The sequence below is a fragment of the Gnatocerus cornutus genome, chromosome 7, assembly GCF_029298725.1.
Source record: "Gnatocerus cornutus isolate USDA-ARS CGAHR chromosome 7, icGnaCorn1.1, whole genome shotgun sequence".
Taxonomy (NCBI): domain Eukaryota; kingdom Metazoa; phylum Arthropoda; class Insecta; order Coleoptera; family Tenebrionidae; genus Gnatocerus; species Gnatocerus cornutus.
In genome coordinates this window covers 2,671,621-2,743,709 of record NC_142239.1, presented here as the reverse complement: position 1 = coordinate 2,743,709, position 72,089 = coordinate 2,671,621, and the positions used below count along the sequence as shown (strand labels likewise).

Genomic DNA, 72,089 nt, shown 5'->3' with positions numbered 1-72,089 from the left:
AAAATTAACGTAACAATACATCCAATGAATATCCATTATGTGTCCATCCAAGAATAGTCCAAAACTGGATATCCATTGGAGGTCGAAAAATGTACATCCCTAATTAATCCCAAAATATAAATCCAGTGGATATCCATTATGTGTCCATCAAAAAACAGTCCTAAAATGTACATCCATTGTACAGCCAACAAATGTCCATAAACACACCATCCATAGACGGATAAATATGGATCATTTTGGACATGAATTGTACGTCCGATGGACGTCCGGTGCTACATGGGTTACATTAGTTTTTCCTTTTATGTACTGAATTGTAAAGTCATATTCCTCTAATACAAGTCTAAATTTCGTTAAACGCCTAGACGGATTTGTCATGCCAAATAAATAAATTAAAGGACGGTGATCTGTTTGAATGATAAATTTTCGCCCGTACAGATAGGGTCTGAAATGTTTAACACCCCAAACTATTCCTAATAACTCTTTTTCTATAATACAATAGTTGACTTCAGCTTTGTTTAAAGTGCGAGATGCATATGCTATAGGTTTATCATCATTATTACACAAAACAGCTCCGATTGCTTTTCCTGAAGCGTCAGTTTTCAAAATAAAAGTGTTAGTTTCAGAAAAATCTGGTTGTTTTAAAATCGGTGGGTTCGATAAATGTGATTTTAGCTCTTCAAATGCTTTTTGACATTCTAGTGTCGAGTTAAACGAGATATTTTTTCTAGTTAATTGATTCAAAGGATTAGCAATATGTGCAAAATTTTTGATAAATGAACGATAGTAGTTGGCAAATGCCACAAATCTTTTTACAGATTGTGCATCATTTGGTACTGGAAATTGATGAATAGCACGCGTTTTTTCTGGATCGGGATGAACTCCTTCTCCTGCTACTATCAAATGTCCTAAATATAGGATTTCTTTTCTTAAAAAGTTACATTTACTGGGATTTAGTTTTCATTGAACTCTACGTAATCTTTCAAATACTTTTATTAAATTTCGATTGTGATTAATTAAATCATTTTCAAATACGATCAAGTCATCCAAATAGACAAAACAACTTTCATTATTTAATCCCGACATTGCTATTGTCATAGCTCTTGAAAAAGCACTGGGACTGACTTTTAGTCCCATTGGGAGTCTAGTCATTTGAAATTGACCTTGATTTGTCGTAAAAGCTGTGAATGGTCTACTATTTGTATCTAAATCTATTTGGTAATATCCTTGAGATAAATCTAAATGTGAGAAATACATTGCCCCCGATAATGAATCTAATATTTCCTGAATGGTAAGTGTGTTGTTGACCAAAATAACCTCTATAGCCTCTAAACGCGATTTTACGATACTTTCAAATTCTCTTAATGTATCCTTAATTAAAACTAAAGATTTTTCTAACTTTTCTACTTGTTCTTTCTTTATCTTTTCGCTCTCTACGCTTTTCTTTAATTCGTTACAAAATTTATCATAATATTTTTTCAATGTCTCTAAATCTACCCACTTACGTTTATTAACTTCCTTATCACTTCTTCTCTGAAGGTTGTCTTTCGTTAAATTTTCTCTAAAGTTCTGTACCTTGTTGTAGAGATCCAACAACGTTTCCTCTTCGGTCATTGCACATTTTTCAACACTTTGAACCCTTTTGTTACTCTAAAAACCTCACTGCACACACTTCACTTCAAGATTTCTTCTTCCTTTGGCCGTTGATCCGCTCCTAAGCGTCTTGAATACCATCGTCCCTTGATCCGTTGATCCGCTGATCCGTTGATCTTCTCAGTGCCGCCATTTCCATTGTTAGTCGGATTCTCTTGCTCTCTGACCTCTTCCAGTTTTTCACCAGATACCACAGCCCACAAACTAGTACCAAGCAGAACAGCCCGACCATCATCCATTCGCTTCTGTTTAGTGATGAACTTTGGGAGGCATCATTTCCCCATGCCTGCAGCTTCCACTATTATTTCTTCTTGTTTCGACTGCCGATTTCCACACATTTTTCTTACTTTTCTTGGCCTCCTTGATTAGATGTTTCTTGCAAGAATCTTCTTTAGCTGGATCTTGTTTAGCAGGATCTTGTTTAGCAGGATCTTGTTTAGCAGGATCGCCATGTGATGTTGGGAGAAGGGGAAAACTCACTCTTTCTGTCACCATTAATTTATTGGGTTGAACTTAATAAAAATCACATGATGCACGTACGTTCATTACATTGGACTCTTAATAATAATTAGGATCTTCTCTACAATCGTCAGCTTAATTTATAACCTTTCAATAGTGCTATAACATCAAAATACTTATTACCATAAATGGGCATAGAATCGAACGATGGGCTTTGCGGAATAAGCAATTGATTACATCATATCCGACCACATCGTTCGATCTACGTTAACATAAAATAGTGCGTTGACACTTTTGCAATAATAGTTCAACGACTTAATTTATTACATTACTACATTTTGTATATGGTGAAGTGCAGTTAAAATCTTCTCGTGCAAAGTGCTTTAATCTACTGACCACTTTTCTACGACGCCTAGTTTGATGGACGGGTCTTGATTCTGACGTCTTGGGTTGTTTACACTTTTCTGGATTCACAGATGTGGCACTACACTGTACTCGACGTCTGTTTTATCCGGCTCGAATTGACCAAAATGTTAGGTGCTTATAGAGTTTACCTGGTGCAGTGCTATTTTGGAGTCTGAGATAGCTTCATTATGTATTTTCTCCAGGTTTTCCCACATACTGTTCTCTTTATCTTCCTAGGTAATTTTAATGACTTTCCGACTGATACCTTCATTTGGTCCTTTATTTATAATTCTTGTAATCAGTTCCATTACTTCGAAAGAGCCTTCAAGCTCTTGTATTTCACGATATTTATCTTTAAAAGCTCTTTGTATTTTTTCTCATCTGTGGGTCTTTTGGATCTACAAAATTACTTTTGTCGATGGGTCTTGAATGTTCACGTGGCTTCCAACCTTAAGCTCTACATTTTGATACAGAGTTGCGCCTCACTTAAGCTTGTTGATTTGTTTCCATTTTTGGAAAGAATCTACTTGTTCTAACGTATCTAACGTCTTTGTTTTGCTTTCGTCGTATCCTATGTATCCTTCGCAAAGTAGAGCTCGAAATCTATAAACCATCAATTTTTATCAAGAAATCTGCACGAAATCATCAAAATTCTTAGAGAAATCCGCTTATTTCGACGCAAAGCGACGACTTCTCGCTGATTTTCGCCGTTTTCTGGCTTGAATGTTATATTCCATAACTACATTCTTTAGATCTCTTAACGTTGCGTCCAGGGCAAATAAGCTTTATTTTTTATAATTGTAACGGTATTCATTTTTATAAATAGGTCTAAGTTCGAAAGCTTGTGATGAAGGTCGTTCAATTAATTCTACCACTCCAAAGTGATCAAGCCTGTCTTGTAAAACTAAAGGAACTTCTTCACTTTTTCTCTCATTGTTCTTAATCTCTTTTACCTTTTGGGCTCGTGTCATTACGTTCATTGAACAACACACGTTGTTTCCTAATTCTTTTAAATTTTCAGAGTTGATTTTGATGCTAGATAAAGCGTCTGCTGTCACGTTATCTTTTCTTTTAATGAATTTGACAATATAAACATATTCTTCGAAAATTAAACGAAATTTGGTTAGACGACTAGATGGATTGGTCATACCGAATAAATATACTAAGGGTCGATGATCTGTATGAACTATGAATTTTCTGCCGTATTAATATGGTCGCAAAGACAATACCCAGAATTTCTGTTCTAATTGTGCTGTATCGTTTTGTCTAGCCTAATTCAATTGTAAAGACAAACAGGCGGCAGATTTTTTTGATAAAAGCAGTCGTCGCATGTCTCCTAACACTAGTGCATTTGACGTATACTTGTTCCTTAGCCTAAATTTGGCGTCTAGTTTTTAAAACATATTTTGTTAGAAGCTTTTTCTCGTCTGCGTCCAACAATGAATCGTACAGTTCTGTACCATCTATGAGCTGTTTTGTGACTTGTTCTTTTCCATTCATTATTGGAAGCAAACTAGAAGCCGTCACTAGTCTACTAGTTGTAGTATGGTTTGCATTCATAACAATCGTAGTTGTGAATGCTAACCTGCATCTTTTCTCTGAAGCCCGGATTTGCTGAAGCAACATCTCTTAGAAAACAATCTAATTTGGCCGTTAAGTCGGGATGGTTGTCCAAGATTGTGTGTCGATACATCAATACTCCAATATCACCATCGGCCAGCTCAACATTATTCACTGTTCGCAGCGCCTTCTTTAAATCTCTCCAGGAGAGTTCACATTTGTTCGTAGAAACGCGATACGCTTGTTCCACACCTGGAGGACGAGGACCGATAAATGTTTCCAGGCATCTGGGATGAAATGTGCCTGCCGGTGCCCAAAGTGGGTCTTCATCCTTTGGTGGATATACAAAGTTTTCGCTATGGTTGACCATCATGTGACCAGCAAATGCTTGTCCTACTACTCGATGATATGCTCGCCATTCGTCCGAAAATACCACCGAGTCGGAGTCAACAAATTGCTGCATCAATGGCAAAAGCGTGTTGCTATCACGTCTGGGCACCACCACTCCAAACCTCTTGTCAGTAGTGCGTGAGATTCCCCCAAATAACCAATGATGCGTCCACTGTGTGTATCTCCCAACATGGTTCTTCCGTTTGAAGAGATGGGTTTCGTCAATCTTCACAATATCGTGGTCACCGCCGATCGGAACGGAATGAAGACAATAACTGTACCACGCGTTGATGGCGTCGGTGGTACAATGCACAGTTTGGTAACAAGCAGCTTGTGTTAAGTCTGAAATTCCAATCAATTTTAGATGTTATTCAAAAATGACCTGACAAACATCATACCTTGTAACCAGCAACATATTATTTTCAGAATCCTGGATCCCCCCACATCGTTGAGCGAGCACGCTTGAGGAAGGTGCCACAAATGCGTGAACGTTTGTGGCCATTGGGGCAACAGAAGCGCCATCCCTCTCTTGCATTGTCTGTTACCGTCCCCATCAAAACAACAGGAGGATTTCGGTTGAATGGGACGTTGCAAACAGGACAACGCGCATTTTGTTGGTCTCGCGTCGGTACCACTTCACAATGCTCAAACAACATTAACGCTTGACTATTGGCTTCCTATCGGTTCCTACCAGGCCGCCTGTCTCTTCCACAAAACCACCCAAGGGAACAAAGATTTATGCCATCGTTGTATATGTCTGCCACATCCATGTATCTGTTTAAACATTATGAATATATTAATTGTCTAATCATCTAACGATAATTGTAGGTACATATTTATTTATGTAAAGGTAGGTAAACGATTAAATAAACGTTGTTAACCTCCAAAATCAGCGGTTTGGGGGTTTTTCTCTTCACTTGGCGCATTGTTACTGCGCAGAATTGTGAAATTATTTGTGAATTTTTTAGAACATTTTTTAAAAGTTTACTGCAAATATTTTTGCAAAAATATTTTCTACAATTTCGGGTAACCCAATTTCGCTGTTTGTCACGAGAATATTTGCATGAAAATAAATTCTCAAATTTTTATTCGTACAACTGCGTCCAACAATGAATCGTACAGTTCTGTACCATCTATGAGCTGTTTTGTGACTTGTTCTTTTCCATTTATTATTGGAAGCAAACTTGAAGCCGTTTTAAGTTCCAATTTTCCCATGTTTGAGGAAAGGTCTGAATTTGTGTTATTTTTATTCTCTATATTTGCTTCTTCAGACGTTCCCTCAGACAACGCCCGTCTAGATTCAAAAATTTCCTTTATTTCCGGTATAATTGAATTTATACCGTCTACGTACTGTTTTATCTTTTGAACGTCCGCTTGTAACGTTTCTAAAATGAGAACAAGGTCATTTATTAAGATTTTTATGAATTAGGGGATAAACGCGAGACACCGCTGGTATGGGAGGCGATTTTGGAGTCCCATAAATGCCTGGGTACTTTTCCACCGTTGACACGACAACATCAGTGTTCAACCTAAAATGAATAATAGTCTAGTAAGTCTCCACAGTTCAAAACTTACTATTATCGCGTTTATCTTCTCTATCTTTTCCTCGGCTCCAATCCTAGGGGAAGTTGGATCAAGCCTTTGCCCCAAAAATTTCGTATGTTCGCCAGGAAGGGGTTGGTGAGGCGCAGACCACCCCTGAGCGTTTTCGACTGTCCCTCCGGAAGGTGTTGGCACCCTTCCGGTGAATTTCAGAGCCCACGTTCCTTCTTGTATCGTCGCACCGAACCCAGGGCGACTCGGTGTGGTTTAAAGCCCCTTTATGTGGTCCAGTCCAGGAATTCGTCATGACTGGTTCCCTACCTTTCTCTAAATCCCTACAACAACCGTTTTAGTTTTCAAGATCAACCCCCTCGCGACTACTATGTTAAATAACAGTACCACTTACCAACTTACGTTTATTGCGGATGTCCGCCAACAATAACAAACAAACATAACCTGTCAATCACGACCCTTTGACAAGTGCGACATTGAGAACGCCCGCGGTACTCGCGCAGAGGTCGGAATCTTCTTATCATCCCCGAAAACGCAGGTAGTGCCACCTACGATTCCTCGTGGCCTTTCAACTCTCTTTTCCGTTTTGGGCTTCGAAGGAAGCAGACGTATTATCTTACCTTTTACCGTCTAAGCACTTCCTAGTACTATTTGAAGTCCCGTATTTGCGGTTAAGAACCCCAGAACCGCATTAGGTATCGTCCACCCTCAGAGAGGTAATATTTCACGTTTTTCTTGACGATATACTAATTTAGAAAATTAGGGTCGCATGGACGCCTACGACTCTCGCACAAACGACTACCCGATTCTCGCCGGTACGCCCGTAACACCCTTGCCCGTCGCCTTGAGTCCCCGATCGACCTCGTGGAGTAGCCGAGACTTTCTCGCCCGCTAATAACCATCCCGAGCGGCCACATCCAGCCCGGACCAGACGACAGGGGCACCTGGAGCGTTCCCGACGGCGATAAGTACCTTTTTTGCGATATTATTGTTTAATTGCGTCACCGCCTGAGTCGTACTATCGACGTCACCGACAGCGTGTTATCTAGACTCCATCGAGAGTCTCGCTGGCCTGTAACCTGATTTTATTAACTTCCTCTTGAGTTCAATTCAATTAATCATCATTATTTTTATTATCTAACCCTTTTTTTATAGTCTTTCTGTAAACCAATCACAGCTGTGACACGGTAACGAACCTGTCATTTAAACTTAAGTAACCAACATCACCTAAAATTTCACCAATTGTTAAGTTCATATTTTTTATTAAAACCAAATTCTTTTAAACCATTTATTTTACTTCCGTGTAGCATTGAGCGACTTGGCTACTTTAAAATCAAACTAAGTTCTTGGCGCCCATTCTCTCTGGCCCACGACACCCGCTCACCAAAGGCTATAAGAGCACCGGTGCGGTGTCACCTACCGACCTATTTTTGAAAGGTGTGACACGCTACATCATTCTTTTTTGCGTTAAACAAATCTTGCAAAGCTAAACATCGATTTTGAAAATGACCAATCTTTCCTATCTTCTTTTTGGTGGTTTCAATGTTTTGTCTTCGTTGGATGCTGTCCTTTCCTAGGTTTCTTGCAAAAACTCTAATGTCTTCGTACCAGAACTCCCGAAGAAGGTCCATTTCTTTTTTTCATGCACTTCACTATTGCTTTGCACTTAACACTACCATAACTAACCTAACTGGCGACGTATTCACCTTACTCATTACGACTCGTCGTTGACTCTTGATCACCTCAGGTGTTCTTGTTCGACTTCTTGTTTGATTTTTGCTTTTTGGAGAAAATCACTAACATCCACTCCGTCCTATTTAATTTCTGTTTTTCTTCTATTGCCTGGTTTTTTCCCATTCCGGCGGCTTCCACAATAATTTGTTCTGACTTTGTTTGTCTTGCTCCGCACATGTTTGGTTATTTGGTGTCAATTTTCCATTAGTTTCGGGGGCGGGATCGCCATGTGAGAACGTGGGACATCGGTCGGTGATTCTCTTGAAGGATTCGGAACACAAAACACTTAGACTTTATTTACGACTATTTATTCAACATCGTGAACACGCTACATTCTTGTAAATACTCGTAACAATAATTATTTCGCTTCTAATTTCTACCGTCTTAAATATCAATATCTTCAACCTTGGCTAACCCACTTATTGGCGTGTAGTCAGTATTTGACTAAACTACAGCGTGCAATAGATTTCATTTTTACAATGCCTAAATGGTTAAATGACAGTTGTGTTCTTAATTTCGTTCGTACTATTATTCTGTGTGACAGACACTCTTGCTCGCATATATATCTCTTACTTCCTGGAGAAGTATGCCATAGCGATTGCTGATGCTCTAACAGTTATCACCAGGTTTAAACTTTCTTCTTTATCTGGCTGTGATTCAGTGCTCTTTATTGGGTGTCTACTCAGCATATCTGCTATCTTGTTTTCTACTCCATTAGTGTAATTGATTTTGTATGAAAATCCTGACAGATATTAAGCCCATGTGTGTAATCTATTCGAGGTCATCGGAGGTATCGCGCATTTTTAGTCGTATGAATTTACCAGAAAAGTTAATAAAAGAAATGCTAAAAACATTTTACATAATGTATACGATAAATTAAAAACTGTCGACCCTAAAACACCTCGCTTTCATCTGAATGATGTCGTAAGAATTAGTAAATATCGCTCAATTTTTCAAAAGGGCTATTTACCGAAATATTCAAATGAGGTCTTTACCGTTTATAAGGTGAACAACTCCTATCCACGTACATATTTATTACGCGACATGTTTAATGAAAACATAGCCGGGAGTTTTTACGAGCAAGAATTACAATTAGTACCACCTTCATTACACGGCGTACACTTGGTTGAAAAAATACTTCGCAGGAAAGGTAACAAGGCTTATGTGAAATGGTGGCAAATGGATGATAAGCACAACTCTTGGATTAATCTATCAAACATCCTTACTTAACATGTATTTTTTTTCATAAAATAAATATATTTAATCATATGTTTATTGATACATCAAAATGGCATTTAACGTCTAAAAAACCAATTTAGTTGTAATATAATAAACTCGGGATATCTGTATCGTAATTCCATCAATATGTTGTTGTTAGGAGTGTCGTCAAAGGTCATCTCTTCTATGTGCTTAAGGGGGTCGCCACCATGCTTAGAAATTACCCTTCGTTTGGTGTTTTCAAAGAATTCCTCAAATTGGTGTTGCCCTAGTTTCCCCAAATAATCATTGATTACTGGTTTCAGTTGAAATAATTTTTGCAGCGACTCTTTTCCAAAGTATAAATAATGGTCGATACCATTGTTCTTTTGGACCAACAACATCTTGTATTGTTGTTAGATTACTCGGGGGGTGAATGTGGGTGTTGATTTTATGATATTCATTGGTTGTTTCCCAACCAAAGCGCTGAAGATCCACTCTTTGTATTGTAGAAAAGTGAGAAATTCTTCTTTTGTCAGCTCCACCCCCTCGTTGGTACACCAAGTATTTTACCCAAATGGATAATTGAGGTAAAACGAACGTTCACATCTAAACCGACACTCACATACTTTGATTTGCTCTTGTTCAAAAATAACATACGCTCACCCACCAACATGGGGTTTGCATATGGAGGACACACATAGTCAACAGTATTTTCTTCGGAACACATCTTGAACTAACCCTCTATTCCATTAGCCTCTTCAATTCATACACAGCAGCATTTTTTTTTGTTTCCAGGTTACTGTTCAAGGTTGCTCAAAAAATAGTTTATCGCCGGAGCTTTGCTTAACTTTTCCGTCATTTTTAAGCAGCAACTGCTGCTACAACTTTTGAAAGGTTTTTCTGAAGATCGATTCTCGATCTTAAAAAGAAACCGTAGAGCAGCAAGCTGCAATGACGATTCATAGGTGTGCAACTAATTTCGACCATGCTGTATACGTGTGGAGTTCGCGCATCGCTTCGGTCAACGTCTCGTCGATAATCAAGGTCAACAACATTTCTTTAACAGTATTTATTATAAACCAACATCTTCATCATACATACAAATCTTATAATAAGTAGGATGCTCAAAATATATTCAATCCTATAAAATATTAACTTTTTATTGGTAACACAGAGTTTTGCAAACCCACAATCCTTTGAATACTTGAGATGTTATTCGGAAATTACGTCTGTTGAACGAAATGCTCCCACCTCGACGCTGCAATGAAAACAGCGCACAATATCGAACTTCTTGAGGTAGTAAAACCCGTTGTGGGCTAATTTTAATGGATCAACCTCTTTTAGCAGCCAATCGTGAAATGACAACAACCGATCTTCAAAACACTTCCTTTGTCTCAATGGGTATTCGATAATATCTTCAGTCATGGTGTTTTTGCAACATTATGCACTATTTCTTCTTCTGAATACTCATAAACGTGGGTGGGGGGTGGGGGGTGGCCTTAGAATGGCCTTGGAGTGACCTCGTTTGCCTCTCCATTCTTATACTAGCTTGTGAGCTCTCTGGATGACCTTTCTTGTCTATTACCGAATAGTTTTTCTCTGCCTATGACAGCCTTCTTGACATAATGATTACCGGTCTAATGTCCCCGTTTTTTATTTTGTTATGATAGTTTGGGATCCGTGAAACTGTTACGCATCAGCAACACTATTACTGAACGTTTGTGCCTCATTTCTTACTTCTCTTGCGTTCATTAGATGTGTCGCTGTTTTATTTTTATGCCAGCTTCTAGTCCTTCTCCTATTTGCAGGGTTACTTATTTTTCAAAAGAATCCCATTTTATGTGACCACCGTTGTTTTCTGTTATTTGTTGGTCTATGCGTCACATCACACTTGAAGTTAGTCACAAGATTATTGGTATTATCCAAATTAGCAACATTTTAGCTATGCTTATACATACTCAAAATAACTAGAACAACACCCAACTAAAAAAAATTTAAAATTTTAATTGCAAAGCAGCACTAGAATGAAAACTCTTTTTTGTCGGCTTGCCAATAGTGAAACTGCATTGGCCAGTTTACTATTTGAACTAGAAAATTTATTTAAGCATTTCTTATGTGCCCTTTGTACATCCGGAAGATTATTTCGCTTCCGGCCTCTTCTTGGTTTGAAAAGGGTGTTGCTCTAAATATGCAACCTTCTTTTTGTTTTTTGGTAATTCTTGGGGCTCTCGACATATTTATTTAAATTTTGAAACAAAGTAAGATAAAAAGCATTAACTTGACGCCCCAAGCACAACCACAAAATCAACAAAATTTCTAGTTCAAAATGATCATTGCCCACAAAATTTATCACACATTCAATCCAAAAAATTCTTACGTTTCTAATAGGAAGCGCATCTTTACACAGGCGCCTTCTTTTTGCCTCACTCGCCTTCAAAATGTAACACAAATGGTATGAAAAGCGTTTTAATCACGTATTGAATTAAGTCTGTGTAAGAAGCATGGCCTGCTGCATCATTACTGGCATATGCATTCGGCATTTGCAACTGATTCCCGCATGGCGCTGCATTCGAAGAAAAAAACTAACCTCAAATAGTTTGCACTTGTCAGCTTGTCAGATTTTTCATTTACTGACGCTGATCTGTTCTAGTCGCTCCAAAAGTTTTTGTTAGAAGTATTTGTATTGATATATTTTCCGTTGTTCTGCTTTCTTTTGTCGCACTTACACCATGTGTTCAGATTAAAATTGTCTAAAGTTCAAATTAGTTTAACAATAAATTACATTTTATAAATGAAGATCTAACAGGTCGACTCACCTTGCACAGCCTGGCATAACTTTGTTTCATATGATAACTTGTCATGCTCCGCCTAGTATATTTTTGACGACATTCTGTCGGATAAGAAGAATCTCATAATATTTTGTACCACGTTTCGGACAGTCGTCCCTCCCACAACTGAAAGGCAATTCACCTAGAACGTTTTTATTTAAATACCTTTTACACTTATTACTCAAACAGACAGATATATAAAATATACATCAGTTTTAAAACATTCATCGCTTTCAAAATCTCTTCTTCGGTGATTTTTAATGTAGCGTAAAATTGTTCCGCACTGATTTTTACTCTAACTTGTAGTCGCATCATGTCGAGACGTGACTTTTGGGTTTCGCAATTTGAATTTTATTTAGAAAAATATATGCTCCTGGAAATATTGGCACGGGATTGGTCCATTACGATACCGAAATACGCTCAAACGCGTATCGAAATATCTTCGTTATGAACGCGAAATAGAAAATAGTATATTAAAGAACGTGTTTTATAATGGCCAATTTGGTGCACGAGTTCCCGATGTACAAAACGAGCCGTAGACGAGTTTTGTATGGCATTATAAAACATTATAAAACAAGTCCTTTATACTATTTTTTCGAATTTGCACCCTTTTTTAATGAAAAATTTAAATTTTCCAATTCTAAAAGTTTTCGTGTTACCCGATTGATAATGGTTTTGCAACCACGACTTGCCACTTGATTTTCAAATTTAATTTAAAATTTGACATTTATTGAGTTTCACTGTCATTGAATTTTGACATAACGTAACCTAACCTCACAGCAAATAAATATCTATTATATTTAGGTACAATTATTATAGGCCGCAAAGGACAATTCAATTATATTCATATATTTTTTATTCATGCGGCAATTTATTAAACACGAATCGTAAAAACCAAATTGACCAAGAACTTGACAGGAAACAGGTGACAGCCAGACTAATTAGTTCTGCCAATTCTTGAAAAACAAAATTTCCTACTTTGAGTTGTTTTATAGATAACTATAAACGACTCCAAATTGAGTACTTTAATGGACCTATTAAAGCGGCAAACTCGAAAAAAATATATTCGCAACTGAGATTGCGGATGTGTTCATAGCAAGGGATCCAATCTGTCAATAAAATTTCAAATGTGTGCATTTCTAATTGAACTCAAACAGTAGGGGTCCATTTTTCCTCTGAACCTTTCAATTAATTATGTTATCATGTTAAAGTGACATGCCTAAATATTGATTTTAACTGATTGTTTTTTGAACAATGTAAAAAATGTGCGGAACGCAAACTGCAATTTCGTACAATTTGATGGTTACCAAGATTACAAAAAGAGTTATAAAAAGTTGACACTTCCTCCATTCGCACATTTATAGATTTAATGTACATATGTAGATAATTCTTTAATATTTAGACATTTAGACAGTTTTTGGGTATGTTTTAGGGATAAGTTAAGGATAAGTTGTTTGTAAAATGTAGGCAATTTCTAATGCAATATTACCAAATTTTATATTTGATGTGCGTTGTTGTACTGTACATTATACATTTATTAAACTTTATTTTCACAAAATACATGAATAATTTTTTTAAGTATTTATCATAGACATTTTCAATTAATATTTTGGCAAATTCTAAATCAAAATTCACCACAATTTTTTAATAATTTTATTGTAAGAATGCATGTTATACATACCTGCATAGGAACATTTTATCTCCAACAAAATGGATGGGTTTCCGTCTTCTACAATGACTCCTAGCCATGGAAACTTTTTACAAATTACAAAATGGGGTTTATAAACTTGGCACTTGGAAGTTTGCTCATAAACCTTTAAAGCTTCTGCTTTATACTTGATTGATTACGGTTGGTATATTTAGAGGTAAACTCTTTTGGAAAAAAATAGTCGATGGCTTTTTTTATCCCACTGATCTTTTTTAGCAAATGTAAATATCGAATAAACTCTAGATCCTGAAATAGTAAAATTTGAATCCACATCAAGTCGATTCCGAATGCCTGAGACCAAATCGGCAAAAGAAAGAAAGTTAGTCGTTTATTATCGTACAGTTTCGTTCATCTCACCACCCGGGCACATGTTATTTTTGTCCCCACTATGGTGGTCACCGAGGGTTGGTTTCAACCTAAGATGTACGCAATTTATCTACAATTTGGACGACCCAGGCTTCATTTAAATTAGCTCCTACATGATTATAAAAAGAATAACAGTAGAACGAACATGATATTTTTTTTGTTAAAGGATGGTTCTGTGTCGGGACGAAGAGTTTTTTACAAAAGGCATGTTATTTCCTGAGATATTTAGTTGTAAACTTGGTCAAATTTAACGATTTTTAATAATTTTTTTATCATACTGTCATTACTTTTTTTCAAAAAACTCAACGTCCCGACATTAATTACTACCTTAACTGCAGTTTCACAAAATTTGAACCGATTTTTTTCACAAACAACAGGGTAATATCGAATTTTGTGAAGCCTTAAAACACACATTTTTCTGGAGGTAAACCGCCGCCTTAAATTGTGCTAAATAACAATCTTGTTTATAAATTATAAACCTGTTATTCTAAGTCTCCTTTCCTCTTTCCATGCGTCGGATTTTTGGTAAAATTCTGTCATTATTTTCATTTGCAAGTTTCTTTAATAGTTCTTTGCAACTATTTTTTGAAACCATTGGATACGTCATTGCCTTTATTGTTGGAGAATTATCGGTCTTATCTGCAATAGCTCTAAAAATTGTGCCTTCTTCATAATCAGACAATGTAAACCTGAAACAATAGAAACAAGCAGCAGAAAAAGAAAACAAACAATAAGGGAGTGAAATACAAATTTGAAAAGTTGCAAGGGCTTGATGTTGCCATATTATAAACATGGAACTTAATACACCTTTGGATTTCTGTACTTTCTCTTTTTTTCTGGATGTAGAAATTTATGAAGAGCACTTGTTATTTTATCTAGAAAGAGTAAAATTATTATGTATTTTCATTAATCATTAAAATTTTCCTGGGCAATTTTAGGACAACTTTGGTATGTTGCCAACGTAATCCGTTTCTTGGCAAAATTTAGAAATTGGACCGCCAGAATAGATTTCAGCCACCTCTTCCTTGGTCTTACCCCATGCCTGAGATAAGTCAGTACAACTCAGTTGTTCTACAACGTGTTTATAAATGTTTCTAGCATCAACGGTGGTTATGAAATGTCAAAGAAATGTGCCGCTTATTACAAATGTGTGTTTCGATTTGTCAACTGACATTTGCTGTTAACCTCAAACATGAAGCAAAGTAAGTTTTGAGAAATAAACTTTTCTAGTTGTGGTTTACAATCAGAAAATGAAAAACTTGGACACAAAACCGTAACAAGACGTCATTGAAGTAAGTAACAGTATAAATAAATTTCAAAATAGTTATATTCACTATGGAAACAAATCGGCAAAATAGTGTACGACAGGAATTCCGAAGCCATTGATGCTAGAAACATTTATAAACACCTTGTAATTCTTCATGTTTAAAGAAAAGAGGCAACTAAAGCATCGTAACATGAGTTAATCAAAAAACCTTACCTATTTACATAAATTAAAGTTCCGATAATATGTTTGCAATATCCCGACTGACCGGCTTTACAATATATCCTATAACAATATATCCGATTATTTTATTTATTTACTTAATTTGTTTTTTATTCACTTCATACAAAGGTCGAATATTATTTCATGTGGCGCCGATTTTAAAACCGAGGTTGGCAGATAGAGACTGCGCACATTCATTTTGGCGTCAAAACCGCACATAATAATGTGTCCCGCCTCCTTCGACCGGCCTAAATTTCTGTCCAATGTAGGTAATGAGATCTAGTAAAGAAACTTTTATGGAAGAAGACATCGTTTACAGAATCAGACTACAACACGCGGACATAAAAACAAGGTTTTGTTTATTTGTTTTCTCAGATGCTTTGACTACAGTGACTTTATTCAGAACAGTGGCGACACGAGGCAGTTTAGCTCCGCCCATCCGCCACGATGGAGCTAATTGTTGGCGGGAATTTAAATGTATGTTGTCTTTAAATGCAAAATATCCAACAATACAAGTGCAAAATTAAATCTGCCTTTAGGGGAAATAAAAAGTTTATTGATTTTCCTAAAAATACATAAAAAAATAGCAACTTAACTTAATAAATATATAAAATAAAACCTCAAATAACATTTGATCAACAGCGATAGTTCACAGCACAAATCAATTTTTAAAGCCATAAATGCAGAGTATTTGATCAGTTTGTGACTGGAAACATTGGAACTTGTGTAATTATGTTATTAGCTAATCATTTGGCGTAATCCTCTGCTGCATTCCTGCTGCATTGCCCCCGACAAAAATTAAGGCGCGGAAACCGATTGAATCATGATTTTTATATTTTTGAAGTAAAAAATTCACTTCTAAACAGGGGTGTGCTTAATATTTGAATTAGGGGTGGTTTTTTTTGAGGTGAGAAAATCCTGACACCTCCTGCTAAGAAAACTTAAGCAGTGAATATCCAAATGTCCAAAAACAGATACATTATTAAGTTGCAACAAACTTATTATTTAATACTGTTTGGTTTTGATTAGCTTTTTCAGACTATTACTATTACCAGTAAGTTTGCTGGTATTAATGAGTATTGTAAACATAACTTATGCGTTAAATCTTGAACATGTATAAAATTGAACCTTTGTAAGCTACAAAAAAACTACTTTATGACATGACCTGCCACCGATTTGCTAGCATGTGTTTTAGTTAAATGTTTATCTTTATCTAATTGTTACAAACCTAGTAATTAATTTATTTTTTAGTTTATAACAATTGGGAAGACTAAAAGAAATTTGTAACATTTTTTCAATGTAAAAATCTTTAATAGCAACATTTTGACATTGAATATGATCCATGTACTTTTGGAAGATAGATTCCATTTCTATAAAAAAACAAAACGTTGCTTCGTTACAAAAAAAGTATTCTCTTTCAAACGTTTGATCATTGTGAACTTTGAGAAAGTTCTAAAAATTGGACCTATTTCAAGTGTCTCTACTTGTTCTGAAATTGAAACCTGATGTTCCAGGTTCATCTGTAAAAAATACAAATAGGTACATAACTTTGATAACAATTAGATATTAATTACACAATAACCACCTTCAATTCTCAAATTTTGCTCATGTGGATGACTTGGAGTTTTCATTTTACGTATTTAGGGAGGCTTTCGTGTTCTAGATGTAGTTGAAGTAAAACTGAATATTGAAGGTACTGCATTTGCTTTCAGTTTTCGTGTCCCATCTACACGTGTTTTCTCCCTCATTTCGGGAGCGAAATGAACCTACAATTTTTTAGTCATTATTTAAATTGTCACATGCTGTTGTTCAATAAAGAAAAACAAGAAACTTTACCTCACACAAACTTAAACCAATCTTTGGTTGTCTCGCTTCATTTTGATGACCAATTCTTTTCGCCTTTTTGGGTCTGTTGGGAAGCGTTTCATCAAAAACCTCTTTTTTGCAGAATTGGAACATCACACAGCAGCACATCCCGGCATTTTCGTACAATTAAACTGACTATAAACAAATGAAGTTCCAAACTCATAACCTCTAGTACGTTTTTATACTACCGTTTTAAGCGAAAGGGATGACTTTTCACAAATACACTCACTCGCATGTAATTAATAAGTCTTCCAATTAATGAATTTCGCTCACTTTGCACCGTGACAAACAATAAATAGCTTTAAAATCACACAGAAAGCTTACGGGCGTTCAATGTAAACAACGAGAGTTCGCTCCAAAATGGCGATTTTTACCACGTGACCGTAACAACCAATCAAAAATGACGCATTCCCGTGTCGCCACTGTTCTAAATAAAGTCACTGTAGCTTTGACAGTTCCGCAGCGCCATCTATTGGCGGTGGTGTTCTCGGATTGTATTTTGAGAACCACTGGACTTGACAACTAGCGTCGCCACGGCTACCGCATAAACTAGTTCCCCGCCAACTTCACACATTACACAGTTCACAATTGAGATCACGGGGGCGTCACTCTATAGACCCTTGTGGTACCTTGTGGAGATTGATCGACGGTGGCGGACTCTGTGTTTAAGTCACATAAGTTTTGCAATTTTGATGATGAAAGAATACAGATTTCTAATTTACCTTAATTGAGGAGGATGCATATAATTCAAAAAGAGAAACAAATACAATGTTTATGTTTTGTTCAACGGAAAGTTTTAACATGTGTTGTGTTGAATTTTAAGTTTTTAGTTTTTTCTCGAGTTTTCTTCAGTTGTAGTGTTGAAGTTTATAAGAATGGTTAAAGTTAGACTGGTCATCTTGTTTTGTTGTTGCAATAGAACTGAATTTATTTAATAATTAGTTCAGGAATGACCATATTTAATACCAAGCCAAGATCGGTGAGTATTATTAATCTAAAATGTATATGCATATTTCAATTATTTATTAATTTGTAGAATTATTTACACTGGAGTCTAATAAAGAGACCAGCTATTCTCATTTTTTACCAGAGATGCACCAACTTGCAACACTTCAGAAAAATTATTTGGTAAATTTAACATTGTTAAACTTTAGTTAATATTACAAATAATTGTATTTTAGATACAATAGAAAAGATGCAACAACCAGAATTGAGTTCAACACAATTCAAGAAACCTTTATGAAGAGTATGTGGAATATTGAAAATTCAGCTCTTTTTAAGTGAAAACATTCCAACATCTTAAACATCAATGTTTGGGGACACTCTTGTGAAATTTTGCTTCTGCAATCGTTATTGAAACATACATTTTCAACGTCGCGAGTACTACAAAATAATAGGTATGCTTATGAATCGTTGTAATATAAATATATTTATATGTTGGGTATTTATTGTTATTTATGTTTCTATGTATAATTGCATAATAAATATGTTACATTGAAATAGCGTTTTCAATTGAAATTAACTTATTACAACCAGTGAAAAAATGCCCACAGTGGTTCGTGTCTTAGCTAAGGTAGCTGGTTTGTGTCTTCGGGAATAAGTAAAACTTCTGTGACTTTTTTATAGATGTCGCCTCCGCGCGTCATTTCCGAAAATTTACTATAGAGTGGGCTATCTATTTACTCCTTCATCTAAGATTGAGATCAGCTGTTCGGAAAAAGCACGCGTGATGTCGGAAGCATGCTGATCTTCAAAACTGAATCATTTGTTACTAATTTTGTAGTGTTTGTGATTCTAAATCATTTTAAACTGACATAAATAGTTGTGTGCAATGTGGAAATACGTACATTTACCGCTACATGAGTAATAATGTAGAAACAAGAAATTTCCAGATTTATAAGCGGTAAGTAGGAGCATATTTTTTTGATTTAATTGACAGTTAATAATAATTGTTGCGATGTTGATGTTGTATTTTAATATGTAAGTCGTTCGAACAACTTTCATATTGACCTAATATTTTTGAGTCTTCGAATTTATGCAAGTCAACATCCGGGGCTTCAATATTTTTGCACGAATTTGACGCCCACTTGGTGATCTTGAATGCACCGGATTTTAAGATATCGCTGACGTCCCGTTTTATTGCTGACACTTCTTCTGCCAATATCGCGTCTATCAAAAGGTTATAATCTCTGTTGAGCACTTGCTCTTGCTAATTGTCTTGATTTTCGTTAGCTAATTTGTTTAGAACTTGGACGGCTATAAAAGGGGCGCAAGAAGTCCCGTACGTTAGGGTGGTTAGATTGTAAACTTGGCTATGGTTGTTTGGAGAAGATTCGTTGAAATTCGTGTCTTTGGGTTCGATTAAGATCATCCGATACATTTTTTTTAATATCGGCAGATAAGACTACCTAGTGAGTTCGAAATCGACATAGAATTGAAATGAGGTCTTGTAACGTGGGTCCAGTCATGAACTCGTCAATAAGGCTAATCCCGTTTGAGAATTTAAAAGATGCATTACACGAATTTTCGGGCCTTCCGGCGTTTTTTTGAACACCGCATGGTGTGGCAGGTATCGCCGTTGGAAAAACCTAATCCTTTTTGGGAACCGACACCATTTGTCCGAGGGTGTTTTTATTCTTTTATAATTCCTGGTAAGCGCATTTAAGTTTATGGTTTTTATTCTTTTATAATTCCTGGTAAGCGCAATTAAGTTTATGGTTTTTATTAAGGTTTCGTTTCAAACTGAAGAATTGCTTCAACGCGGCGTCCCTTGTGTTTGCTCATTTTACAACACCCTTTAGCGGTAATTTTACTTAGAACCGACCAGATGGGGAAATTTAGAGTTTTAGTGGAAACACTCGCTAACTCTTTTTTTAACATAACTGTGATAAAAAGTCTCGGTTTTTATTTTAAATTTTATGCAAATTGTGGTTTAAGAAAAAACGCTTGACTTCAACATCATGACGAAACACTTGCAAACTACATTTATTCCAAATTTCACAAATCACTTCATTTATTTGTCTGAAGGCATTTGAGATTGTAAGGCTTTTGTTACAATCTAAATAGAACTAAAGGATGGTTCGGTATACGCGTAGTTTCCAATTTTGACTAATTTGATAAAAACGCATTTTTCTTTCAATTTTAAATTAAAAGCAATTTAAATTAAATCTGAAATGACAACTGAGGAGATATGTTTAACACATTTATACATATGTATTAAAAAAAATCAATTAGCGTTTGGTTTCACTATGCTTCAAAAATGGCTAAAATTTACGTCGCGACGACAAAATTATTGGTGATAAAAAACAAATCTTTGCTTCTGATTCTGTATAACAAATGCATATGAACGTGATATAGGTAGTTGCTCCTGGTACAGAAATCTGTATTAATATAGGAGTTTTTTTTAAACATTTTTCCTGTGGTCTATGGCTTAAGTTCAATAATGCAGTGTAAAGATAAAAATACAGTTTTATTGTTTTCCTATGGTTAGTTCACAAACAGCTGGAACTCTTGTTTTAGTCAAACTACCAAACTACAAATGTTTGCTTTGTCAGCTTCTAGAGCTTTGTCAACTATAAGTGTATGCAAATTTTCAAAATTTTATCTCCAAAAATAAAGACGATTTTGGGGGACTGGTCAGAATATTTATTTTTGAAAATGTTAAAAATAGTGGTAGCGTCCTTGAGATAAACGAAACGCGTAAACATACCCCATTTTAAATGATCTTGCCGAAAATTCCAATATCTTTCGCAAACTCGATTAAAATGTTTCTCTACATACATGGAATCTAAATATTTCTTATATTTAAAAATGTTTTGTTCACGACTGTTAAACGTACTTTTGGTGAAACCCGAATATTTTCAAAAATGTTTTCCGCTCCTAATGAATTACACAATGAACACCGATAACGATTTTTATCAACAAATGGGGCAGCGCATTTGTCTTCGTGAAGCGATCTATGGCAGTTTATACATTTAATAATTAAGCATTTATTAAATATTGGTGCGGAAGCGATGAATAACACGTTTTAAAATCTTGGACATCAAACGGTTGCGAGTATGAATTTTCAAAATCAGCCATTTTATTTAAACGCGATACTATTGTAATATAATAAATCACGAATATACCGCAATTATGGGCGTCGCCGTCGTTTTGAACGGGATGGTAACTAAATTGTTGCAAGGACCATTTTCTCGCGTTTAATTTGACGTTTTTTTCGTATCGATTTTCATCTGCGTTGTTCCGAATTCCTTGTGGATCGATATAAAAAACAACTTTGGAACGAATATCCAGCACGAAAAGAACAAAATGGGCGTTCCGGACATTGAATGGAATGATGACCAAATTGAAATTTTGCCATGATTGTATTAATTTCCTTTCCGACGATCGTCTTCCTCCCTTGCTGGAAATAAGTGCGATCGTTATCGTATCGAAATATAAAAAGTCACCTCTTGATGCCAAAAAAGTTTGCGCCAACGAATTTATGACGTAGTCGGAAATATATCTTTCTGTAGGTTTTAATTATTTGGTAAAACGCGTTATGAATTGGTAAGAGAGTCTCGTAATCATTACTACGTAACGGAATAGTGCTATTATTTTCCAAAGGAAACGAATCGACAACGTATGAAATCGAAGAAGTTGATAAGTAATATTCACTATTCAAAAACAATCCATTCGGAAGTAAAACCGAAAGGATCATAAATGAAAAATTGTGCAGGTTTGTCCACGGTTGATGAAGGAAAGGTTTTGTATTTTTAATATTATATAGCTGCCTTAAATGAGGAGTTTCAAAATGCGTTTTTAATTTTCGCTGTTTTCTTTTTGTCCATTTTTCTTCGTCCAATGGATTATCGATTTCTTGGCGTGTTTCAGCAGTTTTGAAAAAAATCCGTTTCTTACTTTCGCAGTATTTAATTCGGCGGCTTTAAATCCTAGAAAATGTTTTCTTTCAAAATGGAAACAAATCTACCTATTTGTAGATTAGTATTACCGTGAAGCAGTTGCTGTTTTACTATTTTGAACCAGTATTCTACATTCGCATTACTAAATTTTAATGGCGCTATTTTATTTCTAAATTCAATTAAAGGCGTAAGAATGGCCGTTCACAAGGATGCGAACGGCATGCATCTACGTAATAAATAGTTAATGAACGGTAAGGAATGAAATGAGTTAATAGGAAACCCCCGACGTTTTTCCGAAGGTTTTCGTTAATTTGATCTTGTTCTTTTAAATACCCGCGAAAAAAGAATTGAAAGAAAGGCGATTCTGCAAAATTTGTGTGCACGCTCAACGTCGAAATCATCGAAATTTTCGTCCTTAATAATATCGCATTCTTTTTCCAAATCCGAAGCCGAAGAAAATCGCGAAATAATTGAAATTAGTTTTTTATTGACCGCTTCAAAATTTTCATCCTTAACTTGTGATAACTAAATTACGCAGGTTATTCTGAAATATTCTTCTAAATCTGTTAAATTTGATGCTTGGATCATTAACGCGATGATCTTTTGTTCATTTTTACGTATCTTTGATTTTAAAAGTTGGCGCGAAATCATTTTTCTGTAATGTGAACAGCAATTTCTAATGCATGTTATGTGACTAAAATCAGAGCAAGTGCTTTTATCAGTAAGAAATCTGAAGGTAGCGTGTAAATACGAAAATAATGTCATCTCGTTAAAACCGAAACACAAAGATGACACGATGGCAAAACTGAAATCGACTTCTAAGAGATCTAAAATTGGCCACTTTTTGTGACCTTCAACAGTGACAAACCTTTTAAAATTAATAAAAAATTTAGATAACGTCGCGGAATCATGTTTTGAACTAATCATTTCTAACAATGGAATGACAATGCCGCTTAATTTTAATGTGCCTATACAGGGTCCGGCAACACTTGTGTCCACCCCCAAAATCGTCTTTAATTTTAAAGTTACAATTTTGAAAATTTGCATACACTCATAGTTGACAAAGCTCTAGAAACTGACGCAAAAATTTGTTTTTTATCACTGATAGTTTTGGCGGCGCGACGCCTTAAAAATGTAATTTTTAGTTAATTGTGAGTGTTTGTGATATCAACCCTTAATTTATATTTTTTTGATATAAATATGTTAAAAATATCTCAGTTGTTATTTTAGATTCAATGCAAATTGTCTTCAAAATTTGAGAAAAAAATGCTGTTTTATCAAGTTACTTTCCAATTTCATTACGTCAAAGTTGTGAACTACGTTTACACCCATCTGTCAGCATCTTGTGTCACAAATGGCATCTATCCTTTGGCTCGCTTTAGATTGTAACAATAGTCTTACTTGGTGAAATTGTCGCTTTGTCGATGTTAATTAACGCGATCTGGTGTCCATAAAGTGCAACATGCCCGTGTTAATCAAAATTAACCTTTATAAGAATGAATGAAGTGACTTGTGAAATTTTGGTGTAAACGTAGTTTGCCACTGCGTTGTCATAAATTTGAAAACTAACTTTATAAAACAGCGTTTTTTTCGCAAATTTTAAACACAATTTGCATTAGATTTAAAATAAAAACTCAGATATTTGTATCATAGTTATGTTGAAAAAAAATTGAATTTGCGAATATTTCCGTAAAAACTCAAAAATCGCTAAAAATTATACTTCTTAGGCGTCGCGACGCCAACCAAACCGTGATAAAAAAACAAATTTTTGCGCCAGCTTCTAGAGCTTTGTCAACTATGAGCGTATGCAAAGTTTCGAAATTTTATCTTTAAAAGTAAAGACGATTTTAGGGGTGGACACAAGTGTTGCCCAACCCTTTATAGTAATAAATCTTTTTTGCACAAAACTCTAATTTTCTAACAACCGAACCGGTAGCATCAAAATGACGCAATAATAAGTGTAAGTGTACGTTTTGTTGAAAATCGCCTTCTGCCATCGCTTCCGAACGCGCTTTTTGATAAACCGATAATGATCTAACATTTTGATAATTACCATCCGCTACCAATGATGGAGATCACACGTGACATGTCGTGACTCGTTTGGGCACTTTTTAATTGGTACGAAAACTTCTCTCCTTCATGACGTTCGTCCTTGATATCGCTTTTAAAAATAATTTTAAGTAACCTCGAATTTGGCAAATCTAAAGTTTCTATCCTAAACTTTTTACAATTAGTATGTTTACATTTCGCGTTTTGAACAGAAAGTGGTCCAGTTATTTGTTTCCGTAAACGTAATCCTTTCAACGAAATAACGCATGATATTCCTTCTTAGGGCAAAGCATCTAACAAATATTTTCACATGACCTTGGCATTTTCTACTATGTCTCCTGATGCACAAAATTCTACGTTAACGAAACGGAATTTTGAAATAAACTTTGTATCATATGAAAATGGATTTAACATTAGTTCTGGACTTTCTACTTTCAACTTTACTTTCAATTTCCTCCTCAGAATTTTCCAATTTTACGTGATTCAACTCCGAATTCAATGAACAAGTTGCAACGCGACAGACTTCTATATTTTCAACATTGACCTCAACTTTAAATTTACGTTGTATAATCATGTAGATATATATATCCGATTCTTTTTGGAAAATTTTAATTTAAGTTCAGAACACAAAATTTTAAAACTGTCTTTGTTTCAATTCAATAAACTTCTTGACAATATTAACAACAATAACGCACATGACCTCTTCTATTTTGGTAGAAATAATAACAACTAGTTATTATTAAATTTAAATTAACTGCTGAGGTAACCCTATTATGCAATTATTAAGTTAAAAAGTTCAAATATTTAATTAAATCACTGGTAGTAATTTGAGATTAATTTATAAAGAAATAAGTTTTAAAGAAAGATATCTCTGTCACAGTAGGTCCCAAGCAGATATTATCTATTCATAAACAATTCCGAGATTTTTGCACTATTTTCTATTCCTGTACAGATAATATCGTGTGATTCATTAAATTTCCATTCTAGGTAGGTCGTGTATTTTGGACGTGCGTTGACTTCTTGTTCGATAACTAGCAAATCTCGCAAATATTAAGTCGAAACTACTGTAATTGTGTTAGTTACGACATGAGTTTTGTTCTCAAACCCAACTGCGAATGGAAATTTAATGAATCACACAATACAATCTTCTTTTAAGTAAATATTGTAGAAACTTTTAGTTACGGTTACGACTCTACCATATTTATGTTTTAATATGTATTTTAGGTTTTTCTGAATGCATTTCCTTATTTAAAAACGTAAAATAAGGTAAAATATAATTTAGAAAGTCCAAATATATTCTCCTAAGAGAAATATCATAGCCTCCTAAAAATTAAATTAAATTATATACGGTTCCAATTCTTCTAACGTTTTTATGGCAGTACCACCCTTAAAGGGCCCCACAAACCTCGTTCTTGCACGACGGTTTCGACGGTTGGAACGAAACGGTCGGAAAAACCGAGGTCTGTGGGTAAAACTGTCGGTTCAACACGACGGTTTTTGCCCACAGACAACAGTACACAGTATGTCCCCAGATTGTGGGTTCACAAGAGGGAAAAAAAGTTTATTTTCCATTTTACAAAAAAATGACAAAGGAATAACATTTTAATAATAACTTTATGTGCAAAGGCGGAAGAATGTTTTTTTCTCGAGGCACCAAACACTCAGTTATCGCATTTTTTCACCAACAACAAGACTATATCTTATAGCCCATTTTTTTTGTATCCAATGACTTGCCAAGTCCTGGATCTTTGAATTCATTTCTATTTGAATTTTATGTTGATTCTAAAGCCCCAGCTTTTAGGCTTGCTGCGTGTTTCTATTAGCGTAGTTAAAAGGGTTATTTTATTAAAAAAACTATCAACTTTTGTTAAAGAATCATGTTTTGCACAAGAAAGAGGAAAAGTTCAATAACATGAACAAAAACGCAAAAATTGCTATTGTTAACTAGGAAAATAGATAAAACCTTTGCGATAAATTTAAGGGGATTTATGTGCTGAATCGTACAACGAACAAGTTCTTGTTTGTCAAAATACCTTTAAATATAACCTTTAAATATACAATCCAATGTGTAAATTTGTCTTAAAGTCTCAAAATTTTGACGAATTATGACCTTGAAATGAGCTATTCAAAGTAAATGGTGTCTTACAAATAAGATTGTAGGTTATGTCTGGGTTTTTTTTGTTCCAAGTACTACAGTGTGCATGCGATGTTTCCCGTCGAACTTCATTGACATCCTCTGACATCCTGCGAAATTATCTGACGTCTTAAGGCAAAATTCTATGAAATATAGACATTTTCATAGGTGTGTACACCAGAAATCTCCTGCGGATGACACCTCGGTTGTACATACAGGGTGTCCCAGAACTCATGACCTAGAGAAAAAAGGCTTGTGGAGGAAACAATTCTGAACCAAAATTTCGTAACAAAATAATAAATATAATTGAGTTAAGACAAAAAAAACGGTAGCCAATCTTAAAGCAGAGCAGTATTTAAAAATCGGTTAGTGTGAACACATACTATCACTCATTGGTCAGAGAAACATTAGACTCTCGTTGCCTTGGAAATTTTACTCCTGTAGAATAGGCTTCTGGGATTGGTTTTTAATTTTGTATCCTTTCTCGAATACTATTAAACTTAATTAATTTACTGTCTGTATTGCTGTCGGCACCTTCCTTTCTCTATGGGTCATGAGTTCTGGGACACCCTGTAAATGAGCCAAATATTGTTTTTGAAGATTTGCAAAATTTAATCTGCAGTTCTCAATATTGTATCTGCCATTCTTTAACGTAAAACCCTACATCATTTAGTTCGCCAGCAATTTTTGTCCAGATCTGGGACTTGTTTGTTCGTCTGACATTGAATGGTTTTAGAGTATTTCTCTCTCAGTCTCAAAAAGTAAGCAGTCACTTCATTGTCGTTTTTACTAGGTTTTTTTGAGGTTCAAACCATTTGTGCACCCTGAGGCTTTGCTTAACGGTTGTAGCAACGTCATCATTACCCTCCACGTTTAGAATATGTGACATTATAAAGTGATGCACCTCATCAGGATCTACAAAAATAATGAAAATGCGATTTTATTATATTTGTTACTTTTATAAATGATTATCGTAATAAAATAAGGCATCGTTTAAAAGCACAATGGCTTGATCTATTGTGAAAACACAAGGGTAATAGTCGCCTTCATAATTTAAGATAATTTCCACGAATAAATTCATAACTGAAATAACGAAATGGCATATTGTGTCAAAGTTTAGTCATTGTTATTAAAAAATAAATAAATTTATTAATAATATCTTTGACATATATAGATTGGTTTACAGTGATTGACCCATTTTTATGAAGTGTAATAATTATACCTATAAGACATGCCAAGTTACCAACAGTAATCTTGAACTCTTCTCTCATTGATTCCAAAAACTTTTCAATGTCTTCCCGACTACAATACTATCATCAACATAGATTCCAACATACAGGCTGTTCTAAAACTTTGTTTCTCAGAGAAAACAGGCACATCCAGACAGCCGTACGAAACCAAAATTTGAAAACAAAAAATTTGTAGGGCAAAAGATAATCGAGTTAAGACGAAAAATAGAGAGTACTGTTGTCCATTTATCAGGCTGACATTACGGTGCTGTTGCCTAGGAAATTGAAATAGCCTTTTATTTTCTTGCTATGCAATATGCAATAGCTTTCAGTCAGTGTTAATCGCAAATTATCTAAAACGCGTTGGTGATTTCCTATATTTTCCTCTTCATCTCGAAACTGATTAAAATTGAAGCAATTAAACTGATGAAGAGGTTTCAATATAATTTTTAAGTCTTTGAGTTTTACTTCAGATTCACCTGAATTAAGAAGTGTTATGACAGATTTCTTGTTCTCCCATTTAATTATTGATTCGGCATTTAAAATTGAATTTGAGTGACTTGACTTGAATGATGTAATCTCCATCTGATACATTCAATTGAATTTTGAAAAGTTTTTCGCATCGCGGAGGTATTTTAAATTCTTCATTTTCTTTAACATTGGCGTTGGAGGCACTTGTGAGAGCTTCAGGAGCTTGAATTTTTGATTGCGATATTGTTTGAACAAGAGATTAGAATGATCAAAAATTGTTTATTCGCCAAGATTTAGATTTAGGTTAACTTGCTTTAACAACGGTTTACCTAGAATGCCATCACGTGGTGCCGGAAAAGAGTCTTGTATAGTATATCCGGTGAGATATTGGGACATTAACATATATTAACATATAGGTTGGCAGCAAATTATGCTACAAAATACACTAAAAACAATAAATTCCTACGCGAAATGGGTTGACAAAGTTGTCAGTAACTTGGGGTTATTTTGTGATTTTAAATTTCGCGCGTATGGTACACTTTTTATTGCGTAGATTTAGTGACTTTTCTGTCATTCAAGCTCTCACTGTACGAACTATACAATATAAAATTTGATCGGTTCTTCCGTATAACCGAATGTTTTTACTGCGTGTTCATTTATGCCTATTAAAGATATAACTTCTTCAGTAAATATTGTTTTACCTTTTAACGCATAAGACAATAGGATAGGAAGGATGTAAATAATTAAGTTATTGGAAGTTTTGTAAAGTGGAATAATAGTAGATTTTGTTATAGTTAAAGTGCAACGTAGCCGAGCGTATGCAAAATTGCGAGACAGCTAAGCCACTTTTCGGCCAAATAACAAATACTAGTTTTTTTCCTAACGTTAAATTCAGTTCTACGACCGACAATGAGTGAACGCAAGTTGAACTAAAAACATGGATGGCTATGCATGTAGTTGTCATTGATGACATTTACTGTGAAAAATATTGGTTTCAAAGAGTTTCAAAGTTAAGATCGTGCAAGTGCCATACAAAATGTAAGTCTCAAATAGTAGCCGTCACAAAAAGTACTTTTTCTGCCTAGGCAGCAAAAGTGTTTCCATGTCAACGAGCGCTTTTCATTACTTATAACAAAATTGCCTACTTTCCTGTGAGTGAGTTTTAAAATTTTCGGCCAACGTAACAATATTCTTTTAAATCCGCTAAATTTGATGCTTGAATCATTAACCCGACGATGTCCAAAATGATCTTCTGTTTATTTTTACGTATCTTTGTTTTTGAAAGTTGGCGCGAAATCATTTTTATGTAATGTGAACAGCAATTTCTAATGCACGTTATGTGACTAAAATCAGAGCAAGTGCTTTTATCAGTAAGAAATCTGAAGGTTGCGTGTAAATACGAAAATAATGTCATCTCGTTAAAACCGAAACACATAGATGACACAATGGTAAAACTGAAATCGACAAGTAAGACATCTAAATTGGCCCCTTTTTGTGACATTCAACTATGACAATCCTTTTAAAGTTAATAAAAAATCTAGTTTACGTCGCGAAATTGTGTTTTGAATCATTTCTAACTTTGGAATGACGTATCTAACATATATTTTCGCATGACCTCGACATTTTCTACTATGTTTCTTATTGCACAAAATTCTACGTTAACGAAATGGAATTTAGAAATATACTTTTTATCATATGAAAATTGATATTACTTTAGTTCTGGGCTTTCTACGCAAGCATCAACTTTACTTTCAAAATTTTCTTTCCAATGGTACGTGATTTAACTTCGAATTCAATGAACGAATTGCAACGCGACCGACTTCTGTATTTTCAACATTGACCTGAACTTTAAATTTACGTTTAATAATCATGTAGACATACACCCGATTCTTTTTGGAAAATTTTAATTTAAGTTCAGAGCACAAAATTTCATAACTGTCTTTGTCCCAATTCAATAAACTTTCCATGCTAATATTATTCCGGCAGCCTTTTGTAATGAAAAATCAATGAAAAATAATAAAAAATTCCTATAGTAAACGTGAAAAAATGCCTTTCGTCAAAAATGCAGATGTAGATTGATCACAAAACAGTCTAAAATAATAAGGTAGGAAAACGTATGCGAATGATTAAATCAAATTTAAAACTTTTTGTAAGTTTTGATAAAAACTCGGTTGTAGCGCACTGTCCATTACTTCGAAAAGCTCAAAACAGCATAAGAAGAAAATTTTAAATTTTACGATGTTTGTCGACTCTGGTAGAAGTGAGGTGCGCTGGGATGGTTAATGGCGAATGGTTTTATTGGAACATTTTATAAAAGACGGAAACAAATATAGGTAAAATTTCTCCTCTTTATTGGGAAAAAATATTGGATTATTGGAACTTGTTAAACACTGCAGATTTCAGATTCTGCTGTTTGAGTTAATTGATGCTTGTTGTCAAGGACATGGTATGTCTATACTACCTCAAGAATATGACACTAGTCAGAAGGGGTGTGATGGTGTTGTTATGGTTAATTACGAAGATACCGAAATTTTCCCTGCTTATACAGTAGACTCGATAATCCGAATCAATTTAAACCGAGCCGGACTCTGGAATAATCCGAATTACTGAGTATTAATAATTTTCAATGCTTTTTTTTTTAAAGAGTACATACATATTTACTTTTGTAGTAAGACAAGTTGTTCATTTTACAAGTTTGAAAAAAATTTGTAATTATTGACTGTCGCTTATTGCGTTGAAAATTTTCAAAGGCATTTTTTTTAACCTTTGAAGTGCCATAAACATCGGTTAAGTGAACGTTGTTTTGAGATGCCCAATTTAGCACAGTATTAAGGCATTTAAAAGCTTCCTTATTTTTGACTTGTTCCACAGTTTTTTTATTGTTCTTATTTTTACTATCTTTTTTTTTCTTCTTCTTTTTGAGTCTTGATTAGCCTTCCATTGTCAACAATCCAGTCGATTACTTCACCAGCATCTAAGGCAGTATCCGCCGGATCACCAAACATTGCTGAAAGTTCATCAATTTCTCCAGCTGCTGAAGTCAGTCTTTCCCCTAAAATGCTTAAAGGGATTCTATCATTGGAATCGTCATCTTCTTCTACTTCTCCTTTTTAACATTGTTGTCAAACTTTACAATTTTTTACAACATTTTTGTAAAGTAGTCGAAGCCCTCAAGAAATTTGGAGCAAACATACCGCTGTTTTCAAATTCATAGTTTTCAAACATTTCATTTCAGCATTAAAATTTTAGAAAGAAAACGTTTCGTGCAGAACAATTTTGTCAAACGAATGGCATTTTGATCTATTGGTTGCATCAACGCAGTTGTAATTGGAGGGAGAAATTTTACTAGAAAATGTTTACCATCACCAACCATTTCATCACTATGACTAGTTGCATTATCAATAAGAAGAACTGCTTTCTGTGGTAAATTTTCTTGTTTCAAAAACTTTTTGACTTGGGGAATAAAGCATTCCTCAAACAATTCCTTAAAATCTACCCAAGTTATCCATGCATTAGCAGTCGCTTTATAATGAACGGGTAGAGTAGCATTTTTAAAACATCTTGGATTTTTGGCTTTTCCAATGACAAGAAGTTTTAGTCTATGACTACCATCGGTACTATAATATGCTAAAAAAGTAATTTTTTTCTTTCGTTGTTTTTCTTCCTGGTGCAGTCTTTTCTGTTGAAGCAACAAGGGTTTTATCGGGCAACAATTTCCAAAACAAAGCTGACTTATTAGCATTGTAAATTTGGTGTGGTACTAGACCTAAACTTCTTATTGCATGATCTAGTTCATCAATAAATGGCTGAACAGTTGCTTCGTTATTTGAAAGTTTTTCCTCACATACACGGTCTGGTACACTTGTGTCCATCCCCAAAATCGTCTTTAATTTTAAAGATAAAATTATATACACATAATATGCGATTAATGATTATTAACACTCTTCCTCCCTAAGAGTTTTGATATACCTACAAATTTTACAATTTAGATAAACTACTATTTCTTGATCGCAAATTATAAGAATTACTAACAACAAGCGTTTGTTCGTTGTTTTCTTCTATTGGAACATCTGGACTTGTGGTTGTTTCAAAACGTTCTCCGGTGTGGACAGACAGTGCTATGGAGTCACCTCTATTTCGAGGTACCCAAAAGTTTGACAGAAGTTTTCCAAAACATTTTTTTGGGAGAAAGCGTCCGACACAAGGGATCCAGGTGCAATCGCAGCAGTATCTCGATAGAAAATATGACATCGAGAACGAAAAGCACCGCGATCGAGAATCCGAAAATGTTGAAGTAATGACTGGCAAAGGAGTTGTTCATCTCGGTTTCTAGGGCTTTATCGAACTTTTAAAGTTTGAGGTTCGCATACCGAAGTTCATCCAAATTATTGCTGTCGAAAACTATGATTTTGGAAACAGAAATCTGCAGAAATGTTTAGGGCAACAAAAAAATATTTTTTTGTTGAACTGTATAATTTGTTACAATGCGGCATTTACGTTTACTAGAAGTGTCTGTTCTTGTTCTAGGCACAACCTAAAGTGGGCTGTTGTATGGACTCGTTGATGGTCTGATTATATTGTCTTTTAACATTTTATTTATTTGATTTTCAACTTCGATTTCGTGAGCTTTTGGATAACATAGATTTTGGATGAAATCGGTTTAACATTCGTTGTTATTATTTCGTGTTGAACCGTTTCGGTATGCGTTAAGCTATAACCCGGAAGACAAAAGATATCGTCATATCGTCATATGATTTACAGAAATCCATGAGTGTAGATTTCTCTTCTGGATTTAAGTGTTCCAATCGTAAATTGGTTTGCAATGGATCCATTTTTTTTTTTTAATTTTCGCTTTTGTTTACAGTGTTTGTTTATCGTAAAACAAGCATGACTGTCGAATTCCTCTAATACTAAGTCGATTTTCTCGATTTTGATTATTTTATCAGAGGAATTAAGAATTGTGGTTAATGCTTTACCATTTTCATTAACTTTTAGAATTGCCTTAGCAAGATAGACATCGTCAAGAATTTTGATTTCAGGAGTTAGACCTTCTGAAATATTTTTATTTAGAATGTTCGCTGCAACTATTGTCTCTGAACGAGGTGGAGGATAATAGCAGTTATTGTTGACAACATTTGAAGTAAAACTGTGTTGTAAAGGAAATGGCAGATCTTTAAGTTTTCATACAGATTTTTCGTAATAGATTTTGACTTTTTGCTCTCAAACCGATCAACGAAACTTTGAGGATGATAAAAAAACACCTTTTAGTTTTCGTAATTTGTCTACTTTAATTAGGCTTACACTTGCCTCAGTGTCTACAAATACCAGTGATTAACCGATGAATAACAGGCACTGTCATTATGCGATAAGAAGACGTTTTCTATTTTTAGTTTACAATGATTATTGAGGTTCTTGATTCGATTATTTTCAGTCTCATGATTATTATTATTAATAATGATTTGCAAACATTTAGATTTTTGTTTCGACTTCTTGCCGATTTAAGATTTAGAGTGAGTCCACAGGTCACCTGGGACTGTAAGGAATTTAAATGTACATCGGCTTGGGAAGTTGTAGTTTGATTCTGTCGTTTTTTGTTATTGTCATATTCGCGTTTTCGATATTCTTAAATTTAATGTCCAGACTTTTTGCAATAATTATGTTTTGTTTTGATTTGGAATTTGATTGCTCGCGCTGGGTGCATTTTGATTACTGAAATTTACATTGTTATCGTTGTCTTTTTTTCTTGTTCGACAGTCTTTAAGTAGATGACCAGGTTTTTTACAAAAGTTACAAATTTTTACTGAGTTAAAATTGCTAATTTTTTGAACTTGTAAATGTTTTTCTTCTAGTAAAGCTTCTTAAAGTGCAAGAGCCGTGGAAATTTCGTCCGATAAATAAAAAATTCATCGTTGTAAAGCCATCTCGCGAATTGAGTCCAATCTACCTTGTCAATTTGCATCACCTCTATGTTTAAGAGAAATTGCATTTAAAACACGAGCTCGAGTCTGGAAAAATCTAGTAAGAAAAGAATGTACTGATTCGGTTCTATTTTGTTCATTATTATTTAAATTTTTAAACAACATGGATATTTTTCTGAAATTACAAAGCCTATTTCTTTCAAGTCTGCAATGGCAGCAACTTCAAATTTTTTCCCATGCATTACAAATTGGTTCGTAAATGACTTGGGCCAGAAATATTTTAGAGCTTTTTGGTTCCAGTTCTGTTGTTTATAGGTGTAGATGGCGTAACACCTGGAACCTACAAAAATTTTAACATAAAATATAAAATTATGTTATTTATCTTCTTGTAAACCGAAGCTGTCGCAGTTTAAGCCGTTCGGAAGTATTTTGTTTAACAAAAGTAGCGACATGTTTACTGCAATCCTCACGTAAATTCTCAACTACCTGTCTGCAACATTGTTGTGGCTGTAGGTAGGAATTTAAGCCCAGTGATTCCAAAAATTCAGATTTCTTGATGTTGGAAAACAGCGTTTCAATTTGGATTACCACTCGCCTACAATTCCTGCAAAATCAAAAAAAGGACAGAAATGAGAACTACTGACTAGTACAACAGCTTGAATACAAAATATACTAAAATACCTAGCAGGTTCTTTATTAAAGGCTCGCTTTTTAGTGCTGCAAGAGCAGAATGTGAAAAAGCTAAAATAAATTTTATGTTGACACAAATATTTATTATTACTCTTAAATGCAGGTATACAGGGTGTCCCGAAAGTGACGCACCACCGTGAAACTGTATCATCGGACAATGCCATAGATCACCGGAAAAATGTTAAAAAAAATCCATGTCTTCAATTTTTCGAGATACGATGGGTTGAAGAGGCAAAGTTTGATGCGAAAATTAACGATTTCTGTGCAATAATTTTACGTTCAAATAAATTTGATACCCAAAGAACATTTTGCGCAAAGGCATGGTGCAAAAAAAATCGGAAAAATCTTGTAAGAAATGCCTAAAAACTGTTAAGAAAATTTTTTAATTAACAATCTCGATCAGTGTGGCATCGTTCACGTGAAACCATAGTTACAATACTCGTTCATGAGCCGACCTGACTAACGCCAACAATACAACAGCAACGTTACTATGGCTTTGACTACTGGAAATTTAAATTATAGGGGGTACACTTCTGCAATGTTGCCATTTTCCTAATTTTCTTTTACTCCTCCTGCGAAAACAGAGAGTCTGGAATTTTTTTTAACATTTTTTTGGTACTCTGGAGGACCACCCAATTACCCCCTTTTAAGGTGGTGCGTCACTTTTGGGACACCCTGTATTTACAAGCCAACAACTTAAAATTTTCCTCACCAGTCTCTGCAGTACACTGGTACTTTTTTTTAGTTTTCCTGACTGGATGGCAAAAATCTGTAATTTTTGTTGCCTCATAAATCGCTCGCTATCCTTTTTCTTTTCCCCACTTTTGTTTCATGTCTGTGGGACTTAATATTTCCAGATCTTGAATTCTAATACAGTAATAGTAATGTTTATAAAAAAAACAAAAATAATGCAGTGTATCATCTGTTAATATAAATCATGCAAGCAATTACATGTTTGCAAAACCCTGACTGCCCTGCTTTGCATGAACACAGACAATGCCAACACAAAACGTCAAGATTGCCAAGTGCAAGGCGAACTTCGTGGGGAGGTGATTATGATACCGAAGTTTGCAGCACAAGTCCAAACACTTTCACATTTTCTACATTTTCTAACTGGCATCAAATAACATGTCCAGCTTTGAACATTTGCTCGCCTTCAATAATAGGCCTTTGCCTAAAGTCCACATATTTTAAGAAAATTTCGGCATTGACCACAATCTTTGACTACCAATGAAGGTTATGTTGTAAAGTTTTGAAGTTGTCACTTTTGTTTTCCTTGTTCTACCTAGTGACCTCTATTAACGATCTTTTTCGCGAATAGAGTAAATTGAAAGTAGTAAGAATCGCGGCAAACGGAAGAGAGAGCTACATAGGCAGGATTTTGGGAGAGCAAGAAAGATAAATAGCAAAGGATCACGTGGGTACTGGCAAAAGTCGTCAGAATTGCATGCGTATTTTAGGAGAAAATCATAAATATTTTCAATGAAAGCTATTAAAAATCATATTTAACATGAATTCAAATTAAAAATTTCAATAGTCATGTTAAAAATATATTTTCAAATAAAAAAAAAATCTTTACAAAAGAATATAATAAATAAAAAATTAAAAAACAATTAAGTGAATGAAAAACATATGAACGAAATAAAACTAAAACTAAGAAATGTAAATTATTAGTTTTTAAAATGAATTAATTTTGAATATTTCCTTGACTGCCGTTGTACTTGATACATTTAAAATACACGTATTATTTTGAGCTAAACAATTTAGTAAGAGATGATGATATCTCAGCATGGATTAATAGTCTTTTATAAGCATTTTCAAATTGTCGAGCTGAAGGGTTGTTATTAAATCCACCGCGGGAACGGATTGCTGAAAAAACATTTTCAAATGGTCTTGGCTCAACTTATATGTTATTAAATATTTCAAATCACTGGAACTTTTAATAAAAGTATCATAATTTTTTTTAGTGCTTTCACTAGTCACAAGACTTTTTTTGAAGATTCTGGTGCAGGGTTCATTTTCATATGAATTTTCGCTATCACTGTGTTCACAACCTTCCTCAACAATTTCTGCGTCTTTAATGTCACAATCACTTGATGGGGTTAAGGATGAAGTTGCCAAATCACTTATTCATTCAGGCGTTTGAATCAACTGTTTTTTTGATGCCCTCTAGGAAAAATATTTAATTTTTCGATTGCTTATTTTGGTTGGATTTTAGAACTTCAATCAATGAAGCAACATTTTTGTTTAAAGCATCTAATTTTTGAAGCTTTTTTTATGTTTTCTTTCTGCTATTTCTTCTTTCAATGTTCCTTTTTGTGAAAATTTAGTTTGAAATGGTTTTGTCTTTTTAGAACTCATTATTGTTATATTTGTTGTTTCAGCATTTTTAAATACAATATCGTGCATAATAGAACAGAATTCCCAATGTTTCCGCGGCTTTTGTGTGGTATTATTGTGTTCTTTTATGTTTTTAAACGCATTGATTAAACCCTTCCACTTCGTATCCACTTGGATTTATGGAACTGACATCTTGCAGGTACCTATCATTTCTGTCGCTATTTTTTTCCAAACATGCTTCTTGAGACGTTGTAGAAACTGCGTGGAAGTACTAAATGGAAGATTAAAAGGACACTTTAAATGCACACTAAAAGACAGAACCCTTCACTACAATCCTATAAAGGCTGCGAAAATTATTCACTGCTGTGGTATTTTGCACAATATTTGTAAACACTTCCGTATTCTATTTCCCAATGGTGAGGAGGCACCTTCTAATGAAGAATTTCCTGTTGAACCAGTTGAAGGCACCGGCAATAATAATCTCTACTTACAAGGTGGACGAAAGCGAGACAGACTTATCCAAATGCATTTCAGTTAACAAAAATTATACAGGGTGTCCCAGAACTCGCGCCCCAGAGGGCAAGAGAGGGTGCCGACAGCAATACAGATGGTAAATTTCAAAACAAAAATTGACTAAGTTTAATAGTATTCGAGAACTGATAAAAAGTTAACAACCAATCCCAAAAGCTTATTCGAGAAGTGGAGTAAATGGCCATCCCAATTTGCTAGGCAACGAGAGTCTAATGCTTAACTGACCAATGGATGATAGTATGTGTCCATAGTTACCAATTTTCAAATTCTGTTCGGCTTCGGGATTGGCTACAGTTTTTTTGTCTTATCTCGGTTATTTTTTGAGTTAAATAATTATGGTTCCAAAATTTTTTGTTCAGAATTGTTGCCTCCATAAGCTTTTTCTCTCTGGGGCGCGAGTTCTGGGACATCTTGTATATTTTTACGATTATTACTACAGGAAATTACAGAAAACAGAACTTTAACTGAGTTATAAAAATTTAAAACAATTTTGGCAACTTTTCACTTGGCGGTGACTTTTCTGGTTTCTGTTAAACTTTTGTGTTTAATGTTACATTTGACTTCAATTAATAACTTCTTAATAACGTCTACGTCTCGCTAAAAGTCGAATACTGGTTGCTAAGTTATTAATAGATTTAGCTAAGTAGAATTGACTTTTTATCAAATCCGCATTATTCATGTTTTGCTCTTCGATTTTCCTTGCCAACCTTATTTTCTTTGTGGCCTTCTCTACTCACGTGTGGTCAAAACTGCTGTGAAAATAAAGGATAATTGTAAGTATTAGGTTTACAAGTACACTTCTAAACCCAAAAATACAAAGTTATCACCAATGTATGATAAACTGCACCTTCGTCTTCAGGAATGAAAAATTTTTGATCTCGTATTTCATTTGTTTTATCAATCGTTCCAATTTCAATTCCTGGTTCAGGCACATCTGGAGCTCCAACTGTTATAATGGAATTCAGCAAATTTAAAATTCTTTCTTCTAAGGAGGCAAGGTCCCTTTCTTTTGAAGCATGAACATGTCTGTATATTCATTATTTGAATAAAAATTATTGTTTGAATCAAATTTTTAGCGGGTTGATAGATTTTGACAAAATTTATAGTTGCCCGCATCCATAGTAACAGACTAGCCACTTTGCCGTTCCATTTTTAAGACAAATTACAAAAATTTAAGATTTTTTTACTCCCAAATAAAGCAAATTCTTCAAGAAATTGTTTTACATTATTATTATCCACAATCATCTACACCATAAATAACAATAAACACTGGAATTTTTACCTTGAATTTGAAGAAAATGCAGTTTAAAGAGTGCACTTTCAGATCAGTGTAACTTTGTGGGAAAATCTCAAATCCTATTTTTTTTTTCATATTTGAACTACTGAAGTGATTCTCTACAACGCTCTGAACTCGAAATTCGCGAATTTTGAGACACCTGTATAAAACTCATGGCAATGAATTGGACAACTACAATAAATCATTTAATTTAAAAACTTTTTATTCTGATACATTGACATAGATACCGTTAATTCATAAATGGAAACACAAATGTATATTTCAAACAAATTTAAAAACATAAATTTAATTATAAAATGAAATTAAAAACAAATAATAATTAAAGAAGTAAACACAAATCTCTACGTATTTTATTATGAATCGGCTTCAGTATTTTCAACGATGTAATTTCTCTCTTCTTGGTCAGCTTCCTGTCTTGCAGTGAGTTTACCTTTGGTTTTTTAATCTAACTTATTTGGCCGATTTTTTTTTTTTTGCTGGAAATACGTTGCAGTTTACATCCATTTTTTTTTGTAGAATTACGTATATTTAAAAAAAAAGAAGCCCAATCAAGAGTAAAATGTATGTCGGCAATTTTAATAATCTTAAAAAACAATAAAAGGATATTTTTAAACGTTTTAAATGCAATTTTGTCCACGTTTTAGATTTACTCGCCCATGAAAAAAAAAGCTCGCTTTTTTTCTTGTGTCTTAAGGCGGCGATTTACCTCCAGAAAAATGTATGTTTTCAGGCCTCACAAAATTCGATATTACTCCGTTGTCTGTGAAAAAAATCAGTTCAAATTTTGTGAAACTGCAGTTAAGATAGTAATTAATGTCGGGACGTTGAGTTTTTTTGAAAAAAAGTAATGACAGTTTGATAAAAAAAATGTTGAAAATCGTTAAATTTGGCCAAGTTTAGAACTAAATATCTCAGGAAATAACATTTTTTTTGTAAAAAGCTCTTCGTCCCGACACAGAACCATTCTTTAACAAGAAGAATATCATGTTCGTTCCACTGTTAATTCTTTTATAATCATGTAGGATCTAATTTACATGAAGCCTGCATCGCCCAAATTGTGGATAAATTGCGTACATCTTAGGTTGAAACCAACCTTCTGTGACCATAAGGGTGGGGGAAAAAATAACATGTGTCCGAGAAGTGAGATGAACGAAATTGTACGATAATAAACGACTAACTTTCTTTTCTTTGCCCATTTGGTCTCGAAATCGACTCGATGTCCATTCAAATTTAAAGACTTGACATACCTAAATAACGGGCTCAGCGGCAAGTCACATATTTTGAGAAATTATTTAAACTACGAGTAGACATTGTCACATTAACCTGACTGCAAAAACTATATTATTAAGCTTTGTTAATAAACTTGCAATTTGATATTGAGAGTTCTTAAATATTGTCTTCTTGACAAATGAGAAAAAAATTATTGACGTTGAAATTCAAAAATTGTTCTAAGCGCCATCATATTAATTAAAAATAATAAGATATTCACCAATACAAATTAGTCAATAATTTTATTAAATTTTATTAAAAAATCGTAAAAACAATAACTAATTTTTTAAAAGTTTATTTATAAAACTCTGTTGGCAGGTTTAAAAAATGGTAAAATCTGCTGAAGATTGTTATTTTGCTTGCATTTTTATTGGTTGTTTATATTCAATTGTGCTAATGCTAGCGCACATTTACAATACACCTATAACACTTTTAACAATTAGAATAAATTAAAACAGATGTGATAGGATAACTTTCACGTTGTGTTAAAATTTGAAGAGATTACTTACTAAAAATGTCTTTATTGAAGGTTGACCATTGGCCAAAGTGTCAGGAACAACAAAAATGATTTGTGTCTTGGCTTTATTTATTACTACGAATTTAGACAACATCAAGTTTTTCTGTTTGTTGTTCGGTTCATTCACAGTCCAGTTAGATAAGAAGCAAATTTTTATTTACAGATTGGATTCTTTAGAACGAAGGCATACAGCACTTGACAAATACATCGCACATTCCACTTAGTTTTTCTTCTTTTACCTTCTTTCCGGTATTCGTAACATATTGGACGATATTATTTAGAATTAATTTATTACATTATCTAATTTTTCAAATTTTTGGCTCTTAGATCGGTCTCTATGTTAATTCTGTATTTACTATAACTTAATTTTATAATTTTAAATATTTATTCTAAAACTGTTTGGATTTTTACAAAATTAACTATTTTAAAGACCTGAAACCTTTAAAAAACAGCAGAATTTACGCAAACACGGAAGCCAAAAAACGGACTATTGCATATTTAAAAGGGAAATTTTTTGTTTACTCTTTTAAATTTTCTTAGAAACAATTGGGAATTGTTTAGAAAACAAGTTACACGCCGACTGTCTTGTTTATATTGTTTACCTCGTATTGTACTTCGTAAACATCGTAAACATCGTAAACATCGGATTGCAATTCCTTTTTATACAGGTTTCACTGTAGTTTGCATCAAATTTGAACAAATTACCCGAGCTTGTGAATTCGCGTTGCGACAAAGGAATGCCTTGGTTTTAATAATTTCGGCTAATTTTATGTTTGTTTGTTTTTTGTTTTATTAAATAATTGGTTTGTTGTTGCTTTTATATTTTTTGTTTTTATTTTTATATTATGTATTATTTTTTATCATTATTTTTGCTATATCGCTGTCTTCAATGTCTACTCTTTCTGAGCTGTAGTCCAACTAATAAAATGTTATGCTAAAAACGCTTCGTTTGCCGAGTCTGAAATGGTTAGTGTACAGCCGATGTGTCCGAAAGCATCACCCTGTCCTTGAATTTCGTCGAAGGGATGGATGTGTGTGTAACACTATAAGATTACAGCGGAGAAACGACACAGCAAACCTAGAATGCTCTGGGTAAATCGCCGCCTTAAGAACTGCTATTACCTTCTGAAGGCTCAAAGACTTCTTCAGTTACTGGCTGATAAGATGTCCGATGTTTCTGGACAAGTTTCTGTCTGTATATTTGACATGATTATTTGTTTTTGTTTAGTTACATTACCAATCTAAGCAAAACCAACTTTTGTGTCTGCAGCGACAAAACAGAAAGGTTATAATTCGCACGATTGTTAATTTAGCAGAAGTACTCAGAATGTCATGCTACAAATCAAGACCTACTTGATATTGTTTTAAATTTAACTTTCTATAAATAATATAAATTGCAAAAGCTTGGAACGCCTGTGAAGGGGTTTCGTGATAATGACACAGTTTTGAGTATAAAATATTATTATTAATATTATTATTATTAAAGAACTTAAAACTTACGTAATAAAAACTCTTCGGGGTGCCATATTTTTTGCTTTAAAACAATTGTGTTTTTAAAATACTTGTTTTGTGTTACTCTGTCTGTATATGCCTGTTTCCTCTGAGGTTTAATTTTGGGACACTCAATATGTGTGTATAGAGTGATTCTTATTAATCTATACAGAGTGAACCCGAATAAAGTGCAAAGTTCTTAACCACAATATCAGAGACCGCTGCACGTAATCATTCTACAAAAAAAATCGTATTTCGAATGAGGCAATCGTTAGTTGTATTAGTCACATGTTCAATGATTTCTTCCTCGCTGGGCATATTAGAAGAAAATCAATTCATCATCAACTTCGATGAAATCTTGAATGGTTTCGTTACCGATGTTGACCCATAGAGCTTTGTTTCCACAAGGGTCCTAACTAACTCTTCAGCATCGGTATCTTTAAAACTTCTTAGATTGGCTAAAGGCACAAGATTTTCTTCATCCCAGATGGAGTTACGTCCGAAAGCAGCTTTTTTAAAGCAATTTGCTTATGGTCTCTTCTGTCACCGAAAACCAAGCTTTTGTAAGATACCGAATACAATCTAACAAAGAAAGTTTGGGGTGTAGTAGTTGAGTTTCTTCCTTCATTGACTCGATAGTTTTTAATAAAATGCTTTTTTATAGTGAACTTTTAGATTTTTCAGTTTAGAAGTTGTATTTGACGGAAAAATCTGAATAGTGATGAATTTTAATCAAGATTGAATGTCGGGAAGATGACTGGTGCAATTATCTAAAAATAAGAGAATTTTGCGATTTTGAGCACCAAATTTTTTGTCAAGATTTAGTAGCCATTTGTAAAAAATTTCACCAGTCACCCAAGCTTTTTTTTTTGCTACACACATTCAGCGTCTGAATTCCTCTAAAGCATCGCGGGTTTTGGCTTTTTCCAATAACAATCATTTTCAACTTTTCAGTACCCGTCATATTTGCTCCTACCAAGACATTAGTACGTTCTTTACTGTGTTTTCCTCCAAAACATTTTTGATTCTTCAATGCTAAGGTTTTATTTGGCAGGCATCTAAAAAATAGTCCTGTTTCATCTACATTGTAAATATTTTGGGTCTGTAATCTTCAATCAATATTGTGTCTAGTTTTGAATTTGTTTAACCACCCCTCACTAGCACTAAAGTTTTCATGCCCCAAGGGCGTTTGCATAAAATGCAGCTTTTTCTTTTACCAAAGGTCCACTAACAGGTAAATTTTGCGCTCTCACAGAACTAAACCACATAAAAACGTCTTCTAAAATTTTGTCTTTGTTTTTCCAAATCGTTGACAAGGTGCTGCGTGGCATACCATAGTTTTTAGCAACCACACTTTTTTTTAATATCTTTAGACACTTTACTAATTAAATTGTTTTTTTCACGTAAAGTTAACGTGCGAAGCGTTCTCTTCGACATTGTGCTTTCAATTGAAACATCGTCGAATTTTTCGAGTATTAAAAAGTCAAAGCAAATAAATATTGTTTTATCTATTCAATAAAGTTTTAGGTTTATATTATACTCCTATAGTTTTTCGGAGACCTTTGTTTGTGCAACATGATATTTGTTATGTTCGACTTAGATGAAGTAATTAACACTGTTTCTGGCATGACACGTCCAAAAATTATGTTCAAAGGGAGTTAGACTTACGACATTCGAGTTCACCGTATTTCAACTGATAAGGCGCGTTTCTAAACATCACACCGTTACCATCGGAGATATTGGTTGGTATTCCACCGGTGACATCGATGAGCCGCTTTTCCATTTTCACTCTCTTCCATTTTTTTCTTCAATTATCCATGGAGACAAAAGTTTTTCTCGCAATCTCTGTGAGTGCATCAACTGCAACATTTAAAAAAATAGACAAATGATTAAAATTACACAACACATGCATTACCTTTCCTAATATTAAAATATTTTCACCAAAATGTTTCACGCCAACTTTTCGAACCCAGCCACAAACAGATTGATTGTACTCCTCAAGACTTTTGTACGCGCACATTTTGTCCATAGTATATGTGCTCGTTGTAAATACTAAATAGTTTACAATATCTGGGTATAATATTTTAGGAAAAACAGCAAAATCTGTATCACAAGAATTCACATTAATAGTGTATGGGTCAACAGATATAATAGATATTTTAGACAAATATCTGTTTTGGTGTTGAGCTGTAAGTGTATGGTAATAAGCATTTAAATCCATTTCGCCACCTGCACGTCACGAAAGATCTAAAACATCCTTTAATTACAAAGATGAACAATCCATCAGTACCCCACTCACGTATAAAGAATAATGTAGTAAATAAACTGTCAGTTAGGTTATTTTACCTCCAATCACTGTCAACTGTCAAACGCTGCACGAGCCCAATTTGTCAAATTGGATTTGTTACACTAACCTACAAACTTAAAAGTTTCTACTTCGCTGGCTCTTCAAAAGTGCAATGTAAATTGAAATTACCTACTAAAAGACTAAAAAGAATGATACCTGTCATTTCTTACACTGGATGTGTAAGTTGCCATGGAAGACTTCGCAATGATAGGTTACGTCCAGTACGAGAGGTATCCCTAAACTCATACATAGGCACTTTGAGGCAACAAAGAAGCTGCTTGTTTATAAACCATTCCAACTTTTAAGGCAGTAACTTCATATTTTCGAAAGAATTTATCAGTTTTTGATGTTATTTCTACGCGAAATGTAAATGTCTTTTCATTGTTTAGAAATTATAACATTACTGTCAAAATGCTCCCATACATGTCGGCAACTTTTAGTCTTGAAAAATTTTCTTATAAAGTAGGGGAGAGTCCCGAATATTGATTGGATGGGTGCCTTAATATTGGATACCATCGTAACTCAGGTTGGAAAAGCGAGCCATTAGTTACCGCTGCGTGATTGGCTGCGGTTTGACAGGATGTCAGGTCATTGACTCTCTGGAGTGGGTTCAGAAATTTGTGGTAATGAACGGGGAAAAGTAACCTGGGTAATTATGTCAGATTTAATTAAAAGTACACTACCGAAGTATAAATATATTATTGATGTAATTTTGAACGATTGACGTATCTCATCCTGGCTTTATTAAACGCCTACCTTAAGAAGCTAGTTTAAGTTTGAATATAATCAAGAAGTATTCAAATAAATATAAATGTTTTTGGGTATCTACTTACAATTGAAGTTATGGCTTCGCTGTTACATAGTGTCAATTTTATTAATATCATTATACAAAGTGATGACGAAGATAGTAGTGACGATGAATATGATAATTTAAAATTACTGATATTAATAAAAACGTAAAAGGAAGCCGGCTCGAATTAAGGGTTATTTGGAACATACAGTAGCTAACTTTACAGCAAAAGAGTTTCAACAGGCTTTTAGAATTACCATAGAAGCTTACGAAAACTTATTACGTATAATTGGCCCTACGTTAAAAAGAAAAAATAATGTTAGAGGTAGATTTACAATTAATGTGGAAAAGCAGTTGTTGGCGGTAATTTGGTTATTAGCCACCTCCCATTCGTATAGGTAAATGAGTATGAAATTATAAATTACAGGTCTGTAGGCGAACGGTTTGATCTCGGAAAATCATCGCTTTCAGTATGTTTTATGCGAGTTATAAAGGTTTTGTGCAGTTTGTCAGAAAGAGTGGCCATCAGGTGAAACTTTAATTGGTACCAAAGAAAAATTCAGAAGAATAGCTGGACTTCCTAACGTTATTGGAGCTGTTGATGGTACATATGTTAACATCAAAGCTCCGAAAGAAGACCCAGAATCATATGTGACAAGAAAATGCTATTATTCAATGACATTACAAGCTATTTGTGAAGCAAATTTAGGGTTTATCGACATTTTTGTTGGATATCCCGGATCGGTGAACGATAATAGGATTTTTAGAAATTCTCATATATATGCACTAATTCAAAATAATGTACAACAGTATTTTCCTGAAAATGAATTCATTATCGGAGATAAAGCTTACCCATGCACGTCGTGGTGTATTCCTCCTTATATTAATCGTGGTAATTTGACACCTGCCAAAACTAATTTTAATACTATAGTGGCGAAAACATGTCAAACCGTTGAACGCTCTTTTGCCCTATTATTTGGAAGATTCCGTAGACTAAAATTTTTAGACATGCAAAGGACAGACTTCATACCTGCAACTGTGTTGGCATCTTGTATACTTGACAATGTTTGCTTAAACTTTAGAGATTTGGAGATCGAAAATTATATCAGGGATGGAATAAATGATGTTCATCACAATGATGCAATTGAAGTAGAAGTCAGACAAGAAATACAAGGCACACAAAAAAGAGATGAGATATGTCGTCAATTATATAATATGGCGCGTTGATAAAATTTTTTAAAATAAGACAGACTAATGTACATTTCATATTTCTCAAATAAAACTGTTGAAAATTCTATGATTTATTAACAAACGTTAAATTCTCTGTAAATACAAAACAAAAATAAAACCTATTCTTTTCAATTAAACAGAACATGGCAGATAACTTTCCAAGCTTTTGAATTTGTAGATCCATCTTTTCGGCGAAAGTATCAACAGCTCTATTTCGAGAATAAATTGATTCGCGGTGTCTTCTCTCTCTGTTGTTTTCTCTTTCTTCACGTTCGTCTTTAAGTTCCTTCAATAATTTTGTTGCTAGATCCTCTTTCGTTTTAATAATCGTTTTTACATTCTTTTTCTTTTTTTTTGTTCTGGCTCTCCAGTAGTGTCGGTGTCAGGAAGCACATCACTGTCTTCATCCTCACGTAGTTGCAATACTGTAACAGATATGTTTTACAGTTTTTTGTCCATTTTTTTAACTACATGAGTTTCATGACACAACTTACTTACAATTAGCCCCATTTGTAGAAGATGCGATTGCTAAGGGTTTTACATTATGTTTGTCTCTCAAAAAGCTGTCCATTTCATTAAAAAAATCAAATTTGATTTTTTCTTCCCCAGTGCCTTTCCTCCTCCCCAATGTTGTCTACTTTTTTCATATAGCGTTTCTTAAGATATTGCCATTTGTCACGGTACTGTTGGGGAGTGACTGAAAACTTTCGTTTCTTCATATCTTGAGCGACAAGCATCCAAACTTGATCGTTTTTTATTGTGGTTGATTTAAATCTAGCATCATAAGTTCGTCTCAACTCGATTAAACTGATGGTAGCGTCCCGGCTCCAGTATTTCATTTCCTCAGTATCTGTTGGCATCGGCGTCGTAGATCTTGAAGTTGAGGCACCTTCATCCACGGCTTATGTATCACTAATAACATTTGACGCTGCCGTTGTTGGTAATACATTTTGTTGCTGTAGGAGAGCCTTCATTTCTTGCGTGAAGTTAACAAAAAGTAAGTTCCCGTCTGAAACATAAATAAATTATATAATTATATAAAACATCAGCATGAGATAAGTATAATTATATTATAGTAATGAAAAATTAATAAAAATCGTGCTAATTTAATTTGTCAACGATTTTTTCAAAAACAGAGGTCATTCTATTGATTGCTTCTATTTTTCTTTTTTCTTGCTCCTCTCTTTTCGCAAATCTCGCAGCTTTTTTTTCACTCTCTTCCTCATATCTCTCCATATCCCATTTCATCCTTTTTGTATACAATTGGGCAGTGGTTGTAGCTCTCTGTCTTTTCACACTCTGCTGTTTTTTGAAATACTCTAAATCAATTACTTCAGGTTTGATTTCAGTTTTGGTCTTGTCATTGTTTTCTTCTCTCGGATCATCCTCTGTATCATCAGTCTGTTTGTCTCCAATGTTAGTCTTGTTTGCTTTGATTACTGCATTGGTTTCTTCTTTTAAAGAACTTGCTAGTAGGTCAGGATGGGGGTTTACTGCTTGTTTTTCTCCATATTGTTGATCTATTAGGTCAAAATAAGACCACTTTGTTGCACCAGCGCCAGTTTGTTTGTTTTAGTCTTTAATTTTCATCGTCGTCATAGTTGTTCTAAATTTGTTATCACAGGTTGGACCCGATACATCGTATTTTCCGATACTTGTCAATTTTTTAGCTACATCTTCCCATAGCTGCTTCTTTTTTTGTGGCTAACTTAACTGCTTTTCCATACAAAATCTGATTGACAACAACAGCTTAGTGGATTGATAAAGTAACCCAAAAGGTATAAGGCTATATATAGCAGCAGTAAAATTATCCCATTGTGTAAAAGTTAACTTGTCTACAATAGAAAACATCCCAGAGTTGTAAACCATCTGGTTGTACCGCAGCGCTTACTTTGGTCACTTCGATCAGTCCCGGCTTAATAATATTTAAAAATTATGGAAACATGTACATGAATTACATCAAACTTGGCCAAAGAGATTATTATTAATCGCTGATTACCAAAATTTCTATTGTTTTTCTTAAACAATGTAATAAATGGTAAATTTAGCACCGCAGATAAATCCTAATTTTAATGATTACTAAAATATTTTAAGCCGGTTCTGGTAAGTTTAGGCAAACCATGTTTTATTGTTGGGACACGCGCTTGCCGATAAGGGTACAAAAGAGATGATAATTGACGGTCAAAATTTTTATTATTGCAATATAGCCTTATACCTTTTGGGTTACTTTAGTTCCAAACAAATTCTGAATTTTCAGATTCATTATGACCTACAATAATTAAAAAACTTGTTATAGGTACAGCATTTTTTCACATGTTTCACTTACTGGAAATTGTCTCTAGTTCTTCTTGTTTACAATTTTGCACATGTGCACTCGTTATGTCAAAATTTTCCGATTTGAAATTACATTGATCGCATGCGTATTAGTATATTGTGTAACAAGTGTTGAAAATGGAAGATTTCGCACGAGTTTTGCAGAATTGAGCCACGAGCCGTGGACGAGTGGCTTAATCAAACGAGTGTGAAATCGAATTTTCAACACGTGTTGTACACGATATTTTTCCGACGATCACAAAAATCGCAGAGTTAATATTTATTTTTTTAACTAAGGTTTATATTTTATCCTTTTCCACTTGCTAATAACGGTGCAAAAACACGTCAAGTTATCTCTGGGCAAGTTAAAACTTAAAATGTCATTCGGAGAGCACCTAGCCGCGGACAAAATAATTATGCCGTTGCGCCGAAAGTTAGATACCGATAATGCCCGATCTGCGTCAACCTGTCTGCAATATAAAAACACCGTTGTCGGCCAATCAGAAATTTTCACTACGAGAAAACTGTATGAAATGTGGCATATTTTATAGTGGTCGTCGGAAATCATATTTTTCCTACGACCCCATATGAAAGTGACATTTTCCACACGGTTAAATGACTCCGAAAGTTGATGCTTTCGTACATCAATTATTTTAATTAATATCGCTTCCTTATTGACCTGTTCGTATTTTCTCTACTCTATTTCACTTCTGCAACACTACTACTGATTTCCTCTTCGTCAATCAACATGTGCACACAGCCAATTTGTACCATTTTTTATTATGTCGGATACTTTGTGCGCAAATGCAGATTTTTAAGAAGAGCACAGACCTCTCGTAACATTTGTGTGTCTTTTGTGTTGCAGATGGACATAGAATTATGTTGAATAATTCAAGATTTATCAGATCACTCTAAATTGCCTTTCTTTTGCTTAGAAAAGCAAGCATTTCTTTGAACAGAATTTAAGTTTAAATGACATTGAAACATTAAAAAAATACAGTGCAAAAAAAGAATTGTTGGTTGCTTTCTTCAGACTAATACAATTTCTCGCAACTTGCACAAGCGCCATAAAAAATAATTATTCTATCCATCACGTGTGAGGTTGCTTTTTGAAAGAAAACGAAATTGTTGGTAAGTTTTTATTTATTAACAAATTTTGTAAATAGGTCTAAAATGTTTCACTTGTTTTTGTTCCGCAACTTTTGACCCACGGTGTCTTCGGGCTTTTCGGACCGTTTTCGTTTGGGGGTTCTCCTGGCCTCAGGACTTGCCCTACTTGTGGATGGTAATTGGAGGAGAGGGATTGGAAGCGGCTCTGAAGAAATCTACAAGACACGAATGTTATTGAGGGAAGAAATATTTCCTATAAAACAATTATTACAGTAGGATGTTTGCCGGCACAACTTGGAAGGGCGGGGGCACAGTGTTGAGAGGCAGGTTCAACAAGGATGTTCTATAATACATAGGTAAATGTGAACAAAAAATTAACTCGTCTTAATTTTTACATGAATCTATTTAAGTAACCTAAAATGTTATTTAAACTGAAATAGAATAATAGTTAATTGGTCCATTTGTAGAGTTTGCAAGAATGGAACTTTCATGCGAAGACTTACCTGAGAACCAAGCTCTACAGTCTCATCACCAGCATAGTCTGGCCCCAGGATTTGCAAAATCTTCAGATCTAGCTGATTTAGTAAAACTAAATCTGGATCTTCACTGGGGCCAGCACCTTCTGTTTGTCCCTTTCGCTTTTGTCGTGGATTTCCAGTCCCCCCAGCTCTAAAATTCATACAAAATTATTATGGATTTAAGAGATGACCATACTAACCCGTGAACACTGCTTTTTGTGCTTCCGGACCCCGCCAGACGCATTTAGGCTTTCGGTTAGTTCTTCTCAAGGGTTGAACACTTTGGCGGGATCAGAGTCCTGATGGCGAGCGAAAGCTAGATGTTTTAGCATAAAGTCGACCATCAGGCTCTTTTGCTGAGGCAGTGACTTTCCGGCACGTTGCTTTCCTTTACCTTTGTCCATCTAAATTAACATTTCAAACATTGTAGAATTGTTAATATGTTGTAATTTTATACGGTTTTTACCTATATTAATTACAATTACCTTGATGCGTCTTTGTGTGGGCGAAGTGGCGGCAAAACTGGTGAATGAAACTCCCACAATGCACAAACGACGCTAAAAAGACCGCGCTCTGTCAAGATGGGGGTTAAAAATCCCCAAACATTTCGCGCACCCGCGAAATTCGACATCTGCAATTTTATAATTTTTTTCTATTTCGCGTTTATAATGACGCGTTTGAGCGTATTTCGGTATCGTAATGGACCAATCCCGTGCCAATATTTCCAGGAACTTATATTTTTCCTAAGTTTGCAGCAGACAAACCGTCAACCTGCCGTCAACGTTGACAATTTAGATTTTGGTTTGGATAAACCATGATAAATCGATCAATACACTATTATTTCTTGTTGTACTTGACTTAATAATTCATCGGTGAAAAACTCTTTAGATGCAAGAGAACCATCATGATCATGATCAACATCTTTGCTCTCTTGATTCCCTCAAAACGTCACACCTGTCAAACTGACTGAAATTGGATTTGGCTACTTCATTTTTTTTTCCCGAACATTTTGTGAATGCCAACTACCCTAAAATTCCCTAGATTTCGAAATCAAGTTTTTTCGTTTAAAATAGGGCGAAATAGAAAAAATAGCGTATGATACTTGTTCATAATGCATTTTGCCGCACTTTCTACTAGTTATTTGTGTACCAGGACCAAAAAGTGTTTCTTTTTTGGCCGAGCCTTTTTTTGATGAGAATGAAGGCGAGGGCAAATTGGCACTTTTTGGCTGTGATGCACACAGGATTTTTTAGGTGACATCATTAAGTTTACAAGTTAATTAATTTTTATTTATGATTTATTGATTTAATCATTTATAACATCTGAAAAATTGTAAATACTTATGAATCCTTTAGAAAAGTTTATACCATATGAGCAAAAATATTTTAGATAAGGGGAGGCTGTGCGCAAGCTTTTGTTCTGAAAGCGTTTGTCGTGTTATCTATTGACACAACTAAAAGATTTAAATGGAAAAGTTTACGCGCCTTGTAAACGGTCAGTAGTTGCATGGTTGCAAATGAAAAGTCCCTGTCGTACCAAAAGTGACAAAAAAAGTTAACCTCAAAAAATCGTTGATTCAATTGTGATTTCATTTATTTTATTTGAATTAATAACAAGAAACATTACAATAACTGTTGAAAATGGCCACCATTTTCTTGCAAACATAATTTAACTCGCCGCTTCATGTTTTCAAATGCATTCTGAAGCATCAGCGGTGTAATGAGTGCACATTCTTCCGCAATGCGGTTTCTTAATTCAGGTAATGTTTGTATGGGATTTCTAAAAACTCTGTTCTTCAAGTGGGGAATAACAAAAAAATCCAAAATAGTGAGAACTGGAGATCTTGGTGGGTATTCGGGGATGGAACGTAAGCTAATGAGCCGATCGTCGTAAAACTCTCGCAAATAATTAAGTGTTGCAGGGGTTGTGTGGGCTGTAGCACCGTCTTGCTGGTAGAAGCCTTCTTGCAACTCGTCATCGTGGACTTGATTAACAAACGCATTGAAAATCTCTTCCCGATACCTTTGCGCGGTCACCGTTTGTTCAAAAAATATGGGGCCTATTAGCCGCCTACGTGAAACTCCAATCCATATTCCAATTTTTAAAGGATGCAGAGGGGTTTCTCGGAAAGTGTGTAGATTTTCTGAACTCCACATACGCATAGTTTGAGAGTTGATGTACCCTGACAGGTGAAACCAGGCCTCGTCCGTAAAAAACGTCAAGTCCAAAAGGTCGTTGTGATTTGCCATGTGTTCATTAAACCATTGACAGTATAAAACACGGCGATTAAAATCTGCAGGCAATATTTCATGGTAAGACTGCATCTTATATGGAAATAGTCCAAGGTCTTTTTTAACAATTGTTCTGCAGGTTCCATATGATAAACCGACTTCCTGGGACACTCTTCGTAATGAAGTTGTTGGTCTATCGTTCATGGGTGCTTGGACATTTTCGATGTTTTCGGCCGTCCGTTTTGTTGGTTGACCAGAACCTTCTCTACGATGTACGCTTCCTGTTTCTTCAAAGAGTTGCACGCAATTTCGCACCATATTAAAATAATCAGCATCCAAAAATGCAACGCCGGGAAACTGCTCTCTAAATTCATCCATAGATGCTCTTGTGTTGTAAATCCAATCCCCATTTACGCGAACACCAGTGCGAAAGTAGGATTTAATTGCAAAGATCTTTTGTTCTTGAGTGAATCCCATGTTTAACAGTTAATCACAACAATCATACAAATTAATTTTAAAATGTCAAATTTTGACAGACTATTTTATAAAAAGCATACGAATTAATCAACGACAAATTCATTTGTTTTCCATGGCCTCCCCTTATCTAAAATATTTTTGCTCATATTATTTACATTTGCAGTTTCGGCATGCACAATTTGTATAAATTGCTAGACATGTTCATTTTCAATAATTCAACACGTCTTTGTTGCACTTTACAGCAGTTTGTCGATTTGATTTTTCCCAAATAATTTTAAAATTGGGGGTAATGTCGATAACTATAGATATACAGGGTCCGGCAACACTTGTGTCCACCCCCAAAATCGTCTTTAATTTTAAAGATAAAATTTTGAAAATTTGCATACGCTCACAGTTGACAAAGCTCTAGAAGCTGCCGCAAAAATTTGTTTTTTATCACCAATAGTTTTGGCGTCGCGACGCCTTAAAAATGTAATTTTTCTTTAATTGTGAGAGTTTGTGATATCAACTCCTAATTTATTTTTTTTTTTCAATATAAATGTGTAAAAAATATCTCAGCTGTTATTTTAGATTCAATGCAAATTGTCTTCAAAATTTGAGAAAAAAATGCGGTTTTATTAAGTTAGTTTTCAATTTCATTACGTCAAAGTTGGGAACTACGTTTACACCCATCTGTCAACATCTTGTGTCACAAATGACATCTATCCTTTGGCTCGCTTTAGATTGTAACAAAAGTCTTAATTGGTGAAATTGTTACTTTGTGGATGTTAATTAACGATTTCTGGTGTCCATAAAGTGCAACATGCCCGTGTTAATCAAAATTAACCTTTAGAAGAGTGAATGAAGTGACTTGTGAAATTTTGGTGTAAACATAGTTTGCCACTGCGCTGTCATAATTTTAAAAACTAACTTGATAAAACAGCGTTTTTTTCGCAAATTTTAAACACAATTTTCATTAGATTTAAAATAAAAACTCAGATATTTATATCACTGTTATGTTGAAAAAAAATTGAATTCGCGAATATTTCCGCAAAAACTCAAAAGTCGCTAAAAATTATACTTCTTAGGCGTCGCGACGCCAACCAAACCGTGATAAAAAACAAATTTTTGCGTCAGCTTCTAGACCTTTGTCAACTATGCGCGCATGCAAATTTTCAAAATTGTAACTTTAAAATTAAAGACTATTTTGGGGGTGGACAGAAGTGTTGCCGGACCTTGTATAGATAACTATAGAAAAGACTTATTTTTGGGCCTCATTTGAGGCCTAAAAATTCCATTTTTTAAGTCGCCTAAAAAATGATTTATTTAAAATGCTTTCATAAATGATTTGAACTCTACACAAGCGCATGATCAAATCAGAGATGCAAACATTGGGGCGCAAACTTACAAAGAGTGTTAACAGAATGCAGCCTGCTCATTTCAGTGTAGAGGGGGATGACGCTGTCAGTTTGAATAGTTGGAATTTTCTGGTTTTAAAGAAATGGACTGTTGACGGATGAAAATGCTTAATATCAGAGCCAACTATAGCTTACGAGCCTACGCCTAGCGGCCGGAGACCCGATGTGACGTCAGCACAGTGGCCGAACGGTCACCATTGCGGCTTATGGAAATATGGGAATGAGATGTCTTTTTTCTTCATTTTAACAAACTTGGACATTGTAAATTGCGTTTTGCTTGGAATGACAATTTTTGGGATGTTCTTAGAATCTGATCATTAAATGTTCTTCTCAAAATATTACGGAATTACTTCTTTTTTTGTGACTTTTAAAAGCTTGATTTTCCTAGAAACCTTACAAATAATTTTTTTGTGTAATAAATGCTGAAAGTTGACATTTAAATAGCAGTGCCGGATTTAGGGCAGGTCAAGCGGGAACAAACAGCCCCATATTTAGGTACTGTGGTGAGCGCCCCAAATTAAGACGATTACAGGTACGACGGAGGAAAGAGAAGAAGTTACCGCGCTCGCGTTCAAATAAAAAGATTGTACGAAACGAATTAAAATCTATGTACCCGGTATCGGAATGTAGGGTGAACACGGTTCCCACCGCCGACGCCACACGTGTTGGGGGAGGTGCGGGTCGAGCACCATAAATTTGCCATCCACTTATTAACCGTGTTAAAGATTCCCGAGAACTGAGCCCTTGAAAGCGTTGCTACAGTGGCCCTTTTTAGTTGTGATAAATCGAGAAACAGCCCGCGTCTATTCAAACAAAGAAATTTAAATCGTTTTGCCTGCTTCCCAGGAAATAAGGACAATCCGAGTAAAATTTGATTACAGGAACGTTAGATGACGTAATCACAATTAGCTGACATCGAAATTAGGATTATTTAAAAAGGGAAATTAAATTAATAAAACTAAATGTTCGGAATGTGTAGTACTGGCAGCGCCGGGGGCCGCACAATCAAAATTAACCCGTGAAAATTCGTCCGGTAGCGTTGGAAAAGTAACGTGATCAAAGTGCACTAATTAATTGGCCAACTTTAAAGAAGGAAAAGTCACACGCTTCGGCAAGCATAATCTAGGAGATAATGAGATAACCAGATAAGTGGTTAAAAGGCCGCGCGGACAGAGCGAAACCACATGTGTTCGGGGGGTATCTGATTTCGGGGGCTACGTGACCAAAACCGTAATTTGTAAAATTCGCGAATTAAGATCAAAATCAACCATTCATCGGGACAACGCGTTTCCAACAAATCTCGCGAAGGGTTTCTCTACATTTTGATACCACCCTCGATATAGTTACTAACCCTTTTAGCAGCGGAAGTCAAACATAATTCAGCATAAATTGATTTAATTAGGAGATTTTAATTTTGTGTTAATTCTTTACAAGATTATTAGTTAGGGCCGTTGTTGCAAATGATTGTTTAGAATGATTAGTGACGTTTAGATTTAAATCAAACAGGTAATAACTGTTCTATTCAAAATCTGGTTAAGCCTTTTGAAACCATTGTCCGAACTACCTTAGTCGACACCGCTAAATTTTACTAACATAGAACTAGAGCATGCCAATTTCAGGAAAATAAATCTGATAAGGGAAATTTAGAAAAAGGGATTTCCGATTTCACAAATCATCCCGAGAGTGCCATCTAGGTCGAAACGGCCGAAACACTTATCTCAATTTCTTAATCAGAGTTAACTTAGGTTTACGCATAATTGTAATAAACGAGACAGGGCCGAAGACCACGTTTGTTGTTGATTTGGTCAGGTATAAAATAATTAAATGATTTTCAACGAATTAACAAAAACATTTAACAGCAAACGGGTCAACTTCATCGTAGAACTTTCATTCTTTTTTTATATCGGTGATGCCTAGTTGAATACAACATAAAGGTGCCTTGCGATGGCTTCAATTACCGATATGAACGTAATAATTAAATAATGGGTAATTAATTTGCATGTGTGCTAAGAGAGTGGGGGATGAACGCGAACCGAAACCACCCTCAAGCGTCCAATAGGGAAACACAAGTCAAAATTAAAATGCGCGAGCAAATCCGGCTGAGCCATTTCTTAAAAACCGAAAATTAGGGAAGAAGAGTCAGTCATTAGACGATCTTTGATTGCTTCAGTCGTACTTTCGGGTGACGATCTGTTTTATCGAAGTAATTCCGTGCTAGTGAATTTTCTTGTGCCGTGCACTTAAATTTAAATTGTTTCATTTAGATTTCTGTGTGTTGTGCTGTAGTAATCGTTTTTCTAGTTTTTGTAATTTTTTTCTTTGTGCATAACAAACTTTAAACGCGTTAATCTTACCGAGTGGTAAAGAGTGCAGTGGGTGTCCCCATCCCTTAGTCGGCGTTTTCGGGTGCCCCAGCGCCAAGGTAAGATTTTGATTACAAATTGCGCGGGCTTGAGGTGTGGGTTCGCGGTTAGAAAATAACTAAACTACTACATCGGTCGAGAGAAGTCGGGGGACCACGCTAAAATGCGAATATCTACAGGATCGTGGATTTGACGAAATCCCCAACGTAATTAACGATTTAACGAATTTTACACTAAACAAAAAATATCGAAAAACCGAAAATTTGAAAAAAACCATAAAACCACCAGCAAAAGAATTTCGTTATCGTTCTTGAACGGGTTTAGCTAACGCAAACGTTGTTTGGAATAGGGGATACGGGGGGGGACCTGAAAGTGCAGTTCTGAGATGAAAAAAAACTTATTTATATGGGGGCTCGTGTCGTGAATCGTACGGGTCCTCGCTCTTACGAGAGCCACCTTTACTTTAACATCGTGGGAGGAAACAAGAACATTCAAGCAAAGAAATGGAACCCTCAGTTAACTGTAATCCACTGGTCATTTGTTCGCAAATTCAGTTTGCATATTCCGAGCTTCGTTTGTCGTACATTCGGTGTATTTTGCTACGAGTCGAATTCTGGACTTTGCTCGCGTGGGGCGTTCTCGCCAATCTTAGACCGGACTTGGACCGTCTAGCTAGAGCGTAATCGAAAAAACCGCGATGTAAACCAACCGTTAACTAAACACTTATTGCCTAAAAACCCGCGGCGCCCATGTCTAAGTACGGTGTAAGTTCGAAGTGTCAAAATTTGTCTGGAAATCGAAGCGCATCAAGAGACCTGAAGTTGGGGGTAGTTGAAAAAGGTATGATTTTTGGGAAATCTCTTCAAGGTGCCCAGAACTCTGTTTAGTTCGCGGAAATCTCTTCTAGATTTCCGAAGAGGAAGTCAACGAATTTACTCGCCACCGAATTTACTTGCGCCACCCCGCGTCGTGCAGGAGTTAACTTAGACGCGTTGCTTGATCTAGGTGACATAACCCCCTCTGCTCTGGCCCATATTATCATACTCTGTATTGTTTATGTCGCATGTTATTGTCTTCCGGATCTAGGATTTCGGACTTAAGATTTGGCCCTGTAAATTTAATTGATGTGTGTCAATAAACTCCTTGATATGTATTGCTGCTTTTAAGTGGGTGAACCCCCTCCTTTGGTGTGTGGTGCTACTTTGCGGGAACGCTGAGGATCCTGAATTTCGACCCCGAGCATCCTTCGATGTCGGGAATAAAAGGAAAAGGGGTAATTAGCTACCCCTAATCAAAATACACAACGTAGGGTAAGTGAAGGTTTGATTTACCTTCGGCGACGATCACGCGAGCGCATCCGCCAACACGGCGGGGACTAAACGTACCCCTTTAGGGAACAACAACGGGAGAAAGGGGTTGTCTCACTACAGTACTGTTAGGTACTTTGCACCCTTTCAATCATGAAATACAAAAACCATTGTATTTTTCTTAAAAAGGACATCGACCATCGACCCAAAGCTTTTTTATGCCTATCTAATAATTTTATTTCCTAGTTCTACAAAAAATGGAAAAAAATGTGACCAGATTTTTCTCTATTTCTGGAAACGTATTCAGCAAAATACCCCTTTCCATCATTTTCTCTGGGTTTTTAAAATACTCCCATGTTCATGAAAATGTTTTTAGTACTTGCTTCATTTTGAAAGGGCAAACAAGGTGTGTGACCAAAGTTGTAAATTAACTGATTTACTTATTCTGTTGTCTACATACATATAATAGGTGTAATACCTTTTTAATCGAAATGCCAAATAGTTGCTGTGTACCTAATTGTATAAGTAATTACAATAAAAGTGAAAAAGTGTCGATTTTTCAATTTCCAAAGAATAAACTTCTGAAAGATAAGTGGATACAGTGTATAAATAGAAAAAACTTTGTACCTAACAAGAGCAGTGTTGTGTGTATTAAACATTTTGATGAAAGATTTGTTAAAATCTGCTCTGGTGTATTGGTTTCTCATTTAAATATGGTTTATATATTGTATGTATGATTGAATAAATGCTTGTTTTCTTAAAATTTGCTGTTGTCATTATAAATCACAACATAATTTATAAAATTTTACAAAAGTTTTACAAGTGGGAAGTTTTTAGAGGCCTTTTTATGAAGAACGGACGGCGTCTTTCCCTTTAAACCAATGCATTTTTCGAAGCGCGGTACGGCCACTGATGTGACGTCACGATTCCTAGGCGTAGGCTCGTAAGCTATAGTTGGCTCTGTTAATATCCATTCACAAAACATAAAAGTTACTATGGTTGGCGTTAAAAAAACCCTAAAAGCAACAGTTGGTGAGATTGGTAACCAAATGGACATTTGACAATATAATGCCAACATTTTAAAATAAAATCTTTAATTTCGACTCACTCTGCAAGAAAGCGTAAGAAATAGATAATTTCTGCATTGGGAAGTTTCAACAAGACACTAAAAAGTTCTCTAAGGTACACTAAAATTAAACAAACTGAACTGACATTGACAACAAACTTCAAAGTACAGTCCCATGAAATGATGATTGAAAAGTACACTCTAATTTTACAGAAATCAAAGGTAACTTGATTTTTATGTTTTGTGAATGGATATTTCACCAATGTTAGAAAAACCTATTTCGACCTTTCTTTGTCCAGTAGTAAATCCAGTGTAAGTTGACATTTATGAGATTCCATGAGGGTTATAATTTTATTTAAAATTTTAGAGCACAAAACTATTAAACGAGAGTTAAATGGTTATACAAAGGAATATTATCTGACCACCATGAACTACTGTATAGTGATAATAGTTTCACTATAGAAGAAACCTAAATCGAATGATTAGTGTGTTTTAGGACATATTCAGTTTCTTTCTGTTTTATCAAAAACTATCGTTTGCTTATTGCAAATCTGTTTGGTGCACATTTGCGATATCGTTAAAAAGGTGGGGACTTTGATAATGGAAAACACTGTTTAAACTGTTTACCAAAAATCTTAAAAATTCATCTTTGAAGGATACAACTTTGTTATACTTTCTTGCAATGGGAAGTTCTGTGCTGATTTAGTGTGCAACTGCGCTTAGGAATGAATGCTATGAAAATTGATCAGACGAAAACGACGACATTTTATTCTTTACGCTAAAACAACTTGAAATCGTTGATGGTTGAGGTGGTTAGAATTGAACACATTATAGTTGACTAAAACATTAAAAAGATTACACTACTTCTATGTTGGTAACCTGGTAAATGTATCAGCCATGCGACTGCGGGTCTCAAAAATTTTATAATTTGATTGCCAACAACTAGGAACGGAATCAACTTCTTTGAAAACCATTCGAATCATGAAACAACTTTGAATTTCCATAAATACGTAAGTCACTTGCTAAGGTTTATAAATTATGACTTTTCTGCCAAAGGGCTGTCAGACACGGTCGTGAACTTTTGGTATATAAATGTCCTTATAAAGTAATTCCTCCAAATTTTGGGTCAAGTTTGACATTTGAACCTCACTATCAATTGGTATGAAGTATAACTTCAAAATCTTATGGTGTAAAAACATAGGTACATGTCCAAAAAATGTCAATGCACCTTGATTGATATTAATAAGAATCACGCTTTATGCATATGTAATGAAACATTATTTTAGTTGTGAAAATGCCGAGAAAGGGGAGGAGCAGGTTGACGAGGCGAAAGGGTGTCAAGAAAAACAAGAAGGCTGTCCTTCAGAAATTAGAATTAGCTGCTTCATTGCTTGCCGGAAGTGGCGAGAAACAGCAAGTTGGCACTAGTGGAACCTCAATATTGGCACCAAAAAGACAGCATTTTACAGGTAAATCTTATTAACTCTTACGATTGATTGATGCTAGGGACTGGGGTATGAGACTTGGTTTCATAATTTTCTCATTTTATTTATTTGTGGACTGAGTTTAAGTCAAAATTTTTCTTCGGCGTTGTTTTTGTATGAACCTCGGCCTTAACAGTCAAACACTCAAGCTGAATCTAATTACTTGACATCAAAACGCGAAAAATAATTTCTGAAGATTGTTTTTTAGTAGTTATAGTCCGACACCTGAAAATTGAGGTGTACCTACTTATATATTGTGTTTGATTCATTGTTCTGTACTGGAGTTATGTACACTTTTGATTGTATCGCTAAATCAGTGATTAGGGTTTTCAGTGTCAAACTCTTTCGGGTCAAGGGTAAATTCATGTAAGACAGTTAAATCATTTTTATGGATGCCTGTAGTATTGGTTCAAGTTACAGCTTAATAATTTGTATGTATGTTTAAAGTTTAACAGGAAATATTTTTGAAGCGGTGAACTTTTAATATGCATTTATTATGAAAAATTGCGTCTTGCGAACGCATCGCATTAATGTTTGCTATGAGTGCTTGAGGTTATCGATATGTGAAAGAACTTTTGATATTTAAAATTTTTATTGAATTGAGTTTTATACAATTAATGTTTAAGTCAATATTTAATGATAAAAACATTACAGATAAATGCGAGAGATATGGTCCATCAGAAAAAAACGCAAAATGTGAGCTGAATGTCGAACAAAAATCCAATTTATCAAGCTCGACAATGGATGTAACCGTCGGGGATGACTTCATTCTCGCCGGCCAGTCTAGCAATGGTACTTATTACTAGTTATCAAATTAGATTGCATTGAGCAAATAACTATATGCTAATACATACAATAATATAAACTACAAAGTATATAAAGTAGACGTTTTATGTCGTACTAAAAATCCAACAGTCTACAAAGGGATGCTTGGCATTGTTACATTTATTACTTCTTTAACAAGTAGTACAATAGACCGTTCTCGGGTTTGACATTCGCGGCCCCTTTTGAAACAATAAATAAAATTCTGAAACGGAAATGTCATACTGCTTTTATGTGTTTTCGGAACAACTCGATGAAATATTGGCCAAAATATAATATTAATATATTTCGTTGACTTAACATATCTGATGTTCCACAGTTAATAAACTCAACATTCGCGAATTTGACATTCGCGTCTTAAATCTGGAACGGAACTTCCGCGAATGTTGAGGGTACATTGGATTCAGTATTCATGATATAAGCATTTGAGCATTGAAATTTTCAAATTCTGTAGTCTCATTTAACAACATTATGCTGCTATAGGGTATTACTATACGAGCGTGTTATAATGCCCATTATTCACTAGGTTGATAATTGCTACATGAACTTGTTTGCGAGCGAGCGGGGTAAATCAACCGAGGAACACGAGTCATTATATGTGAGTGTAATACTATGCTTTATCGACGACCATTTACTGAAAAAACTTGGTTCATTTTTTAATAAAAAATAAAAAAGAAACATACAAGTTACAAGACACAGTCATTATGATGATTTTAATTGAGATCTGTCATTTTAAAACTTTGTAAGTGCTATTTTAATAATTTTAGACGAAACGAATAAAACTGTTTTATTATTGAAGTAACTAATACCATGAACTGAATTAAATTTATGTGTTAATGGTGTGTTTTTTAAAATTATTCTCGCAAAAGAAAATCGAAAAAAATTTATATCAATGCTTAAAAATATGTAAAACGTGGGCACATTTTTAAAACGTAATTCCAAGTACAAGGTGTTTATAAATGTTTCAAGCATCAAAGGTGGCTATGAAATGTCAACGAAATTTGCCGCTCATTAGAAATGTGAGTTTTGATTTTTCAACTGACATTTGTAGATAACCTCAAACATAGAGCAAAGTAAGTTTTGAGAAGAAATCTGTTCTAGTTGTGATTTGAAACCTGAAAATCAAAAATGTTGACACAAAATCGTAACAGAAACATCGTTGACATAAGTGACATTATAAATAATTTTCAAGATAGTTGTATTCACTATGACAACAAAGCGGCAAAGTAGTGCACGACAGGAATTCCAGAGCCATCCTTGATGCTAGAAGCATTTATAAACACCTTGTACTACTGCTAGTCAAAACGTTTTAAGTCCAGCTAAAGGTAAATACATTTAAGAATGTTTTTTCCAGAAGGCGATTTATATTGTGCCCTACATTATATAGGGTGAACCTGAATAAAGTGATTTTAACCACAACATCAGATACCACAATTGATAAAATAATTCTGCAAAAAAAAAATTTAAATCCGAATCGGGCAAAACCTCTCCGGATTACCTGTTATTTGACGCTGATGGGCCCGCCCGAATTTAACCACTGTTTCCCAAAGATTGCAAAAACCGTTCGAACAAAAAATGTTTACTCTCGCTGTTATCGGATGTGTTTAACATTTACTTAATTACAGATTTTAAAGGCAGAACACATTTCAAAAATTGAGTATTTCTATAAAATAGTTTGAAATAAATGAGGCCCTAAAATGGACCAATCTTTATCTCGATTGGATTTGTAAGGTGACTTTTTCCGACTCGGAAAAACACTTTATATAACTTTAGGTTTGTCACAACACTTTTGAAGAAACCACTGCAAAGATTAAAAAATCTAACTCAAAATAATCCAAATTTGAACAATTTGGCACTGTAAAACTCAAATTTCTCTATCACGATTATTGCTAAACTGAGGGGAACGATAAAAGCGTTTTTACGACCATCTTTTCGATGGTCTTGACTGAACGTGAACTTGAACTAGAGCCTCCAATCGCGCACATTAATTTCTGCCGAAAAATTTAATCATTTTGACATTTTGGAACGCGAAATTTGGTTGTTGTGTCAAACTGCGTTATCTGATATTGGGGTTAAAATCTTTGCACTTTAGTCGGGTTCATCCTGTATACAACACAAATTCAAAGAAGTCTTAAATTGGCAACGTTTTGGAATGGCAGGCCTCTCTCTATTATATAAATTTGAAAACATTTTTTTTAAGAACTGGTTTCTTATACTTGTTTATTAAAGCAAATCAATTAGAAACTACACTTATTTCCAAAAATTGTATACTGATAAGTTAGTATTCTTCTTATTTAGCGATTTTTTTGCCACAATTGCGTTAAATCAGGTAATGAAACTGTTAGTTTTGAGAGTATTGCAGAATGCTCTTGTACCACATTAATTTGCATTTTTGGATTGTTCTTTAAACGCTCTATAAAATTAATAGTTTTGTTAAGTTGGTAGGAATCGTCAATAATTTTTGTAAAGCCATTTTTTAAATGTGTAAGTCGATTTTGCTGAGCAGTGTATAATCGAATTCTAACAGGACTTGTGTTGTTAGATATGCTTTTATACAATTGCTAAGTTTGCTAAGGTGTTGTTATTGTTACTTCAACAATTATTTTCGATTTAAATAAATGATATAGTTTGTTTACTTTGCTGTGAGTTACATGAGAAAATTGTTTATTTACATGTTGAATGCACATTTATGTAGCGTGACATTTAATTGACAGTTTACTTTTTTATTTACTTATTTATTTTTTTTTAATTTGGGTTTGTAATTGTAGATGAAACGTTGTATTGCATTCGTATTTTAGTTACGTGTCATCAACTTTAGGAAATTAAACGTTCGCAGTACGTTCTCGCGTTTAAACATTCTGCCGTGGGGAAAATGTTGTCTAAAACACTCTTATAATATAATTAATAACTATCAGTCATTATTATTGATTGAAACATTAGGTGCAGGTAAAACCGAGGGGCGCAGTCAATCAGAAAAAACAGCAACGTGTGATGTGCAAATAGTACAAGAAGCTCATACGCCAAGCATGGATGTATGCGTCGTGAGCAGCTTCTTTCCCGCTAACCGCAACCAGGCGACCGAAGGTACAAATTTTAAAATTTCACTAAATTGAACACATCAATTTATCAGCTTAAGCATCGTTTAAGAGTGAGATGTAACGTAGATAAAAATTTCTATGTTATTTCGCAGAATCTTCGGACAGCGACGATGGCTTATTAAAACTGTTTCCACTTGCAAAAAAAACGGACATGGCTTCTACTGAAGAAGGAATGGTGTCTGCAGATGAAAGGAATCAAGACGCCGCTAATATTTCTAGGGAACCCAGTACCGTAAAAACTACGAGTTCGAGGGAAACGAATTTTTTTGCCAAAGTTGTACGGCGCCTGGAAGCTTTTACCTCGGAAATCAACTAGGTATCTTTAATGGACTTAAATGAAAGCTTTTGAATTATACCAAATGAAATATGTTTCGTTGTGGCCAGTTTTTGATTGACGTACTGTTTGATAACCCTGTATACAGAAATTCTCAGAACGATAGTTCTTAAAGTAAACTCGTCGTCATAATCTGAAAAGATTTTTCTGTTGTATCGGGTGTTCCGCGTTCTTCCGAACCTTGAAATTAAATTTGATTAAAAATGTAAAATTTCGAAGGTTGTGTGACTGCGAAATGATGGATCTGTCGCTTTGTGCCTAAACTAACATTTTTTTCTGCAAATATGTTTTTCCAAAGCAAATTGCTTTGGCCCGTGCTTACCTTTGGCACCATCCACGCACAAGTAAATTTAAAAAGTAAGGTTAGTTTAGACAATGCCGTGATAGCTCTTCAATTTTCAGTGTTAACATTGAATCCATTGATGTAAGCGTGTTAATTTATCTTCTATTTGTGTTGTATCTGTCCCATTTTGAGCTAAAATCTACTCCTATAATAGCTATTTATTTTATAAGTTTATATCGTGTGATCAGTATTGTTTGTAATTGAGTCAGTCTTGCAAATTAACTTGTGGGTATGCCTTTGATAGATTCGTACTGAGAGCTGTCAAATGGTTGTCAACTGCAATGCCAAAAGTGAGCAAATAGCGAATCTACGTTGAAGGTGTTCTTACATCCTGTGTCTAACACCTTCCAGATTTCCTTTTGATCCTCTTTTGTCGCATGATTTATCAATTTTCATAGATTCGGTTGCTAAGTTTGATATCAAATCGCTAGTATGAATTGTCGATAGACGTACGGATTCATTTTTATGGATGACTCGATTACAAACAATATTGATCACACGATAATTAAGGCCTTTGTGGACGATCGATTTTTATGGTTTATGGTGGAGCGAGCTTGCGAACGATGCCAATGAATACGTCGGGTCAACAAAGGCTCATTATGTACGTATTACATACTTGACTTTATGTTCCATCATGTGAGTTAAGTAAAGGTGGAATGAAAAAGGAACCATAGCACGGCGCTTGAAAGTTTCTAGTGTAGTGCTTGAATTAAATGAAACTTTCTTGAATCATTTCATGGCTTTATATTTGTAAACAGAGTTAGAAAATTTTGCGATGACAAATCTCGTTAGAGTCAATGAAAATTTATATGAAGTGTAAAAAATACCCTGAGATCAATTAAACATACAGAGTGTACCCGAATAAAGTGCAAAGATTTTAACCCCAATATCGGACACCGCTGTAGATAACGATTTAAAATTCGAATGGGGCAAAACCCTCTCGGATTACCCGTTATTCGACGCTTATGGCACCGAATTCAGCAACTGTTTCCCTAAGACTGCAAAAACCGTTCAAACAAAACGTTTACGTTCGCTCTTATCTACCATAGTTGTTTAATTTTCACTTAATTACTGGTTTTAAAAACATTTTTAAAAGTGCCTGTTGCGAATAATTAATTTGCTTGAAATAAATTGCGCTTTCAAAAGGGTTAATTTTTACATCGATTGGTGATAAGGTGACTAAAAGTTGCCTGAAATAATAACGAAAAATTTTCAAATGCCATTTGTTTATTAGCGTTTTTGTTCCCAACTTTTTGATGACCTGGACTGATTGTGAACTTGAACTTAGACTGCAGTGGCGCCCACTCATTTCATTGGCTGTTATATTAAACTGATTTGTCTGATATTGGGGTTAAAATCTTTGCACTTTATTCGGGTACACCCTGAATAAATTACAGCAGACCATGATGATATTTTAACAAGAATAATCTCTAATATTAAAACAAAAGTTTAATTCAATTCTGTTAATGCAATGGTCGAATGTCGACCAGATTTAAGATTTTATTATTCATATGCAAATTGGCCAGGAAGTACTCATGATTCTCATGTTTTAAGAAATACTGGACTGTTCCATCGAATAGAAAACGGTTGGAGGCCGATTTCAGATGAAATTCTTCTTGGGGACAGCAGATATCCAAAGGCTTGTTTAAATTATAATTTATTATTATATTATTATATTATAATAAAGTCTGGTCAAGTAAGCCCAGAGACAATGTAGAACTAGTGTGTTAAGGCTTTTCCCTAGCAATCCTGTTTATGGGTCTATTCATTAAAACATTTGTTAGACTTCATTTAGGCAAAATTTAAACAAATTTAAAAAAAATTGATTTCTCACTAATCACTGTCATCGGATTCACTGGAACTGGACCTAAAATTACAAGATGTATGAAATAGAAACAACAGTTAACAGTCTTTCTTGCATTGTTGCAAATATAATGGTAATATTCATACAATCATTGATGCGGAGTAGAACTTCTGTTTCTCCCATTACAATTAATGGCTGTCGAGGCAACTTAAAATTCTCGGTGCGTGGATTTAAAGGCGTTATAGTTATTGTTCTAATAGGCGCTTTTACAGTTTTTTTCACCTCTTCGGAATTACACAGAATAAGGGCTTTAGTAGCAAACGGCATACTCATGCGCTTCTATTTAATAGCTAACTGAAATAATCTCAGTTCTTCTATAAGTGAAGTTTTTACTCCAAAACGTTTTTGCTCCATGGTAAATGATAAGCAGAGTCGATTTGAAAAAAGGCTAATAAATGATAATTTCAATTATTTGGGATATTTTATCTAATAGTTTCACTTACCTTAAATTTATAAAAATAAAAAAAAAAATTGATAGATTAATATAAATGTTAGCCTGAAATTCAACGATTTCTATTATGGACCTCGGTCTTCAATAACTACTTTTCGTCTATTGCCTATCAATTTTAAGCATTTAAACATGGTTGTCATACAAAGCAAACTGAATAACAAAATTATATGAGTATTTGTAAATGATAAGAAATGTTGACTCAAAGAAAATGAAATAATGAGTTTTTTAATCTAACTTAACTATACTTCTTTGAAAGATGAAATAATATAATTATGTGTTTGATGATGATAGCAAAATGAGAATGATGGAATTATTCTATTAATAGGGTAATTAATTATAAATTAGTACATAACACAAATAATGAAGCACAACGCACAACGACACAACACAAACCGAATTTTGGCTTTTTCAGATAAGAAAACAATTACAATTAACACACTAGAAACTCGATTTTGAAAAGGTACGCCTTGTATATTATTATTTCATTAATTAAACATCAAGATGATTAAGTTTAAGTGATCTTAAATCATTTAAAAATATATAATATTTTATGAATTTTTACAATAGAAAATTAATTATTTATGACCCCATTCCAAGAGTAAAAACATCTCCATGTTTATAAATTCTTTCAATTGATAAAGTCTCCCATTTATGTGCATCAATACCGTATGGACCATTTGTTATAGGTCTTTTATATGGGCTAGCAAAAGGTATTATTTCTGTAGCTTTTTCCTCTTCTTCCTTATACATTCTCATATATCCTTTATGGATAAAGTAAAATAAATCGAGATATGTAATCGGCCCGCTGATTTACATACAATTATTTTTAAATTTTAAACTAACCTTTTCTTTCATTAGATAATCAAATTTTAGTTCTATCATGTTATTATGAGTATTTTTTTGATTAAATATTTTTTCATATCTCTTTAAATTATAAAGTGTACCTAAAGTAATAAAACCTGAAAATATTTGTTGTTTGTCTTTGCACGAAATAAGTTCGTCTAGATCTTTTTGTAATTCTTGTATAAAATCTTGTGATAATTTTTGATGGCATAATATAATCAATAAATTAAGTTTGTGTTTGTTTTCTCTGATAAAATCTTCAGATAATTTTTGATATTGTGATATTGCACTCCAATCAACTTTATCGGCAAAATCTTTAATAAAATCTTCAGATAATTTTTGATAACGCGATATTGTGACCCAATCGAGTACATTGTGAAACTCTAATAAATTCTTCAGATAATTTTTGATGGAATGATACACATTTCCGATTTGATCTAAATTCTCTAATAAAATCTTCAGATAATTCTTTATTAGCAGAAACGTAAAACCAATCATCAATTTCATAACTGTTGTTTCTCATATCATCTTCCATCATTAATTCAAGTTTTCTCTATTGCCTGAACTATACTATTAGAAGTTTGAATAAAAAAAATCGGCGGAAATGCTGCGCTTGCTGAATTGAATTGATGTTGTGTATTAACAGGTGGATTTCGTTGTGTATTGTGAGAATTAGCCAATTTCAAGCTGCATTTAAAAAACTAATAGTTCAAGATTATTTTGATGAAACTAATACCGCCAATCAAAATTGCGCTCCTGATAAAGAGGAGATATTAAATTTAAATTTAAAAGACGGATTTGACGACATCGCAAAGGTTTCTTTATGAAAGAAACCAATAATCGCCACAAAAGATTGCGACGATCGTTTTCATTCGGCTGAAAAAAAATGTCATTAGATATATTCGTGGATTTTTAATGAAAAAGTGTTTAACAATACATTCTTGCGAAACTTGCACGAAATATGCCAATGACTATCAAATTTTGGACGAAACAACAATTTATACGCAGTTTAGAGCCTATAAAACTAAAAATATGAAAGTCTTTGGAAAATTATATATGCCCAACAACAATTGTTGAAGAATTTTTTTTTAATAATCTTGAAAATATGGTAATTCAAAAAAAATACGCTTGAGAAATTTGTTGCTTTGTAAAAAGAACTTACTTTACTTTATCCGTGTGAAAATTTTCCACATGAATATTTATTAGCGTTATACAGCAGAATGCGCCTATTTTACACGTTAAAATTTATAAATGCAAATTTAAAGCATACCAATTTGAATGGTGAAAAAGTTTATAGAAAAAAAAAAAATTCAGCATTAATAAATGGGCACAGCTAACATAAGCGATGTTTTTGTATGTTTATATGTATGTGTTTTAACTATTACAATTTGTATAAAGTTCATGTTTTGTATTTTTAAATAAGACGACAATCATATTAAATTGTGTATACGTTATTAATAACTTAAAGATACTATTTATAAGTACATATAAAGCTTTTGTGAAATACTGGTGTAATAGTAAAGTTGTTTTAAAATAGGAATTATGTTGAATTACAGTGTTTACAAGTTATTTAATACTGTTTGAGACCTGAATTCTTCCAAGTTATTAGGGCAGTTTTAAAATCTGAGAGCGTCATCTATGTGCGAATTATCAGAAAAGCTGTGGTATAACATTGTAGTTTGAGAACCTCTGGACTGGGCAACTAGCGTCACAGCGGTAACCGTTTGCACTAGTCGTCGGCTATATTCACACAATAGGGATCAGCTGTTCGGTAAAACAAAACCCCGCCTGACGCTGAAAGCGTGCATAACCAAAGATGTTTTAGTATAACAGATTCGGGGATAAGGTCTTAACTCTGGGCCAACATCATCGAACAATCTCAGAAAAGCACCATTGGTTTTGTCCCACATTGAAAACTGACATCTAAATAAGTCTATCCTTTTCTACAGTATCTGAGAATTGATTGGTCAAGAGAGTTGGCGCGTGATTTGAATTTAAAGGATGAGAAACCTTTAAAATAAGAGAATAATAAAAATTTAGCGTAAAATCGCTCGCTTTAGCGTTACACACTACACACACTAACACAGTTTTTAAATAAAGTCAAATCCAACACAACACAACACAAAACAATCAAATATTATGTTAATCGGTTTGCCAATGAACCCAGAACAAATGAACGCAACCTCTAAACGCAACGGAAAGACTCTGTCCTGTTCAGTCCTGTCACATTTCTGGCGTCAAACTAAAATAAGTCACGACTGACGAGCTCCAACGTTATTGGCTGGATCTTATAGAAAAGGAAAGACTAAACATCGATGAAAATTTCAATGTGAAAGAAAGAGAAGTTTTATAAAAGTACGTTGTACATGTTGGAACTGAACGTAGGTTCTATTTACACTGTATGCCCGAATCTGTTACACTAAAACATCTTTGTGCATAACTTGAAAAGTCCTTTCGTGCAAATCCTCCAAGGAAAATTCGTTTGTTTATAGTGCGTCATTATTTAAACTGACATAAATAATCGTGTGCAGTGTGCAATATGTGCAAAATTAAACGAGAAATTTACTGCTCTGCCTGTAATCGGTAAGTAGGAGCATGTTTTCTTTTAATTTTGTTAAGAACACACAATGCTTACTACAACACGTGAAGTGATTTGACAACTATCGCCACAGCGCTTACCGCATGAACTACAAGCTAGCTAACTTCACACATTTGACATCAGCTGTTCGAGAAAACCACGCGTGTCACACGTTATTAGAAGCGTGTAGTTTAAACAATTTGTTCCTAGTGTTTTGGTTTTTATGATTTAAAATTAACCTAAATAGTCGTTTCGGTTATCGTCGTGTGCAATGAGATTATGTGCAGATGCAAGAAATTTCCTGTTCTGTAACCGGTAAGTCAATAACGATAGGAACATGGGGGCTCATAGCTAACCGCTAATTGTAATTTTTCACACACACACTTGCTTTGGGCCCAGTATTTGGTAAAAACGATAATCCGTAAGGACCAAACGTTTTGGGGTTTGGTTTTTATGATGAAATCCTCACGAATGTGGTACATTGACTGCATCGATTAGGCGCGAAATTTAAGTTACTTACCAACATTTATTATTTTTGTTCTGCTTAAAATAATAAATAAAAATCATTTACATTTTTTATAGAATATTTTCGTATTAAACAGAATACAATTTAATAAATAATCATAACATTTGACATAACAACATAACAAACGCATCAACCATAATATAACACTGGGTGTTTATAAATGTTTCTAGCTTCAAAGGTGGCTATGAAATGTCAAAGAAATTTGCCTCTCATTACGTTTGCAGTTAACCTCGAACATGGAGCACAGTAAGTTTTGAGAAATAAACTGTTCTAGTTGTGGTTTAAAATCTGAAAATCAAAAACTTGGACACAAAACTGTAACTGAAACTTCGTTGACGTAAGTAACATTGTAAATAATTTTCAAGATCGTTATATTCACTATGAAAACAAATTCCTGAGCCTTGATGCTAGAAACATTTATAAACATCTTGTATGTTTACTGTGGCTAGATTTATTTAAAAAAATCCATTTTTTTTTGAGCAAAATTTCCTAAGATTTGCCAAGATTAATACTATTTGATGTTGATTGATGGGTGGAATGATCTGAATAGCATT

The 72,089-nt window shown here is 34.4% G+C and overlaps 1 protein-coding gene, 1 long non-coding RNA gene and 1 pseudogene across 2 annotated transcripts; 2 read left to right on the top strand and 1 right to left on the bottom strand.

The window, feature by feature from the left end:
* Positions 1-18,095: 18,095 nt before the first annotated feature.
* On the top strand, positions 18,096-18,418 carry LOC148170677 (uncharacterized). Its single transcript, XR_015770362.1, has 3 exons — positions 18,096-18,185; positions 18,243-18,334; positions 18,388-18,418. It is a non-coding gene; the product is annotated as an uncharacterized LOC148170677 (long non-coding RNA).
* Positions 18,419-63,978: 45,560 nt separating this feature from the next.
* LOC148170676 (uncharacterized) lies at positions 63,979-66,363 on the top strand. The gene is made up of 6 exons (XM_088042220.1): positions 63,979-64,005; positions 64,041-64,073; positions 64,126-64,189; positions 64,267-64,273; positions 64,317-64,582; positions 64,689-66,363. The coding sequence occupies exons 1-6, from the start codon at positions 63,979-63,981 to the stop codon at positions 64,910-64,912; spliced, it is 621 nt and encodes a 206-aa protein (XP_087898346.1). The 3' UTR covers positions 64,913-66,363.
* Positions 66,364-67,000: 637 nt separating this feature from the next.
* On the bottom strand, positions 67,001-67,526 carry LOC148170675 (uncharacterized; annotated as a pseudogene).
* Between the last annotated feature and the right edge of the window lie 4,563 nt (positions 67,527-72,089).

Coding starts and splice junctions, on each gene's coding strand:
- LOC148170676 (XM_088042220.1), top strand. CDS start 63,979: ATGTGTAAGTCGATTTTGCTGAGCAGT. Junction 64,006..64,040: donor AGTCGATTTTGCTGAGCAGT/GTATAATCGAAT, acceptor TTGTGTTGTTAG/ATATGCTTTTATACAATTGC. Junction 64,583..64,688: donor CCGCAACCAGGCGACCGAAG/GTACAAATTTTA, acceptor GTTATTTCGCAG/AATCTTCGGACAGCGACGAT.